This window comes from Ammospiza caudacuta, chromosome 11 (assembly GCF_027887145.1).
Source record: "Ammospiza caudacuta isolate bAmmCau1 chromosome 11, bAmmCau1.pri, whole genome shotgun sequence".
Lineage (NCBI taxonomy): Eukaryota > Metazoa > Chordata > Aves > Passeriformes > Passerellidae > Ammospiza > Ammospiza caudacuta.
This window is the reverse complement of record NC_080603.1, coordinates 4,543,845-4,604,802: the sequence shown is the minus strand read 5'-3', so window position 1 is coordinate 4,604,802 and position 60,958 is coordinate 4,543,845. Positions and strand designations below refer to the sequence as shown.

The 60,958-nt window shown below is 47.4% G+C and overlaps 1 protein-coding gene across 7 annotated transcripts; it reads right to left on the bottom strand.

The window, feature by feature from the left end:
• Positions 1–8,259: 8,259 nt before the first annotated feature.
• On the bottom strand, positions 8,260–54,623 carry ST6GAL1 (ST6 beta-galactoside alpha-2,6-sialyltransferase 1). 7 transcript variants are annotated; one of them, XM_058811991.1, is made up of 8 exons: positions 54,607–54,623; positions 40,020–40,186; positions 25,622–25,747; positions 23,905–24,570; positions 20,036–20,133; positions 15,139–15,240; positions 13,798–13,972; positions 8,260–10,975 (listed from the first exon to the last, which is right to left on the bottom strand). In XM_058811991.1, the coding sequence occupies exons 4-8, from the start codon at positions 24,527–24,529 to the stop codon at positions 10,734–10,736; spliced, it is 1,242 nt and encodes a 413-aa protein (XP_058667974.1). In that variant the 5' UTR covers positions 24,530–24,570; positions 25,622–25,747; positions 40,020–40,186; positions 54,607–54,623; the 3' UTR covers positions 8,260–10,733. The 7 variants fall into 7 exon arrangements, with proteins under 7 accessions (XP_058667974.1, XP_058667972.1, XP_058667973.1 ...); XM_058811989.1 differs by having other exon boundaries at positions 54,564–54,619; XM_058811990.1 differs by lacking the exon at positions 54,607–54,623 and adding an exon at positions 54,515–54,570.
• Between the last annotated feature and the right edge of the window lie 6,335 nt (positions 54,624–60,958).

Here is a 60,958-nt window from a genome sequence, read left to right as displayed (position 1 = left end):
GTGCTAAAACATCCTCAGCTGAGTCTGAAAGTCCTGATTTGGTCTGAGCTGTCAGGATCCAGTGGGAGAAGAGGCAGCTGCTGTTCCTCTGGGAATCCAGTGGAGAAGCCGTGCTGTCTCAAAACCTCTGGATTATATCTGGGTAGGAATGCTTGGCTCCTCCCTCTGGGCTCACATCTCCCAATGGGATGCTGTAGCTCTTATCAGCCATGCAGTGACATTCAATATCTGTTATCAGCAATGTCCCCTCCCGAGGGAGGTGTGAATGTGGTGATTCAAAGAGAGAGATAAAGCAAACTGCTCACTTGACAAAAGATAATCTGCCATACAGATGGGAATGGAAAACATCCTGCCTTGCAATTTTCAACCCACTGTCACCCTCCAATCTACCGTCACTCTTACAAAACTATAAGTGTTAGAGTCAGAAAATAAACTTTTTTTTTCTTCACTCTGAGAACAGCGGTGTGCGCTTGTGTTCTTTCATGTGCTATAGTGACAAGAGGGGGAAAGCCACGTGCACATACTGAAATGGTTGAGATAGAAAGGTAGACATTTTTCCCAATGTATTGAAAACAGAGACACGAGTGTCCTGCCCCTGTACAAGAGAGAATCTCCCATGAAGGAGGGAGCTCTCCCACCCTGAGAGCCTGCTGGCAGCGGGAGCCACATCCCTGCTGCCCCAGCAGGTCCCTGCCCAGAGGCAGCACATTCCCTGTTCTCCCTTCTCCTCTGCACAGCCCCAGGAGAAGATGGCCGAATCCATCACGTGCGGTTTCTCCCCACCATCCATGGTCCAGCTCACCCAGCAGTGCTGTCCCACCCCTGGGCTGGCTCCACTCACCCCAAGGAATTCAGGGACAGGAGCACTTCAGAGATTGAACACAAACCAATGAACTGGGGATAGGAAACTCCCTAGACATGGACAAGTGCTGTTCTGAGGTGGCAATAAATTGTTTTACATGAGAAGACCACAAGGTATTTCCGTAATCCTGGTATTTTTCCTCAAACAATTCAATTTTAAATACTCAGTTCCTTAGCTTTGTCATGAGACAGTTGCAATTGTGCAAGTTTTTATATCTTGTACCAAAGGCTGTTTTAATTTAAGTCTGTACTTTACTGTGGGAAGTATCTACTGCAGCTGGAGGGAGGAGGTTGTGATTTTATCCCATCTGATATATTCAAGCCTTTTTTTTCTCCTGATTTCTTTTCTTCCAGACAGATATCTAAAAGAATCAGATTACAATAATAATAATCTAAAAGATATAATAATAATAATAATAATAATAATAATCTTCTAAAAGAATCAGTCTTGAGAGAGAAACTGAGGAACAGCTGTGGCAGCAGACATCCCAAAGCTGGGTTTAGACTACACCAGTGGCTTTAACAACCTCAAATACTACAAAACTAAACAGGCAAAGAGCGGCAGGAAAGGCACTGACAACCTGAATGGACTGGAAGCATCGACCTTGAGAGCTCAATTAAGGCAGGCAAAGTTCATTAAACAGCAGCTGAATGAAAGAAACTCATTTTCATTTACACACAGCCTCCAGCTGAAGTGTGAGGATCCCTGCTGGTTACACCTGCTCACATTTTGAAGCACATGCAAATGTCTCCACTTCCCAAATTCCAATCTGTGCCCCATCCTCAAAACTGTTAGGTTAAAACAAATCCTAAATTTAAAATAAAATAGCCTTTAGCTAAACTTTTATTATACAACCATAAACAAAACCATTTTTCCTGTAACACAAAAACTGCATTTAAAAAACCCCAATAACTTAAAACCAAGAAGTACGGTAATGTTCTATAAAAAAGTGCATAAACAAAAACAAATTAAAAAATAATAGTATCCTCTGTCTTCAGTAAAAAAAAAATCTCTGTTCTCAAAACCCCTCAGTTCCAAAAAATAAATTAATGTCCTGGAAATAAAAAACTGCTACTTTTTAAAAACTAAACAAAACATTCTTAAAAAAAACAACATAAAACCAACTCTAATCCATGCACAATAATAAAAACACTATACATTAAAAAAAAATCACAATAACAAATGTTCTCCAAACAGTACCACATAACATAAAACCACAAAAAAAATTCAATTGTATTTCCTAAAAGAGCCTATAATAAAAAACCCTCCTTTCTTATTAATAAACTAAAAGTCAATTATCTAAAAAGTAATAACTAAATTAAAAAGCTAAAATTCTATTTCGTGTCATAGTAGAAATTAAAAAAAATGTAAAAAAATTTTCATTTGAAGTTCTGTATATTCCTTTTTTCATATCACAACTTAATAAAGTTCTTTCCTTTATTCTGAAACTAAAACCTACTTTACTCTATTTCTAATCACATAACAAACATTTAAAAAAATATATTTTCATAAAAAACACTAACATTACACCAACATCAAACCATAACATTTTTGGTTATTAATTTTCTGGTATTTTTTTCCAATACTGGAAAAGCCAGGAATACTTCTATTTTGTGTAATAGTAAAAAATTTTTAAAAATATTTTAAAAATTTCATTCTAAGTTGTGTATATTCCTTTTATCATATTATAAGTTAATAAAGTTCTTTCCTTTAGTCCTTAACTAAAACCTACTTTTCTCTATTTTTAATCACATCTCACAACAAACATTAAAAAAAATATATTTTCATACAAACACTAACATTCCACCAACATCAAACCATAACATTTTTGGTTATTAATTTTCCAGTATTAATTTTCCAGTATTTTTTCCAGTACTGGAAAGTATTCCTGGAAAAGCCAGGAATACTTCTATTTTGTGTAATAGTAAAAAATTTTTTAAAATATTTAAAAAATTTCATTCTAAGTTGTGTATATTCCTTTTTTCATATTATAAGTTATTAGAGTTTTTTCCTTTATTCCTAAACTAAAACCTACTTTATTTCTAATCACACAACAAACATTTAAAAAAATACATTTCCATAAAAACACTAACATTACACTAACATCAAACCATAACATTTTTGGTTATTAATTTTCCGGTATTTTTTCCAATACTGGAAAAGCCAGGAATGCCCTCTTGCTGCCATTCTTGCTCAAACACCCCTGCTTCACTCCGCAGTTTTGGGCTTCTTCCCCTGATGTTCAACATCCCATGGAAAGGCAGCAGGGTCCCAGGGGTGCACAAAGAGCTCAAATCCCATGGAATTTTGCAGAGCTCTGGCAAAGGGGGAAGGATTCCAGCACTGCAGCACCAAGGCTCCTCAAAAACCCAAAAACCCCAGGGAGATGATCCAGTTCTGCACCAGGCCAGGACCTGGTCACATCTGAAGGTGCAAAGTTGGACCTGGTCACATCTGCAGGTGCCAAATTGGACCTGGTCACATCTGCAGGTGCAAAGTTGCTGGGGCTCTGCAGGATTTCTTACAGCCTGTGAGTTGGTTCAGTAAAGGAGCTTAAAATATTTATAATGCAGCAAAATCCCACTGACTCAGGCCACTCGTGACTGCCAAGTGGGAAGGTGCCTTGTCAAGTGCTTTGCCATATTTACCATATGCTGCTGGTAAGGTCACTCTGGGGCTTTTGTTTTGTTTATTAAGTAGAATTTCCTGAAACTGATTGCACAACTTTTCCCATTCTCACCCAACATGCCATTTCCTAGTTACTTTCCCTGATGATTAGTAAGTTTTGTTATTGTTTGGCCATGAACAAATGTCAAGTGCTGCTCTTGGTAGAATAATCACCTTCTGACTTGAAAGGAAGAGCTGTTTTTAAGAGCTGTGTTCCTGGAAATACTGCACTCAGATCACTATCTTTATGAATCAAAGCAAAAGGTACATTAGCAAACAAACAGAGAGGAAATTTTTAACTTGACCAGGTCAGACAGATGTCACCAACTGAGTGTTTTCACAAGCACTGCAATTCTCAGGCTTGCACTGAGCAGTCACTGGAGGCTCATTCCTGCTTGAAAGGAAAATGGAAAGTGTTTCTGGCATTTGCTGATCCATGGAAGAGCTTTGAAGTGCAATTTCATCACAACCAAAAACCTCAAGCAAGATACCCAGGTGTTCCCAAGGGCTCTGGGGAGTTGGGAGGGATTAAGCTAAGCTTTGCAGTCCAGGGATTTTGTAACAAAACACTTGGCACAAAACCAGCTGTATCCACCTCCATTTGTACCAGAGATGCAGAAACTCTGCCCTTGGGGTGTCCTTGTGCTGAAAGCAGCGTGGTGCTCAGCTCCCACACACACTTGGTACAATGCTGGTGTCTCCTGCTCAGCACTGTAAAATTCCTTCATGGGTGCATCCCTCTCCTCACCCTCAATGAGCTTCTTGCTGCATTGCACCCTCAGCTGCAGCAAAGCACAGGGCTGAACTTTGCTGTGTTTGTTGTTTTTTCTCCAAGCAGTTCCCCTGTAAGGATCTCCCCCTCACACACAGTGACAGCTGGGCACAGAGGGAATTTAAGCCTGCTGACAAATCTCACTCTGCAGAAAAACAAAGCATGACTTCAGGTGGTGGGATAGCTCAGCTGCTTTTAATCTGTGTATCAGCTTTTCCAAAGATGCCTTACTGCTTACACTGGCAGATTAATGAATAAAAGCACCCCTGTCATGCTGAGGCTATGGAAATATCAAGCACAGTCTACAGAAACCATCTGCTCCCAGGAAAGGATGGAGAGAGAACAGGGATGGGATCAGACCACAGGTACACAAGGCTTGCAGAAAGAAGCACAGAGGTTTCATAAAGGAGAAATCCACAGCCATCACTGTCCCTTTCCAGCCCTTGGAGACTTTCTGGGGCAGGGGAAGGGGCAGTGGGGGGACACAGCTGCTCCATGGAGCAGGAATCTGGGTGCCAGCATGACCATTGCAACAGAAGCTTTGTTTTAATATTAATAGTTATTCAGGAGAACTGAAAATTAACCAAGCTTAAAACTATTTCCTGCACTGTTCATTTTATGGCAAACAGTGGTAAAAATAGCTGATTTCTTGACACACCACTTCCTTGTTCACACATACCATCAGGGCTACTCATTTGCTATTTTTTCCATTCTCTGCCATGTATGACAGTGCTGCATTATAGCACCATCATTATATTTCTTTATTAACTAAAAGTGTAACGTTTAGCTGGGGTAAATCAGAATTCCTTCAGGGCACAGGTTTGGGTGTCTAGAGGCAGGCAGGAAGGCATCAGACCAGGGACAGGGATGAAATTCCCACCATGTCTGGAGCAGCACAGCCTCACCAAGGCCCAGCTTCCAGCCAGGTGTCCCCCCAGAGCCACTGACACTCACTTATTCTGCCTTGGTTTGCTTTACACATGTCAAGAGCTGAGATGTGCAGAGACCTCCCTCCTTCCTTGGAGGTCACAGGCAGGAGGAGATGGTTCCATTGCTCCGTCACCCAGGGCAAGTTTCTGAGTTCCATGCCAGTGACAAACACAGAGGCTGGCATTGCTGCAGGGCAGGTCTGCCCAGAGCTCCCCACCTCACCCCAGTGTCCCAGCAGTGACAAATCCATCCAGCAATGACTGTGTGGGCTCAGTTTATAGAAATATACCCATTTTATGGCTCTTCTTTTGCATCCCTCAGCAGCAGGGCAGTCAGATGGCGGAGTGCAAAGCACCACTGCCAGCTACAGCTGTGTCACCTCCATCTGGGGGCAGAATGAGCAGGAGGCCCTGTGGCCCACCCTGGGATGGGCCCACCCTGTGTTGTGCTCATGTGGAATGTGTTTGGAGATTGTTCACCCACAGGTGATTGTTCCATTGGATTCTGCTGGGAGTTGTTTTCACTCTTTGGCCAATCAGGGCCAAGCTGTGTCAGGACTCTGGAGAGAGTCAGGAGTTTTCATTATTATCTTTTTAGCCTTCTGTAAGTATCCTTTCTGTATTCTTTAGTATAGTTTAGTAATCTTTAATATAATAAAGTATAATAAAGTAATAAATTAGCCTTCTGAGCACATGGAGTCAGCTGCATCATTCCTGCCTTCATTGGACATTCCCAGCAAATACAATATTTCACCAACACCAGAGTGGTACAAGGTAAGCAGCCATGGAGGGCTCTGTGTGAACTGCTGGGGGTTGGAACAGGAGATAACACCCAGCAGAGCTGTCCTGGAGCAGGATTAGCAAAGTTTGGCTGCTTTAATCCCCTTGTTACAAGGACCCTTTTGTTTGTCACAGGTTAGAGCCAGTGCTGGCCATGGAAGCACCTCGCTGTTGTTTTTGTAAAGGATGCCAGGGCCAGGCAGGAAAAGCACTGCAAGGTGATTTGCAGGAATGGAAATAAAGACATTCCAAGTTGGTTTTGTTCCCATAGGCACAGCTTTCCATGCACACTGACATCCAAAACCAGCAGCACACTCAGACATGGATGGAAACAGCAAGCCAAGCTCACTGGGGTTTGGGAAGTGTCTGTTTCTGCTCCAAGAGATCTAGCTTCTGCCAGAAGTCATTCACTCCAAAGCACTTTCTGTCCACTCCCTCTGCTCCTGCCCTTCTCTGGCTTTAAGAGACTTATTTGGGACAAATTGCACTAAACAAACACTTTTTCAAGCTATCTCTCATGCCTGATTTTCCCTGCTCATCTTCCATTCTGCTTTTGCAAACACCCATGCACCTTCTTAAAACATATCTTGAACTGAGGAGTTTTTATTTTTTCAAATACTCATTGCTTAATTTTTCTCCCTAAATTAATCTTCTTCCTTGTATACTGAACACAAGTTAGGGGTAGAGAATTTCACATCCACCTGGCTGTCAAAAGATGAAATTTAAATGAACTGCTGCCTTTATCACACATGAAGCTACAAGCTAACTGTAACCAAATGAACACAGGGATGCAAACCCTTGCAAAACTAGGAGACACAGACCCCTGCAGTGGTGACATCCTGGAGGATGAGGAGCAGGAGGAGTCACCTACCTACAGAGGGAAGGATTTCCCTACAGAGGCAAGTGTTTCACAGGACTTTGGTGGAAGATGAGAGGCGCCAAGGCTGGCCCCTGGAAGGGCTCCTTCCCCTCTCAGTGCAGGCACTGCTATGTTTGCAACCCTCTAGAACAACCCCAGCACCTTCATCTGCACTTCCAAAACCAAGCTAGAAATAAGCACATCCTCTTCCTTTCAAGTTCTGTCATCAAAAAGGATCTGTAGCTCCTTCTGGAGTGGGGCACAGTAATAGGAGCCTCCTCAAGCTAGGGCTCATAAGCTCTTGGAGGTCTATTAACTCACCCAAGATAGCTCAGCTACCTTTGGAGGCATAAAATCAGCAGGATGGCTTCTGTTGCAGTGTTGGAAATAAAAAAGTTTTATAAAAGGCAAAATACAAATTCTTTGCAGGGAAAAACCAATCCAGGTGCAGTAGGTTCTTGCTCCTAGTAATACACTTGATAAAAGCCATAAGTTTCTTGGTTCTCTTCTTTTTCTAGTAAATTGCTTAAGCAGGACTTTTTGGCTCCTGTCCAATTGGCTATCCTTAAGTTTGAGGTGAAGTCCCCCAGGTCCTATGAGGTGGCTTTTTACCATTGAGGAGAGAAACTTCTGGGCTTTTTTCTTTTTTAAGAGGACAAAGGATAGTTTTGTCACTCCCTCAACGGGGGGCACATTCCTACAGGGCACAAACTCAGCTGGGTCTCAGCTTGCTCCCAGCATTTCCCAGGAGCTCAGGAGTTGTAAGGGATGCCCTGCTGAACCAGGTAACCCCACAAACTCCAACTTTCACCTCTCCTATCAGTGGACATGGAGAGGAACTAAGGTGTGGATAGCCATGCACACCAATTATCTGCTCCAAAGTGAAGCCTGATGCTTCCATACCGTGCCTTGTGCCATCACCTGCTGCGAGTGCTGCAGTTTCCCTGCCAGGCTGGTACAATTCACAAGTGAAATCAGACACCCACAGCTCTGGGCAAGAGCGTCAGACTTCACAGAGAGGAGGAGGATGAGCCATCGTGCCTGTGCCCACACCTTCAGCTGCCTGCAGGCACAGAAACAAAGGCTGGGGCAGCTCCTGTTTCTTTTCAGGGAGTGCCACCGTGTATCTCTTTAACCATCACTGCTGATTTACTGTGGGTTGTCAGATCGAATTGTCACTCACCCACTCCATTCTTCTCAGGGCACCCAGGATGGGTGTGTTGACTCAGGTGCATACAGCTTGAATTTCTGGGACTTTTCTCCTCTTTTCTTCAGTGAAAGCAAACCACAAAAAGCCACAGGCAGCTTTGTTAGCCCAGCCAATGAAAAATCTTTAATGACAACAAAGTCCAGTGTTCCACTGCCAGTAACATCCTGTCATTCCTTCCACATCACCTAAACACTTCCTTGTCCAGCCATGAACTGCTGACAGTGGCACTCACCTCCTCTGGCCAGATAATCTCTTCCCACCCATGTCCGTGGCTCTCTAAAAAAGCAAAGCCAAAGAGGAGTAAAAGCAGGTTCCAGCTGGAAATTTTCCATCTTTTCCATGTAATTACAGAGCATCCTTGCCAGTCCTTAGTCCTTCAGTGGCTCACTAGAAAGGGCAGTGTTGCCCTTTCCCCCTTTCTACATGGACAGAAAGCTGTTCACTCTGGAATGGTGAAGACTGCAGAACAAGACTTTTGTTGCAATCTAGCTGTTACTGCCCACTAACCTACAACTGGCTCTTCTAAATACCAGATTTGTCATCACTTGAACATTATACTAGATTTCAATCTAGACCAACAAAAAAAGGGAAAAAAAAGAGCGTTATCACTGGCTTATTTTAAGCTCTGTCATTATTCCTGTAAAACTCTGTTTAGACTGTAAATGAATCACATGTTGGATGTAGCTAAAACTGTTAGCATAACAGTTGAAATTCCATGCTCAGTGCAAGACTATTGCTCCTATGTAACCAAGGGTTCTGAGAGATGTGGGGAATGTGTTGGGAATTTTGTGTCCTTGTAGGAGCCCTGAGAGGAGCAGGGGGGTTTGGGAGCCCAGGTGAGCAGCAGGCAGACTGTGCTTCCATCCATCCATTACACAGCCCGAGCCAGGGAGGGTGCCTGGGCTGGTTGCACAGTGGGGGAGCTGGGGGAAAATATTGTGAGAATTAACAGATTAAACAGCCCAGGAAAAAAGTCAGTAGCTATTTGAATCTCAACTAAACACACAGTAAGAAGGCAAATTGCTGTGGCAGATACTTCCTTGATCCAAGGAACAGAGGGCAGGGCTGTCAAAACCCAAGAGTGGAGATGGGAGAGGATTACTGTGGCTCTCCAAAGCAACCCATCATGGCTTTTCCTCTGTAAGCTCCCTCCTCTCCTGGTAGTGAGAAGGAATGGTTTCCAAGCTGCCTTCCTTGCACTCCATAGTGGAATGTGGTGCTCCTGAGCAGTGCTGCAAGGACCTGGACCTTTCTATCTGTATGAAGCTTGTGAACACTGACAGATCCAATCCATGCCAAGAGATGGCTGTGCAGAAAGGCAGCCCTGAGCTGGAGGAGCAGCAGGGCTGAATGGGCAGGGAACAGCTGTGCCTGTGGTGACACAAGGCTGCTACAAATCCCCAAGGCCATGGGACAAGACATTTAACACTCACCAAAACCAGGCCAATGACTTCACAGGATTTATTCAAAACAGGAGAAAGCTTTCTTTACAGACCTGATGAAACACATGAGTACAGAAGACAGGGAAGGTGTTCTCACCAACACCTGAGATTGCAGAGCTGCCCCTTCCACCCTGCTCCACAGGAGTCCCTGGAGCAGAAGCAGCTGCCCTTCTCAGCTCTGCCTGTGTTTGAGCATGAGAAGCAGAGCATGCTCTCCCTCCCCACCACTCCTGAAGCATGGAAGTGGCAAACCTGCTCCCCACCTATGCAGAAAAGCACACAGCAGTCAAGAGATCCCCTCTGCTGGCCTGCAGAGGGCTGGAACTCATCTAGCAGCAGCTCTGTGGTGTTTGTGGTAATGGGTACAGCAAGTAATTCAACAATTGCAAAGGTAGAGCAGCAGAGAGCTGGAAAAAGGCAACAACTTCCAGTGCATTCTCCCATGTGTGCCTTGGAGCATCTTCCCAAAACCTTTCTGATCATAAGGGTTCTTCTGTACCAAGCCCAGCACTGTACTGGAAAAGTAAATGATTACTAAAATTTATTTTAAATTATTAAAAAAAAAAAGTAAGAAGATTAAAAGGTCTTGCAAGATTCACTAATTATGAATTACTTTCCCCTTCCTTTGCCAAAAATGTCACCTGAGTGGTTTCAGAAGTCTTACAAGTTGGAAGGAAGTTCACAGATTGTTTATAAAATCAAATATTTTGGATTAGAAGTGTCACTTATCATTACACAGTTTGACAGCATTTCCATAAATCATCCCTAATCTGAAGAGCCCCTGACTATGGGAACAAATATGAAACAATTTTTCACGTTTCCCAATGGCCCAGGATTTTGGCTGTCACAGCCCCTTTGAAGCAAATCGACCCATGTTCATTGCATGATCCTGACTTGTGCAATCTCTGCTTAGAAAGCCTCTCCTGTGCCTCCCCTACCCTGTCATCAGCTGAGATGAAGCCAGAGGTGTCCACGTGCTGCAAGAGCCTGGCTCCACTGAGAGTCCATTTATTGCAGTGACTCATGCAGCTCAGTGGCTGTACCACAGAGAGCCTTACAGCTCAGAGTCGCTCAACAAAGTCCTAAGAGCAAGCCTTGCTACGTGGAAGAGCTGTCAAAACACACCAGTGCTTAGACCTAACAAATCTGACAACCCTGATTTAAAAAGTGCTTCGAAAGTCAAGGAAAACTAAACCCAGTAAAACCAATCTGTCAGCACTGCACTTTGCGGAAGCCAGGCAGGGTGACTTTGCCATGAGTGTAGATGTCCTCATCCGTGCCCTGGTTCATGTGCTTCACCAGGTTCTTCTCAAACAGGAGGGGGTGGTAGGCTCCCATGGTGCAGGCGTGGTCGTGGAACTTCTGGTAGTAGTGGCAGATGTCTGTCTGCCTCTTGGAAGGGAGGAACTCGTACACATCCACCTGCTCACACAGCGTCATCATGAGCACAATGCCTGGGGGGACAGAGAGCGGCACCCAGTCACACCTGAGACAGCATGAAACACCCCACAGGGACAGGCAGCTCGAGGGGAAGGGTTTCTGTTATTAACCCCAGTCACACCTGAGACAGCATGAAACACCCCACAGGGACAGGCAGCTCGAGGGGAAGGGTTTCTGTTATTAACCCCAGTCACACCACAGACAGCATGAAACACCCCACAGGGACAGGCAGCTCGAGGGGAAGGGTTTCTGTTATTAACCCCAGTCACACCACAGACAGCATGAAACACCCCACAGGGACAGGCAGCTCGAGGGGAAGGGTTTCTGTTATTAACCCCAGTCACACCACACACAGCATGAAACACCCCACAGGGACAGGCAGCCAGCAGGGAGCTCCAAGGGGAAGGGTTTCTGTTATTAACCCCAGTCACACCAGAGACAGTGTTCAACACTCCAGGCAGCCAACAGGGAGCAGGCAAATCCCAGAGTGTCCTGGGTTGACTAAATGATGCTTTTATCCCCAGTTCTCTGTTCTGTTTATGCTGAATAGTGAGTTTTGCACCTTTAGGACTTGTTCTAGAGAGTGAAGGGGGGAGAGAAGCAGCTCAGTTTGTTTTCAGACACTGCACTCACTCCTCCACACTCCTGCTCCTGCACTGTGCTGTCTGCGGATGGACAGACAGCGGGACAGAGCTCTCCTTTGCTTTTAGTTAGTTTAGCTAGCTGAGGCAGAGAAGCTCCCTGGACTGTGGGGTTTTTTCCCTTTTCTTTGGCCCTGTTTAACCTGCTCTGGATGAACACCTAGGGGAGCACCGGCAGCTGCACCTGTGGCCACCGGGCCGGGCCTGGCCTGGACATTTCCAGCACTGAGGGACTGATCAGAGCCCGAGTGAGCTGAGCTGCAACCCAGGGAGGGACTGTCTCAGTTTGTCATCTCTTTTGGAGCAGCAAGGGGTTTTAATATTGTTTATGTTTTATTGTTTAATAAACAGGGTTTTTCCACTTTTCTCCAAAGAGGTATTTTCTCCTGGACCAATTGGTGGCAGGGGCTGATTGAATCTGCTTTCCTAGAGGAGCCCTTCAGGGGTTCTCTCCAAAATTTGCTCTGACCCAGGACACAGGGGAAGGGTTTCCATTATTAACATTCAGAGCACAGGGGCAGAGAACAAGTCTGGCCAGACAGGGCTCTTTTCTGAAGCCCTCCCTTGCCAAGTGTATGATCAACGTGATTTCAGCTGATTGTTTACACTGACAGCCATGCCAAAAGGACAATTTTTAAGAGTGCTACCATTATCTGTGACCTTCATGGAAACTTGGGTGTCTGCCAAGCATGCACTGCAATTAGCTGATGTGAACAGCCCATCTCAAACCTGCCTGGATAAGCAGAGATGAGACCTTCACATTTGTCCCAGCTGCCTCTTGTGAGTGCAGGGAAATGGAAGGGCCTGTGCTGGGAGATGCTCAGGGACTGAGCAGCCTCTGCTCCTCAGGCTCCTGGAGCAGAGCAGTGCTGCCCTCCTGTGTCTTGTCACCCAAGGACATCAGGCAGTGCTGGGCACAGCCAGATCAGATGGAATCCACAGTTAGCAGCTACTTTTCTTCAAAGTGCAAGAAATAGCAAGAATATAGCAGAGAAACTGAATCAGTGTGTAACATCACAGAAAATTCATGCAGTATCTGAGACAGCAAGGACCATGAAGAACTGTAAGACATTAAAAGAACCTAAAGTATATTTTAAACATGTCTTCATTCACCTTTTCAAATGAAAAATTTCCATCACACTCAGGACTTCCAGGGAACACAGAGGTGGAAACTAGAACTCATCTGTGCCCTTGAATTTGGCAAGGTCATTTGCTTTACAAAGCAAAAAGCAAGAGGATTTGGCCCAAAGTTAAGCCCTGGAGGAGCTGCTGTTTGACGTGTCTGTCTTCAAGCCCATAACTCCAGTTAATAATTCTGCTGCTGAAGTCATTGACTGTGCTGTTGCACAGCTGCTCTACACATATCCAAGCAATGATGCAATGATTTAATAGGTGCTGGGCTTGGCAAAATCATGAAGCAGCTCTGTTTACACAGAGACAGAAAGTGCCTCTGCCCCAGCAGTGATGAACAGAGGTGGGAGCAGACAAAGAGAGGAAGCACAGCAGTTGGACAGCCCACGGGAAACAAGACTTTACATCTCTGCTGTGATTTCAAATACATGGCAGCTTCCTCAGAGGTTCACTCCTTTTCATTCAGCTGGTCATGAGAGCTGCTCTGCACTAAGCAGGAAAATGTTTGCAACAGCAGAATGTAAAAAGGAGTTGCTTTGCTGAGGAGAGCATATCACTGACCTTTTCAGGGCAACTATTCAGCCTGACCTTCCACAGACCCCCAGTAAGTCTTTATGCACATACACAAATATATTTATATATAAATAATATATGGAAAAGAAACAGGCACACCCTTAGAGTTCATTTACAGTAATCAGATTTATTTGCCTGACCAGATCTGAGCCTGCAGGAGACACATCCTTCCTTTTGCACCCTGTGGGAAGTGCTCTGGCACTAGAAGCTACAAATCCTAGAGGCCATCCCAGTGTTGCAGCCTGCTCTCCTGTTTCCACCTGGAACTGGGCCATGTTTGTGACTGCTGTTTCAGAGGGGTGCTGCAAACCACTTACTTTAATACAACTAAGCTGCTGCTCTGAAGACAGGAAGCTTAAATTTTGGCACAGGACAAATACTGTAAAAACACTCTGATAAGCCCCATAAATTTGTAGTTGTCTTTGAAAGAAGGCATCTTGGAGAGCTCCTGCCTGCAAACTGAACCAGAAGTTTAGAGGGCAATATCTTACCAAGCATTCCTGATGATGGTGGATTAGGTTGAATATGCTCCAGGGAATTCTCCTGCAGAATGTCCCAGAGCTGCCACTGCATTTTGGGATTCAGGATATAGAAGGGTTGCTCTGGGTGTGCTCTGCGATACGCCTTATAGCTTTCAAAAAAGTTGTAATCTGGTTTTCTGTACCACTGCAAGAGAGAATCAGGAGGTCAGATTATTTCTGGCCCACTCTACTGTAACCAGCAGGAAACAAAGATGAGTCAACCTGCTGCTGCTGGGGAAGAAGATCCTGCTGCACACCCTCACTCACTGTCCCCTTGGGTCACTGTGGTGAGCTGACTCAGTACACAGAGCAGGGAAACCCCAAATCTCAATTTTGTAATTTCATTTTGCACTCCCCAACAGCAGACAATGTTGAGAACTCTGCCTTAAATGTTCCAGACCCAGATCCTTCTCCACAAGCAGCATATTCTGCAGGAAAGTCTTCCCAGCTCAGCCTCCTGAACCAGGCTGAGCTGATTTGCACCCTTAAATTTCCCCTTTCAGTAACAACTAGGAATGGTTTACATTTTCCTAAAGTCATTTTGAGATTTTTTTTCTCAATGTTAGAAATAGCTCATCCTGGTGTTACTGACTCTTAAACATGCTGTCTATAGCCCTTTATGCCTCCTGGAGCTGTGGGACAAGGCACAGAAATAAACAGCAGTGAGGAAATAGGAAATGCAGGCCAAAGAAAGAATGCAAAGACCTCTCAGTTACAGCCAGAATTTAAAATAAAAGAATGGACTATTCACTCCTACCTGCTTTCACTGTGAGCCACCAGAGCTCATCATCACATATCAAACAATGTTTTTTTGTACTCAAAATCAAAAGTGAATTGCCAAGGGGATTGCAGATCCACAGGTGAAAGCTGACACAGACCTTCAGAGGGTTTCCCAATCCATTCATAATGCATCAAGTATATGCTATGGCTGACTGCTGCTTGAAATATCCAAGCATCAACCACCAGCAAATCTTAGATTAACCATCAGAGAGAGGGAATCATCCTATAATGAGACACCTGCTGCAGCCAGCAGTGACCTCCTCCCTGTGCCATCAGCCCATGGGAAAGTAAAGGTGGTGACCCATCATCCTTGGCCTGAGGCCCTTCACAGGGATCAGAAGCAGGCAAGAGTTTTCTTAGGAGCACTCATGCATGGAATACTCACAGAAGTACACACAGATATACCCATAAAACAAAAAGGCAAACAACAAAGGCCTTGGAATGAGTGATTGCACATTAGGAGGAAGTGGTTTAACAGAAGCACTTCAAAGCATGTGAATCTGATTTTATTTACTAAAAACTCAGCCTTACCTCATGAATTTCTGCACGATATGGTGCTGGATCCCAGACAATTAAGATTCCAGTGTTATATAATGGTTCCTTCAGGAACTGCTGCTCTTCAACAGTTACAAGCTTGGAAAACAACAACAGATACATTGATATGCAGTATACTATCAGAATTAGCAGGCAGCCAAGCAATAAAACACCTGAAAATAGCCAGAGCCACCCTACTGCTGGTTAGTGAGCATGGCATGTGTACAGCAAGGACACAGCCCCAGCAATGCCCTTCCAACTCCTAAGCCAGTCCTACCAGGCAGCAAAGGACTTGGTAGAGAGTCCCAAGAGAAGCTGCCATGATGCTTCCCAAGGTTTCCCATCCATCCATCCATCCATCCATCCATCCATCCATCCATCCATCCATCCATCCATCCATCCATCCATCCATCCATCCATCTCCAGGAACACACCAAGGACAGGAGCTGCAGAGTGACCCAGCCTGTGTGAGGATGCCAGCACTACAACACCAGCTGCTGCCAGTCCAGGCAGAGCCTAGTGCAAATACACTGTTGGATCTACCAAGAGCCTTCATTTTACCCAAAGAAAGGCCTGCAGGTGGGTAGTTTCCCCCCAGCAACAGGAACCCTGGCAGCCTGCTGAGACCATCAGTGCAAGAGATGAGAGACTACAGCATCTCCAGCCAATCCTGCCTCATGCCAAGCCCCTCACTGCCTCTGTAGAGCAGGGAGGGGATGGCTCAGGCAGGGGAGGCTGGAATCTGAGAGCAGCAATGAGAAGAAAAGCTTCAAATAGAGTTCTCTTTATACACAGAGAGAGATAACCACCACTGCTTGGGACACCCAAGGGCAACCCAGGTTTGCAGCAGAAAGAAAACAATTTTAATCAAACTATTCATTTCCTGTCCTCCCCACCCACCCACAGCCATAACCTGTACAGGCACAGCTCGTAAACACTGAAATCATAAATCATACAAATCAGCTTCCATTTGTCCTGATTATCTCCACAGATCTAATTATGAGCTAGCCAATTAGTCCTTGAGCATCCTGGCTGCCTGCATGGCTGTCCCCAAAACCAGAGTACAAGGATGCTGCAGCCAGCCCAGATGGGAATGATTCCAAAAGGTTCCTCACATCTGTTCCTAACTCTATGGGATTAGGCCTTGGCCTTGACCACGCACTGCCTGGTTTCATTTCCTTACAGTAGCTAAACTATCTAGGTCACTGACAGCAGGAGTGTGCAGTGCTGCAGGTGTGGACACCAGGGGCAAAAGGGGCCCAGCAGCTGGCACCAGCCATCCCCTCAGCTGGCACAGGTGGCATGGAGCACTGCACAGGGGCAGGGATATGGAGAGGAGCACGTGCACTTTATTTTCATCTCACTGTTTCCATAGCCATGTGTGTTGGCAGAGGCACACGAACCCTGAGAGAGCTGTGACAGGCACAAAAGCAAAGGGACAAGAATCCAGGTGGGAAGCACCTCCACAGCCACTGCTGCCTGTGTCCTCCCACACACTGGAGCTGGGTCTGGGCACTGCCTGCTAGCCATCAGTCACTGAACCTGTCTGCTGAAGGAATCTCGCTCCCCATTTACCCTCAGTGTCCATTTGTTGTTTAATAGCAACAAATTCATTTAAATTACTACATGAATGACTTGTCTTGCCCAGATTTTTGATCCTAATTAGTCAAGTGATCTATTGGTCTTCTGGTTTCTTCTTTAGCCCATTCACTGTGTAACAGTGTCTTGTTCATACAGTCCCTATCCTCTTAGTACATTTATTGGCCACATCACAATGATTTCCTTCCTTCCTGCTACCAGCAATCAGTGTCCTGCAATCCAAACATGCTCTCCTTTCCCACCACAGCCTTCCTCCATTCCACTGATGTGCTATCTCCTTTCTCTTCCTCCCTGCAGACTGTGAGTGCCAATAACAGCAAAGGCAGCCAAAGCAGAGTGTGCTCTCTGTGACAGCAAGAAGCCATGCCAGTAGAACTGGAAACAAGGGCTGGGAAGAACAAGATGCTGTGGCCCTTGGTCAGCTCTGCAGAAAGGAGCTGTGTCCTCCAGCATGACACCAGCACCCCCTCACATGTACCTCTGCCCTTGTTTTTGCAAGATGTGACTGTTTCCCAGGGCAAATCAATGCTTTGTGTCAGACTGCAGGAAAACATGCCACTCAAAAAGCAGCAGTACTGATGAACCAGTCAAGGCCTGAGAAAATAAATGAGGCAACATTAAATAAATTCTTTATTTAGAACAACTATGAAGCTTGTGGGCTTACAAGCATATCCTCGGATCTGGAGCTCCCAAATTTCTTGCCTTCTTGTCAGTACCAATCCATTAATCTTTCCCTATGCACACAGATGTACAAGATACTCCACTCTACTCTTAAAAACTTCTGTCTCCATGTATGTCCTAGAGACTGGCCAGAAAATTACAGAAAATTATCTTAAAATAATTATTAAGAAACTCAGGGCCACTGGCCATGTGTGCCAAAGGGATATTACTCAATACTGACCAGCTTTGACAGATCAGATTTAGGAGATGCCATTTCCTTCACTTTGGCAGCAGACTGAGGTTGATCAGCAGTGAGAGCCAAAATAAAAGCAGCCAAGCCCCAAACCCATTCCTTTTCCCAGTTAAAACACAAGAAAAGCCAGCCCAGAACAAGAACAAATTACAGCTTGTCCAGTACCTGATGTCTGTAAGAGCTCTGGGCAAGGCAAGATAAGGCACAGCTCCTGCAGAAAGCTAAAAGGATAATGTGATCAGGCCACCCCACTAACAAGAAGGTTTAAATGATGTCACCAAGACTGAAAACAGCACTGAACCATTCAAAGTGCAAATAAAAACATGTAAGAAAATCAGGCTTCCAATCCAATGGTCTCTGAAGTTAACAAACTGCAGTCAGAGCTGCTCAGTTTAGAAACCCCAGATGAGACTCCTGCACTACACACATGGAAAACATCTTTTCCCTGGTCAGCAGCCAGATCAATGCTGCCTTTTGAGTCAACTTCAGCCTCTACAAACTGCAGCAATATTGTTCTCCCTGCAAGTGAAGTTTCCTGAGGGTTCTCCATTCAGAGGGAACATCACCCATGACTGCAGGCTGATCTCATGGAGAACAGAAGCACTGGAATGACATGGCTGTAACTCCACTTGGTCCAAAGTAGGAGAATCCACATGGAGAGTCCTATCACAGCTGTACAAGCACACAGTTACCCTCCTCCCTGAGCAGATAACACTGACAGCACAGAGGTCATGCACATATTTTCATATCACTGTAAGCTTGGCCATGAGCACATCCTCCAGAGAAAGTTTGCTTAAGTGATAACACCTATCTGACATTAGAAAAATACACAGAGATAGGAAAGATAAAAAAAAAAAAAAAAAGAAAAATGTCAAACAGGGCACAGAAGTCAGCAGCCAGATCTGTCTGCTCAAACCAGACTGGTTCAGAAAGGACAAACTGTCACCCTTCTGACTGGAGGTTTAATGCAGAGGAATGAGATGCAGCAAGCAACAGCAAAGAGCACAGCAGCAAGTGAAAAGTGGCCCAAGAGCTGAAAGAGGTAGCAAAAACAGTCACACAAGAAACAAGAATCTTTTAAAAGACACACAAAATGAAGGAGGCAAGCTGGTTACACATTAGCTCTGTCTTGCCTTTGAAGAGGATGGTCAACCTCCTGCTGCTGTTTCGAGAAACTTCAAACCTTGTTACACAGCAGCATCCATGCTCTCCTCACACAGAGGCAGGTGAGAAAACTGCAATCCTAAAAATCTTAGCTTTGGGGTAAGGAAAAGAAACTGCCTTTTTGGTTCAGGCTTACAAAAGCTACACTTCAGCCACTCATCTCTCCCTCACTCAGTTCCCTCAGCCTTCATGTGCCTACAGCCTCCTCCTCCTCCTCCTCTTGTGGGGTGAGGAGATGCTTGTACTCAGTGCTGCACCAGGTCCTTTAACCAAATGTCTCCTGGCCTGTTCAGTCCTGCTCCATTCTCTCACCAGCACATCCTACTGTGATTTCCTCTTTTGTCTTGCATATCTACACTTGAAGATTTCCTCCCCCCAGAAAGGACAACCATGAAGGGTAAGAGGTCTGTGGAGGAGAGGTGCAAGCACTCTGAGATGTGCCTACAAGAGCAAGGGTCTCACTCAGCTCCTGGACAAGGGGCAGACTGACTCTGCTAATGCACTGAGGCACAGGGTGCTAACCCTGGACAGTCTGGCCAAAGGCAATCAGCAAAGGGACACCTTGGTGCCAACATGGAGCTCTCAGAGGCAGGGAAGATGTAACTCTGTGAGCAAGGCCTTGCATTAAAGGCACTTTTTGCCATGCTCTGCAATGAGGCCCTGGACCCACTAGAGCCCATCTCTCTCCTGGCTGTGCACAGGCTACAGATTTACAGGTGGATCTTTTGTCAAGAGTCTTCAGCTATGTAGCAGCCCTGGTTAATGTGTTACCTACAGAGTCTGCAGCCTTGTTGGCAGTAAAGAAACACTGTTCTTTTATTACAACCACATAAATGTTCTTCATACCCATCTGTGGGCAGGTACAACTCATCCCTTGGCACACCTCTCCTTGCTGACCTGCACTGGCTGAAGTGTTCCTGCCTCTCACTCCAAAGACACAGCAGCAGCATGGAGCTGGCCTTCACAGAGCCTTTGAGCAAAGACAAACACAGATTACCTTGGGCCTGCTGTAAATCACAAGCAGGCCACTGCAAGTTTGCAAGTGCATGCCAGTGCCACTGCAGCCACCTCAGATTTACCAACTGTCCCCATTCCAAGGAGAACAGCCATGTGCTAGGGACTGGAGAAATCAGATGGACAGCCCTCCCAGCTCCCAGACAGTGCAGCCACACAGCTGTGCCATGCTTGGCCTGCTTGGTGCCCCCTGCTCAGACCTACCTGGGAATTGACAAGACGAATTGTTGTCTTCTGGCCCACGTCATCCTGGAAGCCCCTGACAGGAGCCCCGTTGAAGCGCAGGACGGCGTCGTGGCTGTCTGAAAGCCAAGAGAGGGAAAAGCTGTGAGCCAGCAGCTGGATTTGAGTGACACCACCACCAAGTGACATTATTCATCTGCACTTCTAATGCAGTCTGCTAAATCCCTGGCTTTCAACCCAACATCTAGAAGTAGCAAGTCAGAAGTAGCAAGTCCTCTTTAGAGGAAGATGTGGCTCAAAGTTTATGACCAATACTCTTTTAAAAATCTACTCTCTAAAACTACAACCAGCTGCCAGGTTGAGAGCACAGCCCCAGCATTTGCTCTCCCTCTGCCTCCTTCCAAACACTTTACCATGAGATAGACCAACACACAATTAATTTACCACATGGCTGACTGCAAACCAAGAAACTAGGAAGTAGTGGCAAGCCAGCATCCTCCCTTCCAGCCTGGAGGCTGACCAGCTCCAGAAACATGCACACCAACCACAGTGCAAAGCCAAGCTGTCCTCAGCCTGCCAGCATGCCTCCCACTGCTGTGCCTCCCACAGACACAGCTTCTTACATGCCTTGGGGTTCACTGCATTTTCCTCTGCTGGCATCATCTCTTAAGATAGCACAGCACTCCTCCAGCCCCCTCCTCTGCCTTGGCACAGCCAGCCAGGCCACTGTAACACCCTGGAGTCAGGCTGCTGCTGTGACTCCAAGGGAGGCTGTGCTTGTCAGCTTGGCTCCTCCCTGCCTTGTGGCTGCATTTGGGTAGGAAACACTCCCTGTGATCAGAGGGGCTGAGTTAGGGAAGCAGGGTGATCCTTCCTGCATTCACACTGAGCCCACATGACTGCAACACACAGCACCTGCAGCAGGGCCTGTGGGAACTGCCAAGCTCCAGGGTAGAAGGACCCACCTGGTCTAGAACTGGCTCTTTTTGAGATCATTTTCTTGAAAATGGAAGTGTTCTAACAGGCAGTGCTGGAGGATCAGTAATCCCTGGCAGCAAAGACTGATTTCTCAATTCTGTTCTCCTGGACAATGGGACTTCTTAAGAGCCCTTCCAAAGCACCATCCAAAACCAAGGAAGGTGATGTTTCTGGAAAAAAGTATCTCCATGCTGAGCAGTGGCTCTGCAGTTTCCACTACAGACCCTTAGCTCCACATCCTGCCTTGCACTAACACAATCCAGGGTTATGATTTCCCCATCTGTAACTTCAGCCAGACACCAAGCATTCCTATGCCCCAGGTTTGTACATGAAAAGGGTGTTTAGTGACTGCTCAGGCACAGTAGCTGGCTCTGTGTACATTAAAAGGGTGTTTAGTGGCTGCTCAGGCACAGTATCTGGCTCTCTGTCCCCAGGTGCTTGTGCTATCCTTGGTATCTCTCACATCACATTTTTCAGTGGCAATTTATAACCTTCAGTAATACCAAGAGTCCAGTAAAAGGTGGTTGTTTACAACCCTGTGCTGCTCTGCCAGCCTCCCTTGCTTTACCTAATTGCTCATTTGGTATCTTAACATGATTGGATAGAACAAATATTTCATGGAGTTATTACTCAGCAATCCATTGTGCTCATTTACACAAATACTTCATTTTAAGCTTCATTTAGTACCTTTTAAATAACTTCCTCCAACACCACCACAACATTTCCTACATGGAAAAAGTGGGGAAAACTGTACAGAAATACACTGAATGCTCCTGAATTCTTAATAGTCCCCCTGCCTAGCTCAAGGCTGCAAGTGCTCAAACTCTGCAGAAGCACTGCTTGAACAGAAGGGTGAAAGTTTGTGACCCAGGCACAAGAAACACAGGGCAGGGACAGCAGCAGGGGTTAATGGCATTTGCCAGTGACCTCCCCAGCATCCATCCCTTGTGATCTGCAACAAACCAATGCTTCAGTGTGGGGAGGGCTCAGAGAGTGGCTGTGGGAACAAGGACAGGGCTTTGCCTGTCTGACATCTGTGCCAAAGCACAGCCTGTCCCACTTGGCTGCTCCCATACCCCTGCAGAGGTGCAGGGACTGCATTCCATCAGCTCCCACTCCTGTGAGGGTCTCCTTCCAGAGGAACAAGCACTGGCAGCAGTGCTGGAGCCTAACACAGCCAGCCCTGGGCACAAGGCAGCAGAGCTGGGGAGGCTGCTCAACAGGAGGGCACTTCTGGGCAAACCTTCAGCTCTGAGCTCCAAGAGGCACCCAAACAACCTGAGACAGGTGCTTGAAGGAAAAGGAAGAACTGCTTTCCCAAGTTTTGACTCATCTCACTTCAAACACTCCTAAGAGGCAGAAACAATTACACCAACCAACTCTCACCTGCAATTTGTACCAGGAGGCAATGCTGGTCTTCACTGCATATTTCATACCAACTGCTCAACCTCACTCTAGCTCCTGCTCACCTGCCTGTGGACACAGAGTAGTCTGGGGGAGAACTTCTGAGCAAGTACTCAACACTGTCTCCCATGAGGGATATGATTCTGAAGGCTTCACCAAAGTTGTTCATGAATGATGCATTAAAATCTATCCATCTAGCTGTTTCAGAAGATGAAGGCTACTTAGAGCTTAGTGCAGGCCCAAAGGATCTGAGCCAACAGACAACTTATGAATACACCAAAGCCTGCAAACAATTTCCACTTGAGAGAAAACTCCCAGACCTTAAGAGTTCTCCTTCAGTGAAGCTACAGTTCAGCAAAGCATGAACCTTAACTGAGCTCCAAACACCAAAAAATGAAGCAAGCTGAGGGAGCTGCAGGCTCTGGAGAATTTTCTGCCTGGTACAAAATCCTGAGTTAACTGAAGAGTTGGTTTCCCCAGCAGGCTGCTTTTGTAAAGACACAAAACACTTTGGTATCAAAACATGCTTCTTTATAATTCACAGTAAATGACCAAAGCTTTGGCAGTTATTAATTAATGCATTAACTTCAGGTACTGCATATGGTCAGATGAGACTGCAAATGGTCTTCTGGGCCACTCAAATTCAGCCAGCTGCCTTATGGCTCAGAATGAAGCAGAAGCACTTTTGGAAAGCCCTGAGCAAGAATTACAGAATCACTGAGGCTGGAAGGGACCTCTGAAGATTGTCTGTGCCCAGCCCTCAGCTCAACACACACAGCTCAGGGCTGTGTCCAAAGGGTTTTTCCCCTTTACCATTTTCTTCAATTTCTTCTCTGAAAATATATTGCAGTATGAATTTCTTTTGACTGTGCCATAAGCATTACACAACCCACCCCAAGCCCTCTCAAGAAACAAACACCTGAGAAACCAAGACTGCTCTCTGGTATCCAATATTCATGTGACCTTCCAGTGATGCCTGTCACCCTGGTTTTTTAAGATTTTCTAAGCCTTCTGATGTTGACATTCTTGCAGTGAACTTTCTCACACACTTTCTGTAAATAACTCATTGTTTTGCATTCCTTTATGGAGGAGGAGAGAGTTGATGGACTGCTGGTTTGACCAGTGTCATTGGAGAGGTGTCACTGTCACCTTTCAATCCGCTGTCACTTTTGTAAAACTATAAATATTGGAGTCAGAGAATAAACTTCCCTTTTTTTTCCTTCACCTTGAGAACGGTGGTGAGCTTGTGTTCTTTCGTGTCCTATAGAGATAGGTGCCAACAGGATCACAAAAAATCAAAAGGACCTGCTAAAATAGAGCTCCCTATTACTCCCATCTCCAGCTAGGCTGAAATATTTACTGACTTTAGAGGTTTAACATTTCCACTTGTTTTAAACACCTTTTGACCACAAGAGATTTATCAGTAAGAGCATGACAGCAGGTTACTTCTACCCAACCCAAGTTATAAACAACAATATTTGACTTCATGCAAACTGAAAGATACCAACCTATCTCTTGTCCCAGGCGAGATGATTTCAGAGAGCCTGCTGAGGACACGACAGCACAGCGACCCAGCTGTCCCACTGCTTCACTGAAGCTTTTCCCTGGCAGGTACTGCTGCCACTCAGAGGTTCCAAAAGGCCCATCTGACCTCTGGATCATGGTCACATTGACTCTGTCCCGCAGCTGGCACAGCAGCTTCTCTGGGCTGAGCTTAGCATTCATCTTCCCATTGTAAGTCACATTGTACTTGTTCATGGCCAGGTAGTTTTTCCTGACCTTCTGCAGCCTGGGTATGAGATTTCTGGATGAGCTGTCCTTATCCCATACCTTCCCAATGGCTGCTTTCTTGGACTTTTCAGCTGTTTCAGAGGTGCTGCCTTTCACTTTGTTTTGGGTACCAAGCCATATTTTGGATACCTGCCCCAGTTCACTGGCTGCTTCATGGAAAAGGCCTTGTGATTTAACAGTGTTCCATTTCTCCAAGCCCCTGTGCCCCTGCAAATCATCATTCCTGGTCTTCAAAGGATCATAGTAGCTTCTTCTGGTTTCTCTCCACAGGCAAACTGTCAGTGCCACCAGGACCACCAGAAGGACACACACGAACTTTTTCAACACATTGATGTGAACCATAGTGCACGGTGCATCCCCAGCTGGGACACTGGAAGCTGGCCCTGGGAAAAGGAAACAGCTCAGGTAAAATCATGGAGATCTGTTTGCAGTGGGAGGGGAGAGACAACATCAGGGTAATGCTAAAATTTCAGGCTGTTCAAAGATCTCATTTCAAAGTCTACCACATAAAACAGCAAAACAAAGACCTGAGCTGGCTATCAGCCATCACATGCTATGTAATGGTGACCTCAGGCCACTGCCACTCAAACCTTTTTTCTACTCCCTTCCACAAGTGACAGCCAAATTTAACACTGCCAGTATCATACCAGCAAGCAGGGTAAGTCTCCTCATTGCTTTGCTTCATCTCCCATCCCTGACAACATCCAAATGCCAACAAATGCACTTCCAGAAGTGAGTTTTTACTTGACCACAAGCTTTGAAGAACTAACGAAGAGCATGATAAAGCATAGAACTGGAAAGAAAAAAAAAAGCTCTGAGTTTATGAGCACCAGGAGCTTCACCAGCCTCATACTTTGGTGACTTTGCAGGGAACTGCTGCAAGTCTGCAGTGGGCTGAGTGCACTGTCAACATCAAACCTCACTGACCACCTGATAGAAGGCAATTAAACCCCAGTATTTTTGGGACATGTTTGGGCTCATAAATGCACTTGGATGAACATTACTCCAGGTAAGTTACCTCTGGAGAAAGCAAAGCCAGATGCTGTTGTACAGCACTGCCTCACACTAGCAGATAGCTCCAGCTCCCAACATGTCAGAAAAGTGGGAATCCAACAGGATGACTGCCCAAAAAGCACCTCAGATTAGACTGATTTATGGGGGTTGGTGCATAAAATATACACTGATGCATAAACCCCTCCCAAGCAGCACACAGGACCACAGAAGCCAGGACAGGAGCTGCTCATTTCCCTACATGGCTGCTCCAGATGTGTCCAAAAAGTATGGAGCAGTATGGAGGCTCCAAGTGTCCTCAGGAGACAAACACATTCAGGTCACAGCTGTTCCCAGAGAGGCACAAGCAGCAACTTCCTCCCTGAGTAACCTGCTGAAAGCAAACCCTGCAATGCTGAGAGGTTACTGAGCTGCAAATGCTACCTGGGGATAAAGCAGCAGCTCTCCAACTCAAGTCATTTTTGGCTGTTGGCAGATTTTCCTCCAAGGGCTTAAGCAGGATATCCCAAAACAGCAGTTCTGTGATGTGCTGAAGAGTTCAAGAAATACCTGCAAAAAAGAAGAGGAAAACAGAAAAACATATTAAGGAAAAGCTCAAGGTTCTAGAGATGAGCAAGTATTGCCTCAGATAAACCCTGTGGGGCTGTTACCAAGGGCTGGAAGGACAGCAGCAAACACATTAAACACCACATAAGCATTTTAAATGTCTAAATGCCCACTCAAAATGGACATCTTTCTTCTTTGTCTGAAATCTGCTCCCAGCTAGGGCAGACTCCCAGGCTGCCTGCTCTCTGGTCCCACCAGAGCAACCAGATCCACCCTGAGCACTGGATACACCCAAAATACAGGGAGAGAAATAACCTGATGGTGGTGGTTCACACAGTGAACAGGGGAAAAGAAAAAGCTGCTTTTCCCAGGGAACTACCTTACTGCCTATCCTTGAGTAATTCAGGCACTCCTGCAGAAAAGACTCCTTGCTCTTTTGGAGCATGGAAAGCTGATTTAAAAAACATATCTTAATCCATAAGTCTTCACAAAACAGATAAATGGGGTTTAGACTTTACAGTTTCACTCTGCCAAGGAAATGCAGCAAGAGAAAGGAAGATCTGACAGCATTGGCTGAGAAATCAAGAAAGTAGCTTGCTTTTACAGGAAGTCTGAGTCAATACGATAACACATGAGCTAAATTACAAATGCTATTCTTTACGAGACTAAATACTAAATTATTAAAGCATCCTAATGCTGAAAACTTGTATTTTAACTTTATTAAGGAACAAAATTATTTTTCATAGAGCACTCCACAATGAAAAAGCAAATATTGCTGCGTTCCAGTTCTTAAACAACAGCAACAAAAATATCTAAGAAATACAAGTAGTTCCAGCTTTTATTGAAGTCACTTACTCTGCCTTGACAGAGTGTATAAATTTTCATTATTTTCATTTCTTTAAGTACAAATGCACTAGAAGGGCACACTGAAGTGTGAACCAGGGGAGGTACAGCAGTCTGGAGAGGTGGGGCAGCAGGAGGGGATGCAGGGCACCCCATGCTCTGTTCTGTCAGGAGTGAGGTTCCCCACGCTGTTCATGGCTCCTGTCCTGCTGCGGGCTCTCAGCCTCCCCCTCTGCAGCTGGGACCCACAGGGACAACTCACCCGGGGCCTGTCACAGACAGCAAAAGGCACCATGCGGAGGCAGCTGCCTGCAGAGCCATGTGCTGATGGGGAAAGCAGTGCCGAGTGCCCCCACACCGCCAGGCTCTGCTGGCAAAGCACACACCAAGGCAGCCTCGGCCGGGTTTTGGGTCTCCCCGGCTGGCTGCCTTCAGCCCGGATAGCAGAGCCCTGCCCGGCACGGCCTGCCCGCCTCCCAGCCGCAGGCAACCTTAGCAAGCTCAGCTCTTCAGAGATTTCAGCTCTTACTGATTATCAGCTCATTAGGTGATTTCAGCTCTTGGCTTGCGAAGCGCCTTTGGCAGACGCAGGGAGAGAGAGGAGAAGGCTGTGTGAGGTTCCACAGAGGTGTCCTTTATTGTCTTCTGCAAAGGTCTCAGGGACAGCATCTTCTAAACTGGGCAAAAGTAGCTCTTTATATAGGGCACAGGGGTTTTAGGGATTGTCCTACAGTAAGGGTCAAAAGGAAAGTGATCTATAGTCTTACAGAGAGATAAGCAAGGGTCCAAAGGCAGGGAGAGGGGCTTCTAGGGTCCAGTCATCATGACCTGGCATTTCCTATCTTAGGATACACACAGCAAAGGTTTCCAAACCCAGAGAACACCAAAGCAGAGGTCTCCAGTGTCAGCTTCGTGCCAAACTGAGTCACCTCCCTGTGAGCTCCACACAGCCCCAGGCTGACTTTATCCACGCTGGATCCCTTTACAAGAGGCAAGGATCTGGCTTCCAAAACACCCAACTAAGAACTTCTGTGCAGGGGGGACAGAGCCCCAGCAGCCTCCCACCCTGCAGAGCAGAGCTCCTTGCTCCAGGCCCTGAAGGACTCTGCCTTCAAAAACGTTTCCTGAGGGGTTTCCAGGCGGAGGTGGCAGCAGGCACATCTCAGTAACCATCAGCTTTTGCTTCTCACACTTGAATCATCTAGAAGGGGGGCAACAGGTTCATTACAGTGAAACAACTTCGCAGCTCTCTACAAGTTCCTGCTGAGACACTCCTTGTGGTGGTGCACAGCTCAGGATGCCCAGCAAGTCACAACAACTCCTCTCCTTTCCAGGCCACTCAAGGGCACCTGGAGGACTCATCTTCTGCACAAATTATCCCCACCTCTGACTGTGCACGCCACTGCAATGTGAACAGTTAGCTTGCTTTGATTTTATAGCTGGCAAAGTAGGCTCTGCAAACATGTTTTAGCAGAGCCACAACATTTCAAGATACTTTCTGTTCCCCATGGAGACTTTGCAATTCAGCTTAATTATTACTACAACTTCACATAATTTTATTTTATTTGCACAAGCAGTGCCCTAAGAAGGGGTCCCCCTCAAGCATTCTGATACCAAACCTCTGTTGTGGAGAACAGAAGAATCTGCTTTTCCTGGCAAAGTAGGATGGCCCACAAGTGGCTGCTTGCAAGCACTTCTGTCTGGCAGTGGTCAGTGCAAAGGTACTTTTCTGAAGGTGTTGGAAGCTTGCCACATATACAAAACACAAGGTGTCAGCTATGAGTATGAGGAAAGAAAGGACAAAAAAAAAAAATCTCCCAAACCCGGAAAAATACAAATAAAAAAATTAAACAAATAGCTGTGACCCTGAAACAGAGAACCTTACAGAGCTGAGACTTAAACAAATAGCAGTGGCCCTGAAACACAGAACCTTACAGAGCTGAGACTTAAACAAATAGCTGTCACCCTGAAATCCAGAACCAGACACAGCTGTAGGGTACAGCACTGGCTGGCATGTTAAGCCCACACAGCAAGTCCTCTTAGGATAAATTAATCCTGTGCAGAGAACAAGTGAGGGATGTGACATCTTCAAGGCAGTCACATTCTGTCCACACACTTACTCTTAACCTTTATTGTCCAATTATCTCACTGGTCTCAGGTCTTAAACCAGCCAAGTACACAAGAGTGTGAAAATCCTGCTTCTCTGGTGTCCCAGGAGCTGCAGCCAGCAATGCCACAGCAGAGAACATCCAGCAATCCTCATTCCCACATCCCACAGCAGATTTACACTAAAAATGCTAACAAGTATCCTCACCTCAAACAGCCCGTGCCTGTTTCCTATTGCGCCCAACAGCCGGTACACAGAGAAACCACACGAGTATGGACAAAGGTATGAATACATTTCTTCCAGGAAATGCACACAGCTTCCCCAAAGTTGTGTCATCAGCTGTACCGATGCCCATCCTCTGCACATTTGTTAAATTGGCTCTTGGAACCGCTCACATTTCCCTAACAGCCCGAGGCAATGAACTCTGCGCGCAGCTGCACACAGGCACACACAACCCCGCCTCTCCGCTTTCCCAGCCTCTGTCCCAGCTCCCCCTGCACAGCACCTTTCCCACCCTTCCGATCCCTTGCTCAGCCTCCCAGCACCATCCGCAGGGCGTGACCGTCCCTCGGGGCAGCACCCCCGCTGAACACGCTCCGGCCACATGGTGCAGCAGCAGCGCAACAATGGGGCTGATCTGTTCTCCTCGTGAAACTTCCTTCCTTTATTTCCCCTCCTGACCACTTCTGAGCCCCGATCTCTATGCAATCTGCAATGACCTCAGGTTATTTTGCAAGCTGCCCCTGGTGCAGGACTAAACCCACCTGAAAGCATTCTCTTCCCCTGCTAGCAGAAGCTTCCCTTGCCCCTGTGCTGCCCCAGGATCACCAGAGCCCCCGCTTCCAGCAGCCCCTCTGGTGACAGAGACAGCCAAGCTCACAACTCAGCCCTTCCTCTCTCCTCTGCAGATCCCTTATCTGTATCCACCAGTGGGGACCCCAGAAAATCCCTGAGGGCCTTGTGATGTTATGAAACCTGATCTCTTGCTTTCCTACCTGCTAGGCAGCCACTAATCCAGGACAGGAACCCTCTCATCCCACCACAGCTTAGGGTGGCCTTTTCTGAGGTTTGGTGAGCATTCTCACCAAAACCTTGAAAATTCAAGGTTTCTCTCTCTCCATGTTCACAACCTTCTGAAAATGAGAGAAGAGTGTAACCATGTTCACAGGGGTCCGAGGATGAGGGAAGAGATGAGGATCTGACGCCATGTTTCAGAAGGCTTGATTTATTATTTTATGATATATATTACATTAAAACTATACTAAAAGAATAAAGAAAGGATTTCATCAGAAGGCTGGCTAAGAATAGCAAAAGAAGGAATGATAACAAAGGCTTGTGTCTGGGACAGAGAGTCCGAGCCAGCTGACTGTGATTGCCATTAATTAGAAACAACCACATGAGACCAATCCCAGATGCACCTGTTGCATTCCACAGCAGCAGATAACCATTGTTTACATTTTGTTCCTGAGGCCTCCCAGCTTCTCAGGAGGAAAAATCCTAAGGAAAGGATTTTCCATGAAAGATGTCTGTGACAGAAGAGGAAATACATAAATGGATTTGAAATGTGACCCTTCTGCAAACACATGATGAGACTTCTTCATTAGGTCTTACATATTCTACAGGTGTCATTTTAATTACATTTACTGGTCTGAAGAAATGGATCCTACCACAGCCCCTCAAACATAACCATGGCAAGTAACACCTTTAATTTAATTTAATTCCCTTGGGGATTACAGGATATGCAGGAATCACATCCACCTGGTCTACCACGCTTCTCCTTGATCCTGCCATTCATACATCACCATAATTCAGCTGCAGTTTTCCTCTCTCTGATGGATGCACAAAAGCTTTTTACTTTGGCAAGTTGTTCCTCAACCTTTTTTTTTTTAGATAATGTGATAAGTATTTCAAATTTAAACCCAGAGCATTTACATTTCTTTTCACATTTCCTTCATTTATGCATATCCATCTGCACCTACAATTATGCTGTGCCTGCCCACAAAGTAGGAAATCTTTGTTACCAACTTTTGCTGATGTATTCTTGAATGTTTTTATGCTGCCCTATATGAAGATTTTATATTTAACTACACCTTCCTATTCTTTTTTTGACAGATTCTCAGTGTTAACCCTTTCCTCCACCCAACAGCCACTGTAAAGCATCTCTGAAAAGAGCAGGCTGGTACCAGAGGGTGAATGAGTTCCCATGTGTGTAGAAAAGAAGTAAGATATTGAAATGTATGGCTTGAATTCTTCTGCTCAAAATAGCATACTCAAGGAAACCTAAGATGAGAAAAAATGTGGATTCAAAAAGTAACCTCAAAACTGTATCTGCTCTTAAAATCCCCTATTTCTGTCCTGAGGAAAATAATATTTATCAAGACCCTAAATAGTAATAAACAAACTATGTTCATGTCATTTGGCAAATGAAGAAGCTGCAGTTTCCACATGCAGGATACAGCAGGTGAAAGGTGATAAAACACTTTCCAAGCTCAAGGTCTGTCCCTCTGGAGCCAAGTTTAGCCCAGCCTGCTAATTCAACTGTGTGTATCATGATTTTGTAAATACATAAGCAGGGAAGGTTTGCTTTAGCAATTCTTGGTTTCTTTCCAAAATATCACTGTGCTGTGAAAATAAAACATCTGCTGAGCCATACATTTAGGCATTTCCAATGCCACCAAACAGAACAAAACAGAAAGGAGAAAATGAGGAAACTTTACAAAGAGATTTAAAGGGGAAAAAAAGTATTTTACACGAGAAACATGGTTACATTTCAGGTGACACATTGAGGAGCTATACAGGTCAGTTGTAATGAAATAAATCATTCAGTTAGCCCTGCCTGCATTAAAAACCTCTGCATGTGCCACTGAAAATATGCTGCTGTCACAGCTGAAAAAAGTCTTCCCAAGAGAACAGGAGAGGCAGATTCTGGGGACAGGCATGGGGGTAAGTTTAAGCATGTGTTTCATTTCAGTTCTACATGTCAAACACTGGGATTTAATAAAAGTCAGAAGCCTTCATTTCTGACTGTGTCAGCCCTTTATTCTCGCTCTTTTCTACATGCCATGTTGGTTTTGGAGGGAGGCTGTAACCTAGCACTCTGCCTCCCCTTCAGCCCTCATTAAAAGGCAGCAGCTTTTCTATATATAATAAATATATACTAAGTATTTTATATGGATCTAGTAACTTAACCATGGTATACATATATTTGAGTTTTACCAGGAAAGCAAATAATAATGATGATAATGATAACAACAACAAGTTAAAATTGCTTTCTGAGCCACAGGACACCACATAAATCCAGGCTATCAGACTTATCAGCATTTCATCTAATTAAAGGTTTATGTTTTAGTCCTGCTACAGAGGGTGCTTTTAGTGGCTGATCAAATGGATTCCAGTTATGAAATATACTGATCCAAATAAAGAGTGAATGCAGTGGACCATGCTTAGCATCCTCTTTGCTGGGTTACTCACCCATGGGGGTCTCACTCAGCAAGATACCTGGAGAACCTGCTTAGCAACAAACATTTTCCATTTCTAAAATTGCCAATTTCACCTTCAGTTGGAGAGAAAAGTACATGCATGAACAGCATCAACTCCTGAAAATACTGCTTTTTCTTCTGCACCCAGAGTCCCAGTGTCAGGGCTTTACAAGTGAGGATTTCATCATTAGTCAGCTTTATCACAGCCATTCCTACACTGAAGGCAGCAAAAATCCCCCTACCCTGCCCAGCTTTAAAGAGCAGGATGCAATTGCTCATTTGTGGCTATTTACTTTACATGGAACATTACACCTTCAATCCTTCCCCCCCAAGCATGTGTTCCTCTGTGATGTTCATCCTTCAGAACGAACGGGGGATGCTCCTTTATCTGAAATTAACAGTGTGTGGCAGGTCAACACTAACACCTCTGCAAAGATCAGGGCATGGCAAGCCATGAAACTGCTGTTCTGTGGCCCCAGGACAATAAATCCCCTGTGTGCCAGCTGCAGGCACCACCCCTGAGGATCACACATCTGACACCAGCCCTTTGCAAGTGGGGACATCGTTATGGCTCAAGGACAATGCAGGAACTCTTTAGGACTTGCTCAAAGAAGACTAATTCAATTTAACTTCAGATCTAGTCTTTCACTAAGTGAAATAAACTTGCTCAAGTCTGGCTCTACCAATGCTGGTTTTCAGTCCAATAGCACTGCCAAGATTTATTCTTCTCTACATAGCCAGAGTTCATCCCTGCTGGGGAAGGCAGGGCTGGCACTTGGCAAACAGCAGTGTTCTACCACACCAACTTCACTGCAAGAAAGCAGCAGTGGCAGTTCTCACCACTGACTTCAGAAAGCCCTAGTCAAACTACTCTATGTTAAGCAAAACACCTCCTCTGTTACATTTAAAATAAATTGGTTTTCACTAAGAAATCTGCATTTTATAATGCAAAGACATCCAAAGCTATGAAGACTGTTTATCAAAAAGTATCAGGTGATGAAAAAAAGGCAGGACCTGAGAGAAAGGCAACTAGAGGCAATTAAAAGAGCATTAGAAAGGACACCTACTAGAAAGTAGGAAAGGAAATAACTACCAGAGAAATTGTAAAACCAAACATGTAACAAGCAGTTCAATTATTTATCCAACAAAAATCAAAGAAGTTCCTTTCCATGCAAGGAACTTGAGGCATGGGGGAAAAATGGAAGCTTCAAAATTAGAGTTAATTATTTTGTCTCTGATAAGAAAGGAGGCAGGAAAAAACCCCATGTTTTTCTACAAATCAAAACCAATTGGTTTTAGTCTCCATAACCACAGCAATTGGAAAGCTTAATTGATAGCACTTCTGCCTCACATCAGCATTTCCACTGGTTAAAGTGGGACTGAAACAAGCAGAGGAGAGCCAGGTATAACTCAATTGTTGAGAAAGCCAGGTCCAAGCTCAGTGTCAGGCTGCAGCAGAGCAGCCAGGGCAGCAGACACACAGAATCAGTGTACCCCATGATCCTGGGGGCCATTTGTTATTGAAGCAGCAGCCAGGCTCTCAAAAGTCAGAGTACCTGCAGTAGAGATGTCAAATACCTCCTGCCAAAGCACATCAAGTCACCTTCTCACACAGGGAGCTCTTGGTGTGGCTGAACTTCAGCAACAGCAGCAGACATTTGTCTGGGAACACTGTGCCCCTGTATCAGCATTTCAAATATATCTACTGTCATTAAGCCCACAAAAATATTGCCAGGGAAGCAACCTTGCCTAAATACAATGCAATTTTATAAACTATAGGCAATACAAATGCATAGCACTAAACTAGGTGCCTAGACATATTCAAAGACATTTAAAGAGTTTAAGACACTCCTCCACCCTCAAAGTTTCATGTACCTATTTAGAAGAACAGGAAACTTTAATGCAACCTTCCTGAGAAAGGCTGCATTAAACCTTCCTGCATTTGAAACCTCCTTGCTATTTTCTTTCCTCAGCATCCTCCCAGATGCTCAGGAAAGAAAAGCAGGCTCAGCAGCACCTCCTACCCAAACCCAAGATTGTGGCCTCCACTTAAGGACCCAGCATGGAGAACACTTAGCAGGAACAAGCAGGTGCCTCTCTGATGTGCAATCCCCACTCTTTGGTGGGATGGAGGACTGGCAAAGCCTAGCACCACCTCCAGCTGTGAGCACCCAAAAAGAGCATGCCACCCATCTGGCAGCTCCATGGTGCACATACATCACAGCCAGAGAATTCCCTTTTTTCTTCCCTACTTACACACCCTGCCAGCATCCCAGCGATAGATTCCTGCTATGGGCATGGCATGAATTGGTCTGACACATAACAAGTCTACATAGCTGCTGGAGGGAGGGAAACACCATGCTTGAAACACATGTAAAGCTACTGGGGTTCTGAGAGGCCAGGAAGGCAATAAAGGCCACTTCAATGTCTTTTATCACCTCCTCCCAGTGTTTTTAGCCTGCTTTCTTCACCACCAGAAAACCAGGTGTGAAGCCTGGAAAGCACTACCCAGCTCCCAAACACATCACTCACTCCCTACAGTCAGCACTCCAGAACCAAGTCTGGCAGCAGAGCTTGCAGATGACAAGTGGATGGATCATCATGGATCTGAACCACACCCCCACTCCCTGAGGCAGGCAGCTTTCTGCCCTCTGGTATTTAGGACATTTTATGTATGTGAGACTTTGAGATAGACAGATAACTCCAACAAAAACAGAAGTTACTCCCTAAAGCAGTAAAGGAGGCACCAGACTTTTTTTTATCTTCTCCATTCAATATTGGCTCTCATACTGCCTTTAGTACAACACATTTCTGCAGCCTCAAAAATAGGCTGCAAGACTTTAAAAAGCTCTCTGAGCAATGAAAGGTCCTCATCTTCTCCTACAACCAGGCAGCCCTTTGCTGGAAGGATGGATGGGATATGTGAAGAAGGATGGATGCAATATTTGAGGATGATACATGGAGGAATGGCAGGAGGATGTTACTGCCAAGGGCTGGACTCCTGCCCACAAGCCAGTTCCTTCTGGCCACCCAGAGCCACCTGGCCACAGAGACACCAGACTTCCTCCTTCAGAAAGGGAACTCTCCCCAGACACAGAAACCAGGCATGTGTCATGCCTGCAATGGATGCACCCCAGTGCAGAGCAGGAGGCTGCAGAAACCCAGCAGAGATCTTCCACAGGCTGGGATGACTCCCAGGACACCCTGGGGGGACACCATGCCTAACAGCTTTAGAGCAAGAGCTGCTGGGTGTTTCCAACAGCAGTGATCTCACTCAGTGCCACAGCATCCCACAGAGTTCCGGACCAGGAGAGGATCTGATGTCATCTCTTGCACAAGGACATTTCTCATTGCTGCTGAACATCCAATCCAAGCAAAAACTGGAAAAGTACTGGGCTTAAAGTTCACTGAACATTAAACAATTTGATCTGACTCAACCAAGTTTCAGGTTAAAAGTTACTCATTAATTTTATTTAAACAAATCTATGTACCTGCTAAGAGACAAGTTTTTAGGCACTTCAGATGGGAAGTTCACATGGGAGCTGATCTCAGGTGACCCTTCATCTTCCTTTTCCTGCCAAAAGGATCCTCAACAGCAAAGTACCTCACTCTCCTCTCCACAACCTCCCCTCCAGGTTAACAGGATGGGAACTTGCCTGCTACCATACTGTGGTTTAAGCTTGCACAGGTATCTGCAGTCTTGGATGAAAAAGTCCTGGATACCTCCTGACAAGTGGCACACAGTTTTTTTCCCCTCCTCGTGCTGTATCTGAGGCTAAACTGACAGAGAATCCTCAAGCCCTGGATATGCTGGTTAGAATAACTCCTCATATAAGAAGAACCACAGCACTTTAATATTAAAGCAAAGAAAAACAGCAGAGCAGCCTAACAAACTTGTCATAAACTATTTTAGGATTTTTAATTTGCATTCACTGGTCTATTTGTGTGGAGTTTTTTTTTTAGTTTGGGGCTTTTTTCTAATTACTTTTGAAGAACCTGGCCAATTCAGCTGAAGTGGTTCTGTTCCACTGAAACATATACTCTCTCTTGGGTTTGTAATGAATACATGTACTTACATATTTACATACATACCCTCCTCTATTTCTGAGTTAAAGAATATTGCATTCATAATACAGTGACATTTCAGAAATAAAAGCTTTTTCATAAGCTGTCCAACACACATATAGGCCAGAGTTGTGTGTTGTCAAGGGAAATTACTTTCACATGGCATTAGCTCTGAATTTTTCTTCCTCACTCCAAAGTAGTAAATATAGAAATCACTAGTTAAAATGCATCAGCCTGATTAATATTTTCTGAAGTCTGCTAGAACAGCAATTTAAGGGTATTTTCCCCAAAGTACAAGGCTGAAAATAGTAAGCCAGCCCTAGTTCATAGGTTCTTTGTCTTGTCTGGATCTCTGTACAACATTATCTGGAGGCATCTCAAACAGGGGAAACACCAGTTCTTGCAGCAAACCTCCCATGCCATTTTTGGGAGGTCTTTAAAAGCTGACTGAACATCAGAGCACTTTCAGAGATCTCCGCAGATTACGGCCCTAAGAGGTGAGAAATCATTTGCGTGAGAGCGGGGGAGCAGGGCAGAAATTCCCCACACACTCATCTGGAGGCGCCGGCTCCTCCCGAGCCTTGGACGTGGCCACGGCGCTGCTGCTGCCCGGGCAGACGAAAGCGCCGGACTCTGCTCTGCCCGGCCCCTCCGAGCAGCGGCCCCGGGCTCTGCTCCCATCCCGGCCCCTCCGAGCAGCGGCCCCGGGCTCTGCTCCCATCCCGGCCCCTCCGAGCAGCGGCCCCGGGCTCTGCTCCCATCCCGGCCCCTCCGAGCAGCGGCCCCGGGCTCTGCTCCCATCCCGGCCCCACCGAGCCGTGCCGAACACCCGTGGCCAAGCACGACGTTCGTGAAGAGCAGCCTTCAGAGTCCAGGGATGCACAGGGAGCAGGGAAGGGAGGCAGGAGGTGCTAGCCACGAGAAATTGAGTGTTTTCCTACTGTCTGCATCTCCAGGACTCTCTTGTTCCTCCTGGGAAATCTTCCCCTAAGACTCTCACGTCCCTTCCAGCATCCACACAGCACAAGGGGATGCCCTAATTTCTGTGGCCTTTCCCCAAAGTGCAGCCAGAAGCTGCCTTCCTGCCTTGGAGAGATCCTACCTCCACCCTCCACTAACCTTCCTTCTTGGAAGTCCTTCCCTTTTCTTGAGTTTTGGTCAGCTTTTCCCCCACCTCTCCCAGATCCACTGCATGCAGTGCCTCTTCTGGGCTCATGGCCTCTGCTCAACAATGCATTTCAGAGCTTGTACACAAGTCCCACAAAAACCTTCAAGTGCAAAGCAGGGTCTGAGATGAGTGTCACCTGCCACAGCACTGACCTCAGAGAGAGGACAGGCCATGGGTACACAGAAAGAGAGTGGGCACCAGTGTGGAGAGAGGTCACAGAGCCACATACACCAACACCCAGCTCCTGACAGAGCTGCCCAACACTGATAGCACTGCTGGGACTCCTCTAAAGCACACATGAAACTGCAGTCAAGCCAAGCAGACGGGTTCACACTGCACTTCAGCACAAGTGGAATTAACTGTGCTGTTAATCCTACACAATACCATTCCATGTGCATCATCCCATTATCCTGAAGGGAAACTATTTCAGGGCATGGTCAAAGGCTTTGTTGCTGGTGTCCACTTGCCTGGACAGCCACCTTGGAAAGCCACTCCTAAAGCTGGACACAACACACCAAAGCACATCCCATCCTCTCCTCTGCCCATCTGTGCCCAACACACAACAAACCCTCTGCTCCAACAGGCAGGCTCTGCCCCTTTCTAAAGCAGGAGGGGGTAGAGGCTCCCACACAGCCCCAGGAACACTGGGGCATGAAGGGGACTGTGCCTATTTTTGATTTTACTTCCCTATTTCAAAGGAAAGTCCCTCTTCCACTTCAGATATTAACATATAGAACAATGTAACTGCTGGGAAGGGGCTGGACAGAGATACAGATATTACAGACCAAATATATCCCTTTGCTGGTTTTCAAACAGCCATCTCCTCCATCTTGCACGCCAGACCTAATCAGGCCTCCCTAGTCTGAAACCAGACTTAGTAACAGAGGGCTGGGTTTGACTGTTTGACAAGGAAGCCTTCTGAGCATTTCAAATGGGGCTCAGGACTTAGTTCTGGCCCAAACAGAAGGTGACTCTTGAGTGCTACCAGTGCTTATTAAGAGAAGGAATATCTCCACACAAAAACTGTATCTGAGCTTGAAAAGTCAGCTTGGCCTTGGGTTTCAGCTGTCCCAACAGCAGGCACTCAGTCAAGGCCAGCAGTCCCTGTCCCCTATCTGTGCTTGCACACCCACGTGGACGTGCCCTGTGCTGCCACAGGCTCAGAGAGGATTGCTGCCATGTCCCCATGAGACCCAACCACCTCACAGCTCACCTGGCACCACATCTCAAGTCGTATCTTTCCAGCGAGCAGACTTCCACAGAGGAACAAGGAACAAAACCAGAACTAAAGAACTCTTTGTTTCTGTACAACAACCAAAACAAGAAGTTTTGCAGTGGAGGACTGGCTGACCTGCTTCTTTAATCCTGTATTGTCCACCCAAATCTCACCTAACCAGAAAGAAATCAAGCTGTCTCCAGCTTAGTTTTCTTCTTTCCCCATGAAAAAACACAGCTGCCAGAGATATCCAAGGCAATGGGCTATGCTTTTTCTTTTCTACTCACCTACCTCCAGCAGAGCATTCCCACTCCTGCCAATGCTCCCTAGGCTCCACACTGCTCTGTCTTAACCTCTGTGCAGATTTTGGCTGCTCTCTGCCCTCTTTGGGATGAGAAGTCCAGCAGGCCCTAGGCAAGCAGCCTGCTGGAACTCCACCACCCTTGCCCAAGTGTTACAGTTTGCAATGCTAAAGGTAACACAACACTGGCACAGGGAAATGTTGCTCAGCCAGAAAGTAAGAAAGGGTGGCGCAGTTTCCATATTGAAGATCAGGTTTTAAGTGGAGAAGAGGACATTAGCATGTTTCCAGCAGAAGAGGAGGTAAGGAGCAACACTTGGCACTCTTGATACCAGCAAGTTAAATATTTAGAGAAGCAGCTATACAATGAGGTCCTCCCAAAGCTTCTTCACACATAAAACAAGCCATAAACCCAAAACTTACATTTGCAGTTATTCTAAAAGTGTTTCCTATCAAATTAGCTTTCCCATGCACGAGAGAAAGAGGGATCAGCATCAGCAACAGTCACTGCAGTGCCTCACATGATGCTCATCATCCTCCAGGGCACAGCCCAAGGACTGCAGTGCTGTGATAAGGGGCAGGCCAGCGGGGAAGAGTGATAAAAGTATTGGCACCACCAGCAGCAGCACTTCAGGCATGATCAGCAGAGGTCAGCTGTGTAAGCAGGCAGCTAATCACTCCAACCTAGAGCCAAAGGAAATGTCCCCAAAGGGCTTCTAGGGAAAGCGTTACCAAAATGAGCCCCAGGACACATCTCATTCATGTTATGCAAGTCAGAATAAACACTGGATATCAGACTCTAATCTCTCTGGTGCACAACCAATATGGCAGCTTCTACAAGGGCTCCCACAAGAAGCAGAATAAATGTCTTATTTTGCTTTAAAAGAGAAATATAGGATATTTGCTAAGGGAGTATCAGGGAACCCTCCCTGTTTTCTTTATCTATCTTTTACTATCCCTCCAGATGGTAACACAAGATAGCCCCAGTGCAAATAGCCATGCCTCAATGTACGTGGCATTGTCACGCTGACAGCAGCCCTGGGGAAGTGATAAAAGGGACAGGGAACAAAAAAAGATTAAGAGCCATGGTCATCACCTTCATCTCCAGGTTCCTTTGCTAGCCACAGAGGTTCCTGTCAGTCCCTTCCAGGCAGCAGCAGATTGCCAGGTGAGAGCTGTAGGAGATGCCACCACAGGCAGCACATCTGTGCTCTCCATGCAATTCTTCATGCTCCCATGTCCCTTTTCATTGAGCTCTCCAGCCTAGGAAAGAAATTAGGGTGAAGATGTCAGACAGCCACATCAGACTGATCAGAAACTAGTGGACAGGAGGCTACAACTACCAGCCAAGACAATACAGCAAATCAGCAGTGGCACAGAAACACCCAGAGCATGCAGATAGTGCTGTGTCCACACTGTGTGTCCTGGATAAGGCCAGCAGTCGAGCTGCTGACACCTTGAAACATTACTTGAGTATAACACCCCACAGAGCCTTGTTCTGAAGGCAAAATCTGCTGGTGAACACCTGCTGGCTGCAGAACTCACCAGAATCTAATGGTAGAAGCCAGGGTGAGCTGGTAATGCTGACATCAGGGCAGAAGAACTCACCCTTAGTGCTGGAACTACAGGTCCCTAAGGAGGATCTCAAGAATGCAGCCTGTACAAAAACATGTGCAAAGCTCTTCAAAGATCCCATTGAACCACTCATAATAAAAGCTACTGCCCACTCTGACACAGCAGAGCAGGGATGCACTGCAATTACCTGGTGACCCTTGCTGAAAACACAAAAGAGCCTTTACAGAGTTTATATTCCTAACCTCTCCCCTACTTCTGAAAGAAACTCTGTGTAACTGCAGCACATGTCCTAAAATCCTCTTAACTGAGATATTAATCACAAGACTGTTTAGCAAGCAGGAGCACACGGTCCACTTGATGAAACACTGCCTCCCACAATTATCCTGCCCTGGGCATGTTTCCAGTGCATGGGCATGGCCTGGCATATGCTCCACCTCGAGTCCAGCAGCTCAGCTCTCTGCTCTCAGTAGGGACCCCAAGCACTCACAGCTTTGTGAGAGGTCCCAATGTGTCCATATCCCAAATTCCTGCCAGCTGGAAGCATCCAAGGGACCCTAACCCACAGCAGCACACCATGGCAGGGCAAGCAAAGCAGTGGGAAAAAGGTAAGCTTAGGCTTGATGCATTTTGTGTGGTGAAGAAAAGGAGGAAGATAGGGGAAAAGAGAGGTAAAAAGCAAGAAAGGAGGAATATATTAAAAAGAGGAGTGCTGCCCATGCAAAGAGACATTGGCACACAATGCCCCACCTCAAGCACTAAGGTTGTCAAGTTTCCTGCCAGGTGAGAGAGAGTGAAGCTGGAATGATACTTGAGGGTCAGGTCAAAAGGGAAAAAACCAGAAACAGCTACCTGCTAGACTGAAAAATAACATTCTTGGTGTCTGCCAGCCTGCAGCAGTACCGCAGCATGGCTCCATCTTGGAGAAGCACTTTACTGAGCAAGAAGTGAGGGAATGAGCACAGGCAGACCCCCAGGAGAGCTGTAAGGCAGCCCAGGAAGGCTGGTGAGTAATGGTGAGCCCTAGCCCCAGCACTTTCACATGGCAGACTAGGAAGTCCCCAGCCTGCAAGCTCAGCAGGATCCCCTTGCTGCAGGCTGTGCTCACACCAGCCTTTGTGGCCTGCAGAAAGGGTGCATTTAAGTGAGAAAAATGATGCAAAGGGGAGATAAAAGGGATGGAGAGAAGCACAGACAACTGAACAAGGCCAGCACACTGGTTATCCAGCCAGGCAGCAGTTCTTCAGGGGCAGCAGCTTTCAAAACATACAACAATCCAGCCCTGGCTACCTGCTCCCTGCTGAAGCTTTGCCTTTATAGATGAATGCAAAGTGAGCCCAGAGATGCCACCAGAGGCAATGCAATCTCTGCTGTGGCAGAGCCTGGGCAGCCACAGAGCTATAAGAGGAAGCACAGCAGCCAGGCTGGGGCCACTGGAGCTTCCCAGCCATCCACCCACTCCTTCCTGCTAACAGGGCTCAAAAATATTCACCAGCACCTCTGGGAGGCAAAAGGACCAAGGGGACATGTGTCCCTGAACAAAGCAGGACAGCAGGAGTGCCAGCTCAGAGCACCCCTGAGAGCCCAGCACCTGCCAGATGTGCACAGAGCCTGTGCTGGGTGCTGAGAGCCACAGCTGCAGGGTGGGCAGTGTCCCTTGGCAGAGCTTGAGCTCTCAGCACCAGTTCTGAAAGCCATGAGCATGAGAGGGATCAGATCTCCTTGCCTTCTGGTCAAATCAGAATCTGAGGAATTCATCAACACAACATTTCTATGTGGCAAGTTTAACCATCAGGAATACAAGCAGATAATTACTAAAAGAAGCAAAAGCTTGAAAGATGGACAAGGTAAAGTAAGGGCCTAAAATTACCCCCAGATTCACAACAATGTAAAAGACTTCATTAATTAATCATTAATTCTTCTTCCCTCCTAAGACAGAGATCTATATGGAACGATCCTGGAGAGTGCTGTAAATTAAGTACCAGCCCAGAGTTTGTCTGCCTGAAGGCATTTAATACACTCTAGTAACATCCAGGCTCCAATGTGACAGGGCTGTGCACCACCAGCCAGTAATCACCAGACTGTGGGACCATGAGGAGGAGGAGGCACCAGCTTCCTCAGTCATTCAGCATCCCTCCCACTGGCAGTCAGAGACTTATGACTTATCTTTTTTCTATGAGTGAGGAATTATTTCTCCTTCCCACCTTCCCAGCTACGGCTTAACCAACAGCCTGATGGATGCTTTGGCAGAGGAAAACATCCTGCTGTCTGTCGTCTTGTAAAATAAATTGTATTTGTTTACTGCTTCCTTGTTAGTGCTGATTCATCCTAAAGCTAGAGAAAAAAAGAGTTGCCACCACAACTCTTCCTGAATGCAATAAGCAAAGCCCTGCCTGTCAGGTTAATCACAGCCAAATGGAAAATCATTAAAGCTGTGCAGAGCAGAGCACCAGCCAGGAATGCCCCAGGCCCCACAGCAGAGAGGCTCAGATGGGGACCAGCATGGCTGGGGGGGCACAGACACTGGCTGGGGGCAGGGACACGAACAATGCCACCCAGCCCTGGCAGGGACAGCAGTAACCCCTGGTCACATCGGTCAGAGGAGAAAATGTGAGGAACAAGGAAGCCAGGATAGAGCAGGTCTGTCAGACACAGGGGAGCAGGATGTGAAACCCAGACAACATCACAGAGCAGAGGTGGGATGGGATGCTGAGGAGCTTCACACCAGGATGGTCCATGAAGACCACCAAGGCAAGGACTGGAAGGCAGGCTGGGAACAAGCCTGAAGAGAAGCAGTGACTGGAGCAAATAAATACCTGCTCTCAGGTCACTGCCAGAGCCCATGGCTCCTTCCCCCGGTTGCTGGTGTCACCCAGCCAACAAATCCTGTCTGCAATCCCTCCACAGGGAGGACAATGTTTCATTGTCCATGTTTCATCCCCACGCCTGGGGATGATTCAGGCAGGATAAGCCTGTGTGGTGGACAGCCCAGCTCCCTCCTCTCTCCATAAAATACACAAAAAAAAAAAACTAATCCTGCCTCTCGTTTTGTCACAGCATACTCCTCTCACTCAGCAGAAGCACTCAATGCACGACAGCACTGAAATAATGTTTTACCTGGGTGGGGTTTTTCCAGCAGATTTTTTTTTTTTTTAATTTGTAGTAAATAAGGTACAAAAGCCAGATAAAGTCTCAAGAAAGGCAAACCAAAGCTGACAAAAAGTGATTCCTGCTTTGATTCTTTTAGAGCTGCTATGAAACCAAACAAACCTTAAAATAAACTTCTCACATCCTTAGTTGCCAGTGGCAGAAGGACAGAACCACGATCAGTTCTGCACATGGGCTGAGCTCTCAGCCACAGAACTGCACTTCATGGACATCAGAAATGGAGAGAATTCCGGGCAGCTTCCCCAAGGAGCACCCAGGACTGGCTGAGTGCCCTGTGGGAGCCTCAGCTCCCCATTTGCAGAGCTGCTTTCCCACAGCTCACCGTGAACTGCAGCTGCTCACACGTTTATGAGCAGCACCACGGAGGAGCCATTGGGCAGCTCGGGTTTCTGTTCTCGGGGCAGGGCTGAAGCACACAAGCAAAGCACAACCTCAGAGCTGCAAAAAGGAAAATGAAACCCCACCTAACAAGTGCAAATAGAGATCAATGATGCACACTGAGCAAGGCAGCATCAAGCCAAGCAGCAGCTGTGGAACCAAGCAATCAGAACCTGCAGTGCACAGAGGTCAGATTTGGGCTCCATAACTTAAAAACTCTCCTGTCTTCTGAGAGCCTGGCTTTGCAGCCCCTTCAGTATTTCCAGAGAAAACACAGAAGTCCTTCCACTTTCATTAAAAACCTATTCTCTTTTATTAAAGCAAGTTCTAGGGCAAGTCAAGGGCTACTGCAGACCACTGGCAGTTAATTCTGTAAATTGGCAGCTTGTGCTTAAACAGAAGAATTATTATCATCTCAGAGGAATTGGCTCTGTGCAAATACTGGAACTTCAGCAGCACCACAGAAGAACAAGAAACCCCAAACCATCCCTTCTGCAGAGGAGAGGCTTGGGAAGCAAGAGCACAGAGAGCAGCAAAGGACCCTGGGCAGTGCCTCGGTCAGGGATCTAAGATGTGACCTTAGATGTGAGACTGATGGGATCACTGCAGCCAGACCTCAGCCTCTGCTACCCAGAGCAGGGTAGGAACTGAAAATGCAGTTCCTGATTGCTGGGCTGGCCACAGGCCTGGGGAAACACAGGCCCAGTTACCAGGACATTGCTGGGATACCCTAGAGAGGAAATCCCTCACTGCTGTTCTTTGCTCCCAGGAACAGAGAACCTCACCTGCTGCAAGGCAAGCTGAAGCAGGACTTGGTGTCCCCTGTGTCTCAGGACAAATGCAGCACAAGGGACACTGCCAAGCCCCACAGCCCCAGCAGGAGCCATGGACAAAGGTGACCTGTGCCAGTTATGGCTGAGCCAACCTCTCACCCAGCACAGCCTTGCCCCGGCAATGCCCCAGCAGGATCCTGTTCCCACACCTACCAACTCTCTCACTGCCTTCCCCAAGCACTGCAAATACCAATATTTCCATTTCAAACCCATCTTGCTCAAGATGAACTGAACTTCCTTGAGCCTCCACCCCAAACCAGAGACACAGAATCTCTTTCTCCAGTAGGCAACACCAACTTGGCTTCTCCACAGGCCTTTTTTAAGGGGGTAGTTTTTGCAGCTCATCTGCTCTGAACCATTACACCTACTTTTTGACACAAACACACAGCTAGTAGTCTCCTGGTAACTGGCTATAAAAAAAAAAATCATTAGAGCTACTGGTAACACCAACAGCTAAATTCAGTTTTGTGAAAAATAATACATGCAACTACAGGGAAAAGAGGCAGAATGTATTTGGACATTTGGAGAGTGGGTAGGGGTTTTCACTGGTATTTTTGGGTTTGGTTTGGGATTTTTTTTAACAAGAGTTTGTTTTCATGAAACCTAAGAGAAAAAGCCAAGGATGTGGGAGGGATAAAAGATGCTCAAGAACCAGAGAGACTGAAAGCTGTCTAAGAGATGGCTGCTTAGGAATCTGGCAGGAGCTGAAGGAGGCTCCAAGGAGCAATACCAGAAGGATGAGAAGGCTTCTAGGAGCATGTGCTTAGCCAGGAATTTGGCCACAGGAAATGCTCCAAAACAACTTCAAGACTTTAAGACACTGCATTAAAACACTCCTCTGGGGCAATCTCAAGAGGAGGGGAAGCAGGATATGATCACTGTCTCACACAGCCTGAGTTCTTCACTTCAGAAAAAACAGTGCTGGAAAAAGCCAGCCACAAGCAGCCTGTGGTTACTGAAACCCTGGCAGGTGGGCTTAGGGCAGCCACGGTGGCCCACACTCTCCAGAAGTCACCAGCACCATCCTGCAGCCTCCAGCACCAGCTGGCCAAGGACAGCACAAGCACTCAGGGGAATGTGGGAGGCTGGCAACACACACAGCTGCTCCCTCCACTTATGGGGAGCCCTGTAGTAGGAGTCCTTGTAAAATATATGTATTGTGTGTGCCCCAATCCTAGTTGTTCTAAGTGAGCTTCAGCTGTGATGTCCTTAATTGGGCTGCAGCTGTAGCTAATGAAGATAACTGGGATAAAAGGGGCTGGGCTTTCTGGTCAGGGAGAGCCTGGAAAGAGCCCTGATGAAGCAGCAGGAACAACTCTGCTGAGAAGAACTGCTCGTAAGGTACGGGACTCTAGAAATAATATAACAGCAATACGAATGCAATAGAGCCCTGCCTGGCGTTTAACCACACCCCACGTTTGTTCTCCTCCCGATCAGGGAGCTGCAGCAACCAGGGGAAATCCACGTGGGCAGAATGTGGGAAGGAAGAGCAGAGCTGCCCTGACAGCAGCGGGGTTGGGTGAGCTGAGCCCCGACCCGCTCCGGCCGAGGCGCTGACACTGGGACAAGCTGGGACACGCAGCGGGGACAGAGCCGCCCCTTCCTGCCCCCAGGAGGCACACACCCCACTCAGGAGGGTGTTTCTGCCCTTGGTTCCACCCCACGAGCGGCAGGACGCGACCGTCACGCCCGAGAGCACCTCACAGATGTTTACGTGCACAATTAAGCATCTGCAGCATCACCTGCAGGGTTTGACTTGCCGTCCTCACCCAGCGTGAAACCTCAGCTCAGAGGTCACAAAGGAACAGCGGGGGGGGGAAAGGCATTTCTGCAATACCTCAGATAAGCGACGCTTCCACAGTGTTGTCTGCATGAAGACAGATGGGAAAAAATCAAGCCAAATTAGTGCCAGAAATTAATTTTAAAAGTATGAGTTAATATGCATTGCTGACCTTGGTACACTCCCACATCTGTAGGCATGGTAAAGTTAAATTTCCTTCATTTCCATTCACTTCCAGCATGAATTTAACTAATTTTAATTAAGAGGCCCAGGCTGAAACTTAGCACCATTTCTGACATCAAATTTTCTAACCATTCCTTAATTAACCTCTCTGATTTTTTTCTCCTTAGATTGCAAGCATATGATTATCTATCTAATTAAACAATTCATCCATGACTAGCTAATAAATAGTTACCCAACTGCACTCCCCTAATAACAAGGCAAACTTCTTAACCATAGAACATGTAGTTCATTTGAAAGAGATGGGTCTTTTGCAAAGTGATTTACAGAGTGGTAAGAAGTTTTCAAAATTGAGAGTGGAAGAGGAGAGGGGAGTGATATCACACTTGAAAATTAATTTGACTGTTACCACAGGCGCAGACTTTAAGGAGTTCACCTCAATTTTTAAAAATGCACTTCTAACCACATTTAAAATTGCTGAGCCACATCCACAGAACCTAAAATAATTGCCACTCCACCCCCACACCGTGTTATAACAATAATAAAACAGAAGATACAAGTAACAACTGCTCTGAAAATCGGCAGGTAAATCTGCAGAAAGTTCCACGGCATCCACAGGGCTCCCGCAGGGCTGTGCTGCGCGGCAAAGCAGCAGCCTGGCCGCGGTCCCCGCTCTCAGCACCTGGAGCGCTGCCAGCTCCGAGGCTCCATCACCTTTTCATACACTCAGTCCACAGGCAGCTGCTCAGGCTGCAGCAGTCAGGACAGCTGCTCTCTAAACAACTATTTAATTAAATCTGAAGAGCCAAAAACTGCCAGTGATCCCTCACTTTGTCCCATCAGCAGACTGAGCCATCACACAAGGCATTCCAGTCACTGCTCTTCCTTCCTGTCTGCCTGGGGACTCCCATGGCTCTAAAAATACCCTTTCGTGTCACAGGCACAAGCAACACTTATTTCTACCAATTCCATTTTTGCCTTTGGGAATCCCGCTGTCCAACTGAAACCTGCCCCTGCAGCATCTGTTGGAAGGAAGTCATAACGCATCCCTTCCTGGGGAGGAGGTTTCCCTGTTCAGAAAGGTGCAAGGCAGCTCCCCAGGCAGCCACAGACTTCACAAAATAAACATTATCAGCACCGGAACAAACTTGTTAATCAGTCTTGCTGATGATCTTCCCAAGAAAGCAACACTCTCATGGACAGAAGCATTTGTGAAAAGTGGATTGCAAGAATGGCTGTCAATAAGAAACAAGCTCCATATTCACAGACACCATCATCTGGATGACAGCTAAACCCATCCAGCACCTTCCAGACTCTCATAAAACATATAAAGTATTCATCAGACCTGCCTGTGAAATACCAGCCCAGAGGAGCCAGAACGGAGCTTTTCCATCTTTGCTACATTTCTGCTAATGGACCTCACTCACAAAGTGGCCAACTCCAACAATTATTTACACTGAAGCTCTGCTGGAGAAGGGCAAATATAAATGTATATAAAAATGTAAGCAACCCAAAAATATAAAGTAACATAGAATCATCATAGAAGGTTTTGGTTGGAAGAGACCTTAAAGATCATCTTGTTCGAGCCCCCTGTCATGGCAGGGACACCCTGCACTATCCCAGGTTGTTCCAATCCCCATCCAGCCTGGCCTGGGACACTTCCAGGGATGGGGCAGCCACAGCTTCTCTGGGCACCCTGTGCCAGGGCTCACCGCCCTCACAGGGAGGAAATTTTCCTAATACCCAATCTGAAGTTACTCTCTGCCAGTTTGAAGCCATTCCTCCCTGTCCTGTCCCTCCAGGCTCTTGTAAAAAGTCCCTGTCCCCCTTTCCTGCAGGAAGGGCACAATGAGCTCACCCTGATCCCTTCTCCAGGCTCAACAATCCCAGTTCTCTCAGCCTTCCCTCACAGGAGATGTGTCCATCCCTTTAACAACCCTGGTGGCCTCTCCTGGACTTGCTCCAAGAGGCCAATGTCCTTCCTGTGCTGGGGACCCCAGACCAGCTGGGTGCAGCCCTCCAGATGGGGTCTCATGACACCAACAGGGAGATTTTATCCAAACAATTACAGTCTTGTACATCGAAATTTTTAATTTCTTTAAGACCCCTTGCAGGCACAGAGAATAGCAGGAACACAGGTCACAAAGATAACCAAGAAGTAACACAGTGGTAATCTATCCCTGGACAAAAGTAAAATCTTGTATTTAGGAAGAACTAAACTGTGAGCAAAGGAGATAAGAACAAAAACCAACCAAATGAATAAACTTTAATCCAACTTAGTTAACAAAGGATCACACCCAAATTTTCATGTAAGGCAATGCAGCTCACAGCATTTTCTCTGAGTAGTTTTTTATTAATTTATTCATTTAAGATATAAACTAATTGCTTCTGGGATGCTCTGTGCCTCCAGAAGAGAGCAGCTCAGACAGAGCTCTGCTTGCAGCCTTTCCTAAAGATTCTGCCTTACAAACAAATTTAGAACAAAAAAGTCATTACTCTGATGCTGTACATCAAATGTTACTTCGAGGTAAAAGCAGGTCCTTGAGATAACCAGGGGGAAACCAGGACCAGATGTCTTTTAGCCCACAGGAGATCCATTTGAGAAAGCTGTCATTGCTGCACAACTGCCACAGCATTTTCTATTGTCATTCCATCCCAGTGAGGGTTATCACACTGTTCCCACACATTTGGGACTCTGCTGGCACACACAGGGTATTTGCAGAAAATCCACTGAGCACTGAGGTTGACTGGAACCCCTCTGATTTCCTAATCAGCAAACACTGTACCACAAAGACACCAAGGGCAAGCTGCAATGCATATTAAAAAATTCATCACTGCTGTCAACAACTCTTCTTTTTCTGCTAAACGTTACAGCTGAAAATCCAAACTGCTGCAGCCACTGGAAGCAGAGTGGATGCAATATGAAACAAGGGAGCATTAGCTTGTTCCCAGTTCCCAGGCACAGGCACAAGCTGGGCTGTGTGACAGACATGCCCACCAGTGCCCAGGGATCAGTGTGGGATGTACAGACAGACAGACAGACATCCTGTGCTGGGGGCATTGGGGCTCTCCTCAGCAGCACGGAGGTACAGGAGCAGCTTTGCTCAGCTCATTTTCAGGAGGTGCCAGCTCCCAGAGCTAACACACATCAGGAGCACACAGAAAGAGCACAGAGCTCCCTTCTGCCTGCACAGACAGACCATCCCCAGGCACAAGAGTGTGGGGCACGAGGCAGAAAAGCAGAGGCCTCCCTGAACACCAGCACACTGCTGTTAGAAGGTGAGCTACTATGTGCAATGTTTCCAATCTCACAAACAGAGCTTTTTATTTTAGCTATTTATAGAAAAAGAAACCGCAAGATGCTGTGCTGCAGCTTTCCACACCAACCTCTGCTTGAGAACAGAGGCTGTGGGAACCTGTGAGCAACACACCACTAGCAAACCCTGGAGACCACCAGATGACTTGGTGGCAGAGCTCTTCATTTCAGAGACACTCCAAGCCAAGCACCCCAGGGAAACGCATCACCTTGCAAATGCTGCAGAGGGACCAGCAAACCCCAGCTGAGCAAAGGCACCTCTTGCAACCTGCTGAGACAAAAAACTACAAGGCAGGCTTCCTCTGTTCTGGTTTCACAGAAGAGCTCCTGGACACCCAGAGAGCCAAATATGCTCCATACCCAAGATGTGCATGTGAACATGCTGCTGTACACACACTCACCCAGAAGGACCTTCACCATGGTCCTGGTACATGCTGGGAAGCACACACACAGACCAGCACATGGATTTGTCATTGCTTCCCAGCATCCTTCAAACCAAAGACTCTACCAGAGTCTGGAGATGAGCTGGAATCATAGTGACAGAAATGGGCTTAAGTGCTGCCTTAAATCAGCCAAGTCACTGCTCTGGACTCTCCTTTTCATCATCCTTCATCTCGCTGCTCTGGGAATCGGCAGGAAAACTCATCTGCAAGTGGAGCCAGCAGATGTGCATTCATATTCAGTGCCATCAGTGACCCACAGGGAGGGACTTTACAGAAGCTTTGGGTTCACAGATCACCAAAGGCTGAGCCACAGCACACATTCAAAAAGGTAATAAACCTTCATTTTTACTTACAACATGTAAGTTTTTCCAAGGTTTTTAATCACACAAGTGATTAGAGGATCTGATAACAATGATCCCTGCTGGCTCAACATCTAAGAGCGCTTTACACAGAAAGCATCTCATTTCATCTTCCAGCTTTTTTAATCAGCACAATTATAATTCAGAGAACATTCAAAGGAACCACTTGTATTTCATACTTCATTGACAAGTTATCCAGTCAAGCAGCACAGACATCAAGCAGATCTGAAGCCACCAGGAATGTCCCTCAAACACAGACATGTCCAGCCACTGGACCACCTCACATTGGGAAAGAAGCAAAGCCTGTCCTTGGTGAAGAAGTTACAGTGAAAGCTGTAATATGTAGGTCAGCGTTCTAAGAAGGGCTGTGACTAAGATTGATTCATAATGCTCTGTGATTGCTAATCCTGTGCAGGATTGTGATTTACATCCCTCTTCCAAAATCTGAGGGCTACAGAAAGGTCTGGATACTTTGAACAAGATCATCAAAACAATTCTGTCAGACCTATTACAGTGATCCTTACAAATGTAGAGTAGAGCACAGGAAAATGCCATTTTCACTGGTGGCTGTGCACAGCACTGAAGCTCTCCTGTGGAGAGGGCTGAGCATCACAACTGCAGCAGCACTTCTGCCCCTCCACACGCTGCCAGTGCAGCAGGGTGAGGGTGTGAGGAGAAGCCCTGGTGGGCAAAGAACTTGAGTTCAATCACGTTCTCCACATCAGCCAGCCTGAAAGGGCAACACAGCGTGGCCCGGAGCAGGACAGGAGCTGGGTGAGATGTGCTGTGCCTGAGGTGCCTGTGGGGGTGTGGGGACACACCCCTGGGGGCAGGGCGTGACAGAGGACACGAACTCTGAATGCACAGCAATCAGCTCCTCTGCAGCACTGGCTCAAGGACAGCCAAGACACACAACATCACTGGATGCATCTGCTCTGCCCTTTGTTAGACCACCCCTGCACCTCTAATTCCTCTCATGCATTCCCAGCCCTGCAGGAGAGCACTCTGCCAGCAGTCACTGCAAAACAAGCTTTAAGTACTCACCTATTTTGTCCCTAGGAAACTAGGTCTCCATGAACAACAATGCACTGCATTTCCACTCTTTGGTTTCAACCAAGTTACAGAGCACACAAAGAGCAGCCACCAGAGTGGGCAGCCTGCTCAAAATCACATCAACAAATATTTTTGTGTCCAGGAATTCAGTAGATATGATCAGATATCCCTCTTTTCTGAAACCTAACCACACATTTGCTGCCAGCAGGAGACACATGCACACCCAGCTGAGGCTGTAGCTCCAGTGACAATGGGGCAGCTCACTGATGTGAGCATCTCCATTTCCAGGCCATGCACCATTTTGGCCAGAGACACACATTTTGGCAGAGGACCCCACAAACACAGCTCCTTCCATTGTATTTAGCTTACCTAAGAGAAGCACCCATTCAATGAGAGCAGAAAAGCAGAGGACAGATTTCTCTGGAGCCAAGCTGCAGCCTTGCATGGCTGTCCTGTCCCCAGCACTGTCAGAGCACAACAGAGCTGCTCATCCCTGCTGCACCATCACCAAACCAATTTATCTGCTGAACCAGAAGAAAACAGATGATTTGTTTGACTCAGCAGCTGCATCACCTCCAGAGCAGTGGGTGATGAGGTGCCCAGAGCAGACCTGGGGATGGGCTGCCTGCCCCCTAACATCCATCCCCACATGGGCTCACTCCAAGCCCCAGGCCCTCACCCTCCCACAAGAACTGCAGCTAACAGGAAAAGTCTGCCTCATTAGACACTCTTGGCCTCAGTCCCAGGGGCCTTTTGGGGAAGATTTTTTCTTGCTAATATTCTTCCTCCTGGGGAAGATTTAGCATCACTCATATCTATAATGAGTGCCTCAGGCATTTGGAGCTCCACCTAAACCTTCCCTGATGCAGTGACCCAGGGCACTGTGATGAAACAGGAGGGATGAGCGTTTGAATATTTATATTTTGGACACAGGAGATGAGCGGGACATTCCAAGATGCACTACCAAGGTCAGTACAATACTCAGTTTTAGCAGCAAAAGCTGAGGACAGAAAGCTGTCCCTCTCCCCCTCAGTAACCCACCTTATGCACACTTACCCCATTCTGCTGGGGTCTCCTTCCACTCTCCCCTCTGAGAGCAGGAGGACGCAAGGAGCAGCCTTGCACCATAGCATTCCCATTTATTTAAAGTTATCCCAGCTCAGAAAAAGTATTCCAGGTTAGCTACCAGTGTTTAGGCAAGTGCAGTCCTGCGAGTGTGCCACTAAAGGAGGAGTCACACAGAGAGAGTTAGACTCATTCTTCACACATTAATAGGCAGCTCTGGTTTCTCACTCCCTCACAGCCAAGAAAATCTCCTGCTACATCCAGCTGCTCTGCCATGGCACCTTTCCCCTTGCAGATATTTCTGTTTTGACACTGTCAGTGATTAGATCCAGTTGCAGCAAGCAGATATGGAAATAGCATAAAGCAGCAGCAGCTCCCACTCCTTCAGCCCCTGGTCCCCATTCACTGCCCTGATTTACCAGGGGCTCATAAATGCAGGAACAGAGATTTCCCCTGAAAGACTAGTACACGGCAGCACAAAAAACACGCTACACATTATTTATTCTCTCTGCAGCCTGACCTGCTGTGCGCTAGTAGAGACGAATGCAGCTACTTCTAAAATTACTCACAGATTAAATCCCTTGCTAGGACTGGCGGGTCCCTGCGGGCTGACCCAGGCCAGCTGGGATCTGTCAAATTCAGGCAAGGGCGAGCACAAGCCGGAGGCAGGCAGGGGCCGGGGTCTGTCCGCCTCATCCCCGGCCCACCCTCTCTGCTCGGAGCCGCCGCCGGGCGGGCTCCGCAGCCACCGGGGATTTCTGTGCTGCCAAAGCGCCGGCGAGCGGGGAGAGCAGGGGGGACAGGCAGCCCGGGCAGCTGCCGCCATACACATCTGCCGCTCTTGGAAGTTTATACTGATGGGTTATAAACATAAATTATAGGAAATAACAAAAGTTACTCCTCAGCGGAGCTGGCGCTCGTCCGCCCCACGCTGCACGCCGGAGCCCACCTCATGCCACAACCGAGACCCGCGAGGGCGGCGGGACCGGGCACGGCGGGGCACGGCCCTTGCCGTCCTCCGCGGCACCTGCGACCCCGCGGCGCCTCAGCCTCGCCCACCGCCGACCCTCGGTGGCTCCTTCACCGCCAGCCCGGTCCCGCTGCCCCTCAGGCACTCACCGCTAGCCCAGCCCGGTCCCGCTGCCCCTCAGGCACTCACCGCTAGCCCAGCCCGGTCCCGCTGCCCCCTCAGGCACTCACCGCTAGCCCAGCCCGGTCCCGCTGCCCCCTCAGGCACTCACCGCTAGCCCAGCCCGGTCCCGCTGCCCCCTCAGGCACTCACCGCTACCCCAGCGCGGTCCCGCTGCTCCCTCAGTCGCTCACCGCTACCCCAGCGCGGTCCCGCTGCTCCCTCAGTCGCTCACCGCTACCCCAGCTCGGTCCCGCTGCCCCTCAGGCACTCACCGCTACCCCAGCCCCGTCCCGCTGCCCCTCAGTCGCTCACCGCTACCCCAGCCCGGCCCTGCAGGCACCATGGACCCTCAGTCACCCACCGCCAGCCCCGCCTCGCCGACCCTCGGCCGGCCCCTCACTCACGGCCGCCGCCCGCCTTTGTTGCCGCCGCGGCCGAGGCATTTAAGGCGCTGAGGCGAGGGGAGGCGGGGGCCGCCGCGCGGGGGAGGCGCCGCCGCCAGCCCGGCGGGCACGGGGCATCCTCCTCGCCCTTCTCATCCTCCGCCCCTCACGGCACAGCTGCGGGGAGGAGGAGGAGGAGCGGCTGCCCGGGAGCGACAGCCCCGAGCCCAGCCCCGGCCCGGGGAAGGGCGGATGGCAGCCCCAGCTCCATCCGCGGGGCTGGCTCGGTGGCGCACACCCTGCAGCACCCTCGGTGCCAGCCCCGGCCCTGCCCTGCCCGACTGTCCCGGGGAGCTGTGTGGGGAAAGAAAACGATCGTGCCCCGTCACGGACACGGCATGGCCCCGCGCTGGCAGAGCTGCTATCTAACTCCACTGTGGGCTCGTTTCGAGTTTGCACTGCAGATACATCAATAGTTCATTAGCGAGCCGCAGGCAGCTGCCCCCAGCACCCATTTCAGTGCTGCCCAGGAGAGCCCTCGGGGCCATGGCACTTTCAGCGCACTCCTGCACACCCAGGGATGTCCAAAGCGTGGAAAATGGGGCACATGGCTACTGCCTGCCTGCCTGCAGCTGGCTACTGCCTGAAACCGCTTCTGGCCTCTTCTCTGCCAAGCAAAAGCACAAGTAGGGAACAGTGCGTGCAATAGGTTTTGCCAAGCTATGAACTAATCAGGGTGCAGGCAAGGCAACCTGATTATTGTGATCATAAAAGCTCAGACTTTGAACCATGCAAGCCAGAACAAATGCCCTGCTTAAATGAGTGCCAGTTCCCACTGGGGCTGCAGGACATGGTACCACTGTGCCTATCCTGGCTGCTGTGCTTCCAATGCTAACTGGAAAGAGCAAGTAAACTGTTTCTGGGGTTCATCCATGTTTTTCCAATTTGAAAGGAGTCAGCATCTAGTGTGGGGTTATATCCTAAAAGTTTGTGTCCAAAATCAGCATCTCACTGTGCATTACTCCCACCTTGGCTGCAGATGATGTTCCCTCGCACAATATACCTCTCTCTGCTCCGACGGGACAGAGCAAGGTCTTCACAGGGGCTTTCCAACATCGGAGAACATGAAACACCTGCAAGGATACATAAAGAATTACAAAATAAACCCTCAGAAAATAAACAGCCCCCAGAGCTGTTGCAGCATTGAGGTTCACATTGCAACCCCATGCACTCCCCAGGTACTCCCCTTACGGCTGGTACCTGTCTGAGCCAGGTGCTGGAGGGAGAGCTGTGGCTGGAGAATTGTGGCTTTCATGCCTCCTGGTGCCTCTCCCTGGCTGCAGAGGGGCTGGATGGGATGTTCCCTGCAAGCTGTTTGATGCACTGCCCGGGAGAATCAGGGAGGCAGAGCCTGCTTGCCTGGACAAGGAGCAGGACTGGGTCTTGGGTGGGTTTACACACCCTGTGCCCTTCAGAGCCTTGGCTGAGAGTGCTGCTCTTGGAGCGTGAGCACTGAGGCTGGGGGTTCACAGCAGGCAGACACTTTCCTGGACAGGCAAAGTGGTTTAGGGCATTTCCTGGCCTTTAAAAGCTAGTTAAGCCTTACATATGTGCTGAACCCGAAGGCAGATGAGTTCCTGTGGCTCTCTTGAGTAGGGACATAAGTGAGATGGGCAGCTGGCCAGCCCACACTTACCACTAATTGGGGTATGTTTATGTGGATGTTTATTCAGAAAGGTCTTAGCCTGGGCTGAGATCTTTCGCTCAGCATCTTCTCAGTTCTTTTGTACTTAAACCGTGTGGAGGTAGGTACCTGCAGCAGGGGGCTGCACAAAAGCCCCCTGCTCTCCCTTTCAGGTCAGGAACACACAGGGCCTGCTTTCTGTCTCTTCCCTCTACCCACTCTCCTCTCACAGAAGTCCCCATCTCACAGTTCCTTGACTCCATCTCAGATTCCCCTTGTGCTGTGCCGCTTGCAGGAAGAAGCACAATTTAACAATTTCACCTGCCTGGATGGTACAGAAATCCCCAAACCACTGTAACACTTCCCCAACACACACACACACACACACACACACACACACAAAGTGCTCACCCCCTCCCTTCTTGCTGTAATGAGGTTTCAGACCATGAGGGTACGTGAACAGGGACCACCCATGGTGCAGACAGCCCTTCCTCTACCTTTGGAAACTCTTGGAAAATCTGCAGATAACCAAAAGCAACGTGCTGGAGCCCAGGAGCCTCTGGGGGTGAACCTCGCCCACTCACCTTGCCATGCCCCCAGGCAAGCAGCAGCAGGAGACCACAGGGGGAGCGAGGGAGAGCATCCAAATTCCAGAGGGCTGTGCTGAGCTGTGCTGGCTTTTTCAGGCTTATGACTCCTACCTTCCAGCAGAGCTTCTTTCTGGAGAACAAAGCTGGCATCAGCATCTTTGTCCAAGTCATTTTTTCCTATGCTGCAGAACGAGCAGTTCAGGGAAAAGTGCTGGGAGTCATAGTCACCCCTGCGGATTTGTCACCCTAAAGAGATGGGCAGAGTCAGAAGAGCAGCATATAAAGGTGGCTCTTGTCCTGTCCCAGCCACATCCCAGGCCAGCTCAGGGATTCCTGTACCACCCCCAGCATTGGCAGCTGCTGCTGTGTGCCAGGACTACTGATTTTCTGGGCTATATTTCTGTGACTTCCAGTCATGACTGAATCATTGGGGAAGGAGCACACTTACCTGTGCAGTGCTGGAAACATCACAGGTCAATGAAGTGATTAATATTTATGCTCTGGGCCTGCTAATATTAGAAGCTCGAGAACAATAGATAATGTTTTTATGGGGTTTTTAAATGAAATCTTCCTCAAAGACTCCTTCTTTTACTGAGAGGCCCCTAAAGGTGGGTTTGAGTGGCTTTTACGTGAAAAAATATTTTGCTGCGTCTTCAATTTCTTAGCTCTTTGCTTAAAGCTCTAGTAGCTTTATGATAAAAAGGTGCCACCTCCCTGACTGCCTGACCTGACTGTCCTTGAACTTCAGGGAAAGCACACATGCTGGGCAGAGCAGTTCCAGGGAAGACCCACCCTGTTCAGGATATGCACGAATACCTTCACCCTGTGCCATGGCAGAAATTTTCTCCAGAAGCTTCTGGCTTCTGCACAGTGAAATCAGCTAACAAAAATTACTGAAATTAATCTTAACACCTCACATTGTCCTTCCTTGCTGCCAAAACCTGCATCCTTGACAGAGGTTTGTCTAACCTGGTCTTAAAAACATCTGTTGGTGGAGATATGCCAACCTGTATCTTTTCCAGTCCTTATTTATCCTGCAGTTGGAAAGTCTCTCTCAATGTCTTTCCCAAAATATTATTGTAATTTTCCCTTATCCCCAGTGGGAGGCCGATTTATTGCCTTACTCTGTGGTAGTCTTTGATACACTTAAAGGCTTAACTCATCTCCCCATCCTTCTTCCTCAGGATTAACCAATGCCACTTCATTCCCCCTGCCCTCACAGATCATGTTTCCAAGTCCTCCACTTGTCCTTGCTGCCCGTCTCTGGTCCTTCCCCAGTCAGGCTTTATCTTTTGACATCTATCCTGAAGCCTGCCCTGCCCTGAGCAGAGTTTGGAAAGTCTTGCATGTTGTGCACTGTAGCATTCACATTCTCTGATAAAATCCCTTCAGCCAGGATTTTCTCCTGGGAAGCTGAGAAAAGGAAAGAGAAAGCAATCCTGATCTCATTTGCTTCTCCTGTGTTGTGCTCCTGTGGAATGTGTTTGGAGATTGTTCACCCACAGGTGATTGTTCCATTGGATTCTGCTGGGAGTTGTTTTCACTCTTTGGCCAATCAGGGTTGGAAAGAGTCAGGAGTTCTCATTATTATCTTTTTAGCCTTCTGTAAGTATCCTTTCTGTATTCTTTAATATAATATAGTATTATTTAATATAATATAGTATAATAAAATAATAAATTACCCTTCTGAGAACATGGAGTCAGCTGCATCATTCCTGCCTTTGTTGGTGCATTCCCAGCAAATACAATAGTGCACAAGTGTACTTCTGTTTGTATTGTTCATTTCATTTATTCTTCTCTGAGTGGGAGTGTCATTAGAGGCTCATGTTCAGCCTGACCAAGGATTTTTGGTAACATCAGTGCCCTCCAGCTGTGGCCAGGCTCCCCAGGCAGCAGCAGCAGCCAGAGTCCTCCTCAGGGAAGGATATTGTGCAGAGAGGAGCACTGTGCCACTTGGCCCTCTTGCCTCCTGCACATGCTTTTCCTCCTGGCCCATTTAGGATCCTTGGATTCTGGTACAAGCAGGATGAGTATTGTTTTGTGAATTCCCTGGGGTGCACTTTGCAGGCAAAAGTGAAGAAAACAAGAGTTGGCCCACGGTGTTTCATCCCTTGGCCTGCTCCAGCCTCCTGGGGCTGAGTGAGGCCACAGAGCCCATGATTCATTATGCCTGTGTTGTATTTCTCTCTTTGGTTGGGACGTTGCTATTCAATAAAAATATGACACATTTCAGTGTGGCAGAAACAGCACACCCCAGGCAGCAGGAGGAAGGGGAAAGGAGGCTGGATAATCCATGCTGGCACACACACACTGCAACAATTAGGCAGGTTCAATTGTCTCAGATCTCACTTGCAGACGTTACACATGCAAGTCTACACACAGCCCAAGCTAAAACAGGCAGATCCCATCTTCTGGGCTGGAAAATTCTGTGTCACTGAGTTGCCTCCTATGGAAGAAAGCAATATCTCCCTCTGAGCTAGGATCCTGCCTGCAAATGAACGGGTCACCACAAATCCCAGCAGCCTGTGGGCCACGGGTTCTTCTCCAGTTCTACCAGCACAAGCACAGAGGTTGGATGGCACAGCAGCTCATCCTCCCTTCATCAGTCAGAGGAGGGAGAGGGGGCCAGACCCCGAGCTGGGATGTGGCTCAGCAGGGATGCCCTTGTGCTCAGCTCCCTGTCAGCACAGCCCAGGTTTGCCTCTGTGCACAGCAGCAGGGCAGGGCAGGGGGGAAGGTGTGAGGCTGAGTACACAGCACACATCAAACACAGCAGTCATTCTTTGCTCTGCCCAAGCACTGCACTGACCAGGCCCTGCCACGGGGCTGGATTCTTTGCACAGTCCAAGGCCTGGCAGGATGTGGGAATCTTTGCAGAATGAGTGAAACCCACTGTGGCAAGTCATGGCAGCTGGGGCTTTCTCAGGTGTGGTTTTTGGTCACAGGGACTGACCACACTGCTCCTCTGCCTCTGGGGCCCCACGCCCTGCTCTGGGCACAGCACAGCCCCATGTCTGCTGCTTTATAACCTCCCAGGGCTGTGATTGTTATGTTACAGCAGTGAGGCAGAACAGCAAATGCAGACACAGGTAACCCAGCCCCACTCACCTCCCACCTCGTCCCACACTGGCACTGGAGGAGGTTGCTCTGAAGCCAGATGATGATGCACAGCAACGTGCCAATGAGAAAAATCACACCACTCCCTCTGCTTTTATATTCCAGTCAAGCTAAAAATAAACTGCAGGTAGAATTTTCTTTGTTTTCTTCACACAGTAGAGGGGATTGAAGTCTCAACAATGAAGACCTAGAATGATTCCTGCAACCAACACCCATGATTATGTACATTGCTGATGTCTTCAGCCCTTTGAGACTGTGAAGTGGGGAAGAAAATGGCGCTGGGAGTTATTTAGGCAAGAAAGGAACTCATATACTTTTAAGCTTAGCAGAATCAGATTACAAGTGACATTTTTTTCCTCAGCCTTGCACATTATCTTGATCCCGGTCAGGAAAAAAAGAGAGGCAGCATGTTAGCCTTCCTACAAAGAAAATAAGGAAATCCTTTTCTGCAGATCACGGAGGTTACACAACATCAGCAGCTGAACTTGAGGCTCTTGTTATTATGTGGTGGTTTTTCTTGAGAATCATTTACAGAAGTGATACAAAGCTTCCAGCCACTGGAAAGCTGTACACACTTCTGTGAAAAGCACATGTTAAAGACATAAGAAACCCAGGAACTTCCCTTTGGGGCAGTGACAGGTGACCATCTGCAGGCCCCAGGTGAGATATTAACTCCTTCAGTGCTTCCATCCTCCCTTGACCGAGAGAAGGAACAAGAATGCAAACAATATAGAGGAGCAACATGAAGACACTGAGGACAGTGAAGGAGAAGTCAAGTCCCAGATGGGAGGGATGAGGAGATGTCTTGATCTTGGGGCTGAAATCCTCTTGTAAATCTATGGAGAAAGATGTAATTAATACATCAGACTCTGTTTCTCTGTAACACATGAAACCCTGGAGAGATGAAGGAGTCAAACTGATATCAAGTAAATGCCTCTATGCCAAAGTAAGCAGATATTAAAGCAGCTGTGATGCTATGGGA

Coding starts and splice junctions, on each gene's coding strand:
- ST6GAL1 (XM_058811991.1), bottom strand. CDS start 24,529: ATGGTTCACATCAATGTGTTGAAAAAGTTCGTGTGTGTCCTTCTGGTG. Junction 20,134..23,904: donor TCGCCTGGGACAAGAGATAG/GTTGGTATCTTT, acceptor CTTGGCTTTCAG/ACAGCCACGACGCCGTCCTG. Junction 10,976..13,797: donor ACCATCATCAGGAATGCTTG/GTAAGATATTGC, acceptor CTGTCCCCCCAG/GCATTGTGCTCATGATGACG.